At 38.4% G+C, this 72,089-nt stretch overlaps 3 protein-coding genes across 16 annotated transcripts; 2 read left to right on the top strand and 1 right to left on the bottom strand.

The window, feature by feature from the left end:
- The first annotated feature begins 3,096 nt into the window (after nt 1–3,096).
- Nucleotides 3,097–14,469, top strand: LOC110774909 (putative disease resistance protein RGA3). Of its 14 annotated transcripts, none has more exons than XM_056839946.1 (7): nt 3,098–3,373; nt 3,716–3,799; nt 4,030–4,322; nt 5,714–7,524; nt 10,187–10,324; nt 13,380–13,465; nt 13,708–14,435. In XM_056839946.1, the coding sequence occupies exon 4, from the start codon at nt 5,748–5,750 to the stop codon at nt 7,482–7,484; it is 1,737 nt and encodes a 578-aa protein (XP_056695924.1). In that variant the 5' UTR covers nt 3,098–3,373; nt 3,716–3,799; nt 4,030–4,322; nt 5,714–5,747; the 3' UTR covers nt 7,485–7,524; nt 10,187–10,324; nt 13,380–13,465; nt 13,708–14,435. The 14 variants fall into 14 exon arrangements, with proteins under 14 accessions (XP_021835199.1, XP_056695928.1, XP_056695931.1 ...); XM_056839948.1 differs by having other exon boundaries at nt 4,063–4,322; XM_056839954.1 differs by lacking the exon at nt 3,716–3,799 and having other exon boundaries at nt 3,100–3,373; nt 5,714–6,066; nt 6,224–7,524.
- Nucleotides 14,470–15,810: 1,341 nt separating this feature from the next.
- On the bottom strand, nt 15,811–22,628 carry LOC110774907 (uncharacterized protein At5g19025). The gene is made up of 2 exons (XM_021979504.2): nt 21,872–22,628; nt 15,811–16,121 (listed from the first exon to the last, which is right to left on the bottom strand). Exons 1-2 carry the CDS (start codon nt 22,561–22,563, stop codon nt 16,082–16,084), a joined length of 732 nt encoding a protein of 243 aa, XP_021835196.1. The 5' UTR covers nt 22,564–22,628; the 3' UTR covers nt 15,811–16,081.
- A 4,829-nt stretch (nt 22,629–27,457) lies between these two features.
- LOC110774905 (uncharacterized) lies at nt 27,458–35,128 on the top strand. Its single transcript, XM_021979503.2, has 6 exons — nt 27,458–27,786; nt 29,231–29,464; nt 30,156–30,267; nt 30,354–30,528; nt 33,565–33,805; nt 34,548–35,128. The coding sequence occupies exons 1-6, from the start codon at nt 27,612–27,614 to the stop codon at nt 34,838–34,840; spliced, it is 1,230 nt and encodes a 409-aa protein (XP_021835195.1). The 5' UTR covers nt 27,458–27,611; the 3' UTR covers nt 34,841–35,128.
- The last annotated feature ends 36,961 nt before the right edge of the window (nt 35,129–72,089 follow it).

Consider the following 72,089-nt stretch of genomic DNA (forward strand, 5'->3'; position numbering starts at 1 on the left):
TTTTTAGGCTCTGTTCTCTTCACCTTATTTTCACTTATTTCAGGTCTGATAAGATAAGATAAGATAAAATAAGGGCCAATAAGGTAGTGTTCTCTTCACCTGAATTTCACTTATCTTATCTTATCTTATCTTATTGGCCCTGAACTTATCTTATTTTATCTTATCTTATCTTATTGACCCTTATCTTATTTATCTTATTGACCCTTATCTTATCTTATTGACCCTTATCTTATCTTATCTTATTGAAACTTATAGTATTACCTTATGTAATATTTACCTCACCTTATCTTATCTTATCTTATTTTATCTTATTGACCCTGAACTTATCTTATCTTATCTTATTGACCCTGAACTTATCTTATTTTATCTTATCTTATTGGCACTGAACTTATCTTATCTTATCTTATTGGCCCTTATTTTATCTTATCTTATCTTATCAGACCTGAAATAAGTGAAAATAAGGTGAAGAGAACAGAGCCTAAGATAAGATAAGATAAGTTCAGGGCCAATAAGATAAGATAAGTTCAGGGTCAATAAGATAAGATAAGATAAGATAAGATAAGTTCAGGGCCAATAAGATAAGATAAGGTAGGTAAATATTACATAAGGTAATACTATAAGTTTCAATAAGATAAGATAAAATAAGAGTCAATAAGATAAGATAAGATAAGATAAGATAAGGGTCAATAAGATAAGATAAGATAAGGGTCAATAAGTTCAGATAAGATAAGATAAGATAAGGGTCAATAAGATAAGGGTCAATAAGTTCAGATAAGATAAGATAAGATAAGGGTCAATAAGATAAGATAAGATAAAATAAGATAAGTTCAGGGCCAATAAGATAAGTGAAATTTAGGTGAAGAGAACACTACCTTAAAAGTCATTAACCAGCACAAAACACATGTTTATATTGTTATTTTCAGTTTTTTCGGGGGGAAATTGAAGAAAAAATATGTTTAATAAAATTTATGTTTACGATTATTAGATATCCCATCGAATCATCCACGAGTTTTTTTTCCTTACCCTACTAATTACATTTGAAATAACGGAGTAATTAGTAATTGATTCTTAATACTAAGCATTTATCCAATTTTGGTAGTAAAAAACGTGCGAAAAAAATTCTTGCAAAGAAGTGACACATATCATCTTGGTATAATTTTAGATAAGTTTTGTAAATAGGTTGTAGCGATATGGATGTATAATAATATTAAGTACTTACATACAAATTATTTACTATTATAGTGATATTTAAAAGTCATTAACCATATCAAGAGTTTTAGGGGTTTTTTTAAAAAATATATTAGGCAATTTTAGTATTTATAACCTTAAAAATACACCACTTTTGTATTTACTACCTTACGAAATTTTTATTTTAAATTACTACCTTAAACTTTCAATTTTTTTTAATTTACTACCACTTTACAGTTTTCTCATTTTAAAACTAGTATTTTATGCACCCGAGTCCGTAAATTAAGGGTCCTTATCTACATCAAGTGATCTTACAACCATTGGGCTACTCAATTGCTTGATTCAATGCATGGGCTAAGAGAACTTTTTTAAACCTTTTTTATGTGTATGTTGTTTGATGCACAAGGATTCCATTCTTCAGATGCTCAATTTGTAACCCCAAGCAAAATTTTATCTTTCCAAGATCTTTCATCTCAAATTCTTTCTTTAAGCATTCCACTGTCATAAAAGAAATATCTTCAGGAGTTCCAACAATGTTTAGATTTTCGACATACACTGTAATTATGGCAAATCTTGATCCAAATCTCTTTATAAAAATGCATGGGCTAATAGAATCATTCTTATATCCTTCTTTCAACAAGTACTCACTAAGGCAGTTATACCACATACGCCCAAATAGTTCCAATCCATAATTACTAAAAGTCATGTAATGGAGGGTGCTAATATAACCCAGTAACTAATCAATTCTTTTTGTATACTTTTTGACCACTGACTTAACTTAAGCTATCTTATGAGAAGGCCAGAACCTCAACTTAAAACTGCTCTAAAAGTTTTTTTTATTGATATACGTATTTTATCTCAAATGTACTCATTTTATCATATTTTAACTTACTACGTATTATATGTTTTATATGTTTAATATAGTGACCTGACTAAAATATTTGATATATTTAATATGCTAATTTGGCCAAAATATTGAGTAAGAATATTGTCTATTATTGATATGACAGTTTGACTAAAATATTACCAAAATTTTAATAATGGCATAATCCATAATCCTATATTTTTTTTCCATATATAAACATTTATACAAAAGGAGAGAAAATAAAAAAAGAAAAAAGTAAATATGTCTTTTTCGGAAAGAGTTTTTGGCCGGAAATTTTTTCACCAAGAAGTGACACGTGTCATTCCTGGTGTCTCTTTTAGTATATAGTAATAGATAGATATTACCATATTTATTCAACTACCATATTATTCTACAACATGAAATTACTCATGATCGAACTGCCATATTTATTCTACTTATAAGATGCATACTCCAAATGTAATTCCCGACTTAGTACTAGAAGGAGCGCTGAACAATTAATATGGTGCCTTTTGAAAGCTAGCTAGCCCAAGTACTAGTATTTGGACAATTGTTCAATTAAAATCTGGGCAAAAAGCAACTTCAAGCATGACAAGAGGAAACTTATAGATCAAAGGTTATACAAAATCTAAGATAATTTCTTAGTTTGGGGTATATGTCAATAACATAAAAGAAATGCGTATTGTCTCAATTTAAGACGAGACACCAAGAACGATAGCCATGAAATTATTATTAGGATCACCCACTTCAACCTTTGACCCATCAACAACATTGATACTGCCAATAACACCAAGAACCAAATTCTTCAAAGTCTCAGACCCAGTAGGTCCACAATTCAGCAAGTAAACACCAATTTTTTTTGGGGAATTAAGACGAGAGATAGTAAAGCCAAAAGCTCATCATCTTATTGCCATATACTCCGTATGAATTAAGAGGAACCAGAGATAACTAAAGCAAACCAATCAATAGCATTCGACAAACTTCATGTGAATTAACTCTTGAGCATCCTAATAGATTAAGAAAATCAAACCAAAACGTATTTTCATCCCATGATTAACAAACAAAGCAAAACAACAAAGAAAAGAAATAAAACAACCTAAAGCCAAAAAAGAAAAGAAAAAAAAGAAGAACAATGTCAACTAAGCTGCCACGTCAGTAGGTTGGTATTTTGGTAACCCTATGGGTTAGCAGATCATTGTCCAAGAAGCTAGAAATCTGGCTAACTTTGTGTTCTATATCCCGCTATAATCCTTGTGCGAGATCTATAATTCAAAATTGGCTCGATCTAATTACACGCTGCCGCTAGAATTTGAAGCTCTGGTACTTAAAATTGCCAATTTATGTTATTTTTCCAATTTGATCGATAATTTAGTTTCACTTCATTCATTTTATGCAAATATTTCATTATTTAGCTTCAAATATCTGCAAATTTATCAAGATTTTTCTATATCATCTTTCACTTTGAATTACTTTCCATTGGCTATTGGTTGATTTAATTTGTTTTTAGCACGCATGTTCGACAAACTAATTTAATCAATGAAAACTTGTTGGTATTTTTTTATCTGCAAGTTGTCATATTTTAATTTTCTCTTGACAATTTAACAAACGGATCTTGGCGTTGAAAATTAGCAATACTGTAATGTAATTGAACATTTGCCATAGTTGGCAGATAGTTGGCAGAATCGAACATGGAGGATTGATTCCTTCTTTGCGCGTTTGAATTCAGTCTGATTATTTTTGTTGAAGGTAATATATTTAACTGATTTGTTGTGCAATTCAATTGCGTGTGAATGTAGAGTTAAATATTGTTAAACATCCTATTCCTATCAATTGCATTGATGCATTCCACAAACCTAAAGTTCAACTGTTATGTAAGTAAAGAATTTGAACAACACCATACTTATTAGCTCCAATCTTTCTCTGCTTATTCCTGTCTTCCTGTAAATTTAACTTCTAAGTTATAATGGACGTGGCAGCGACACTCACTGCTGCTCGGACATTGTCTGCAGCATTGCAGTGTGCAGAATTGCGAAAGCTATGCTCCATCTTTAACTATGAACCTCAGCTTCAGAAGTTGCTTGACATTGTCAAAACCATCGAGAATTTCCTCCTGGATGCTGATGTCAAGTGCAGGGAGCTCACCAATGATGACCAATACTGGGTCAAGAACCTCAAGGATGTTTTCTATGATGCAGATGATCTGTTGGATGAATTCAACACAGTTGCTCACCAGCTGAAAAGAATGCCTGGTGGTAAGATCACCAAGAAGGTACGCCGTTTCTTCTCCTCTAGCAACCAGATGATATATTCTCTTAACACATCTCAAGAGATTAAGAGGCTTAGGGAGAAGTTGGACAGTTTGGGAAAAAGTCATAGAGATTTTGGGTTTAGTAATCTGTACAAGCCTGTTAAGAGTAGAGAGGAAACTTGTGATTATGTGTTTGAACAGAGTATTATTGAGAGAGAGGCTGACAAGGAGACAATTGTTGATTTGTTGTTGCGAGACGACCCAGAGAGGAATATTTCTTTTGTTACTATTGTGGGGATCGAAGGATTGGGGAAAACTACTCTTGCTAAACTTGTGTTTAATGATCTTAGGATTAAAAAGGCATTCCAAGAAAATATGTACTGGGTTTGTGTATCTGAAAATTTTGGTATGAAAGATATCCTTGGTAAGATGCTTGGAAAGAATAACCATAATTTGGACAATCTGCAGAGAAAAGTTCGAAACCAGATAGAAAAGAAAAGGTATCTGCTTGTTTTAGATGATGTATGGACTGAAAACAGTGGAGAATGGAATGAGTTGATAGACTTCTTGATTTTAGGTGGAAGGGGAAGTAGAATCTTGGTAACTAGCCACTCCAAAGAGGTAGCAGGAGCTATTGGAAATTATCCAATACATGAGTTACAAGGTCTCTCGAAAGAGGATTCGTGGGAATTGTTCAAGAACATATTATTTGCAGAAGAGGAAGACCTAGCCGACACTGGCCTGGTTGAGATTGGGAAAGATATTGTAAGAAAATGTGGCAATGTCCCTCTCTCCATTAGGGTGATAGCCAGTTTGTTGCGTAATCAAGATATAGCTACTTGGCAGTCATTTAAAAGTACTGATTTGGCTAAAATGTTTGATGGTGAGAACGGCATAATGCCAACATTGATGTTTAGCTATTATCATCTTGATCCCGAGTTAAAAAGTTGTTTTAGCTTTTTCTCTATCTTTCCTAAGGGTTATGTCATATATAAAAAGGAGTTAATTACTTTGTGGTTAGCACAAGGCTATCTTGCTCCAAGTGCCAAAGGTGGGGAAAGCATGGAAGATATAGGTGAAAAATATTTTTCAATTTTATTGAATAGATGTTTTTTCCAAGATATTACAAAAAATATCGTTGGTGAAGTTTATTCATTCAAATTGCACAATCTGATGCATGACCTTGTTCGAAAAGTAGCAGGAAATGAGTCTTTGATACTGACTTCTAGTAAAAAAGATTTCAAAGGGAATATTCGTCTTTTGTCTATTGATGGTAATGAATGTCTTGCTAGCTGGTTTAGTTCAAGTGCTTGTTCAAGTGAAACATTGCGTACATGTTTGAACTTGAGTGGCTATGATTTTAATGACTTGTCCAAGAGTATTAATGTGGATGCACTTATTTCAAATTGCAGGCGTTTAAGGGTCTTGAACTTGGGTAGTTCTTTGATGACTAGAACTTTACCGGATACACTAGGTAAGCTATTACATATGAGGCATCTTGATCTCTCTTGGAACAAGAAATTGGAGATGCTCCCTAAATCAATCACCAAACTTTACAATTTACAAACATTAAAGTTAGATGGATGCATTAAACTAAAGGAGTTACCGGAGGACACGAAGAACCTAGTAAATCTTAGGATCTTGGGTATAGATGGATGCAAGAGCTTGACTCATATGCCAGCAGGGTTGGATAAATTAACATGTCTTCACACATTACCAAGGTTTGTGGTGCGTGGGAATGGTGATTCCAAGCAAGACAAAGAAGGCAAGCTCTTAAACTTGAATGCATTTATTAATAACCTCAGAGGTTTTATCGGCATTACTCACTATTCAAGCTCAGAATATAATATGCTAAAAATTGTAAACAAAGATAGCATGGTAAATGTCTGTCTGAAGTCTTCAAAGTTGTTGTGTAAGTTTAGGTCTTCTTACCAAGGTGATGAGACACTGCTGGAGAGCCTCTTCCCTAACAACCATGATTTTCAGGAGTTGAGGATGGAGAGATATGCAGGTACCAAATTGCCAAGTTGGGTATCAGCAATTGCAACTTTTCTTCCAGGGCTTGTGAGTATCGAGTTGTCAGTATGTAAGGAATTGCAACATCTTTCATCATCACTTAGTCAGCTTTGTCATCTTAAATGTCTGAAGCTTTGGCATATGACGAATGTAGAGTACATAGAGAGCGATGTACCATCTCCATCAGCAAAATTCTTCCCTTCTCTTGAGAATTTAGTGCTAGAATATATGCCAAAGTTAAAGGGATGGTGGAGAGATATAAGCTGGATGAAAAAGGAAGCAAGTGGTGTGTGTTTGGTTGATGGCACTGAACAAGCTGCTTTCCTACCCCCATTCCCTCATCTCCGCGAATTGACTATTCACGAGTGCAAAAGATTGACATACTTTCCACCATGTCCACATGTGAAAATGCTGGTTCTTACCTGCATCAATGAAGCACTGACATTTTGTATGAAAGGAGGCGTTGTTCAAAGTCCAGTCCCAAGCACTATTACTGCCTCCTCATCATTATCCTCTAACGTGTCAGTGGCATATACTTTGCAGCGCTTGACTATTGATAATTCATGGGTGTTCAATTCCCTATTTCGGGAGTTTGTAGGAGGCGCTGTTTGTATAAAACTGCTACGTATGAACATTTTGGGGTTCACCAAGGAGGGATTTCAAAGCTGCACCTCTTCTTTTAGAGACCTTGTAATTTTTAATTGCTCCGGATTAGAGAATTTGGCAGCCATAGGGATAGAGCAGTTCACTAACCTAAAATCCCTTGAATTTTCTGCTTGTGATGAAAACTTGGAAGGGATGCCATGGAAATTTCTTCACTCCCTTCTTTTCTTGACTATATCTTGCCATCCAGAGCTGGTAAATCTGCCTAAAGGGCTTCAGCACTTGACCTCCCTTCAATCCCTCCGTATGTTTTTCTGCCACAACTTGGAAACTCTTGGGGAATGCCTCAACTCCCTTACATCATTGCAAGTTCTTCAAATTGAAAGGTGTTTCAAACTGAAATCATTGCCAGAAGCAATGCGCCATCTCACCTCTCTCACTAAACTTGAAATAATAATGCCCAGCCCTGAGCTCAAAGATAGATGCCGAAAACCAGATGGGGAAGACTGGCCCAAAATATGTCACATCCCTCATCTACATATTTCTTCAGGTCTGCTGTCTTGAATTGGTTCGTTTTGGACAACAAAGCATGAACATATTCAAGGTAAAGAAACATATATTTATTCTCCTTCTTCTATATTAAACAAATTTTGTAATGTTTGGTTTTATAAGAGGAGTAGAAAGGAATACATTGTCTGGTTACGGGACAGTTAAAGGAAAGAAAGGAATGGGAAAAGAACAACCAGCTTACAATCTTTTTATTAGCGTATTCAGTGCTGGTATTTGTTGGATAGATAGGAAACTGGGGGTATTAGTTGATTGTAGAATAGTAAAGTGGAGTTTCTGTATGATGTCTTATCTGGTTGAAACTGTGTTAATCGCAGTACCTACTTCTGCTCTGCATAGTTTTTAACAAGGTAATCGACTCATTTAGTCGTTACAGTTTTGTGCTCGAGGCTTGTAGCAGCAGAACTGGGGTAAGTCAGTCAGTAAGTCCTAATATAGTGAATATGTTTAATACAGTAGTTCTTTCATCATGTCATATCTAGTTGTGTTGCCTAATTAATGATTAATGGACACCAGCATGTTATTTCAAGCAATGTTTTTTTTCCTTTTCCCTTGTCATCCTTGCAGAAATAAGTGAACCAATTGTTGGATTGTCAGCTTAACTTGCCTTTTTAGAATAAGTTATGTGCTGCTAATGCTGAATATACTCTGTTCTTATTTGAAGAGTTATTAGACAAGGGGTGTTTCACATATTTGACCAGTTTGCTGGTGGCATTGCTTGGAATGCTTACTCAGAAAGAGAAAATTTGTTATGTCTGTTGTTTTTTATGTAGTTCAACAGCAATAAATTTAACACGAGTTTAAGATATGTTTTTCCTTAAACCATGGAACTGAGAAAATCATATGTGCCACAAATCTCTGCATACTTGTTTTATGTAAACACTTAAACCCACTAGGGAGGCCATTTAATAATACTCTGTACTCGGTATGAGATGATGCCTTTATATATTAGTATAAGTTGTTGATAATCCTTTCCCCATCAAACAACAACAACAACAAAGCCAGTCCCAAAATGATTTGGGGTCGGCTAACATGAATCGTCGTAGGAGATCGTCATTGTCACCAATCAAACCAGAAAGGAGCATGAAGTAAAAAGAAAAAAAAACAAAGAAGAGAAAGTGGAATTAATGAAAGTAAAATAAGAGAAAAATGTATATATATTATAGAAGAAATATTATAAAAGATAATAAAAAATAAGTAAAGTTTAAAATAAATAAATAAGTAAAATAAGTACATTTCAAAATAGCATGTAAAATTATAATTTTTTTTAAAGAATTTTAAAAATAAAATAAAAAAATAGAAAGAAACAGAAACATGAAAGCTGTATAAGTCAAATGAAGTCATCAATGTATATTCTCTCCCTCCACTCTGTCCTATCCAACGCCATATTTTCCTCAATCCCAAGAAAGCTCATATCGTGCTCAATCACCTTCCTCTAAGTTTTCTTAGGTCTTCCCCTACCCCTTGCAATTCTATCACTTTGCCACCCTTTTATCCTCCTAACCGGGGCATCACTTGATCTTCTGCTTACATGTCCAAACCATCTTAAACGATTTTCCATCATCTTAAACTCAATCGGTGCAACCCCTACTTTCTTCTTAATAATCTCACTCCTCAAATGATCATTTCTTGTATGCCCACACATCCAACGTAACATGCGCATCTCCGCCACATTCATCTTGTGCACGTGACAATGTTTTACTGCCCAACATTCCGTGCCTTATAACAAAGCCGGTCGAATTGTCGTGCGGTAAAATTTTCCCTTCAATCTTTGGGGCATGCTTGAATCACATAGGAACCCTGTGGCACCTTTCCACTTCAACCAACCTGCTTTGATTCTATGGGCCACATCGCCATCCAATTCTCCATCCTTTTGGATAATAGATTCTAAATAACGGAACATTTCAGAGGCTTGGACAATTTTCCCAAATCCCCCCTGTCTCTCTATTTTGGACTCCACTAAACTTACACTCCATATATTCCGTTTTGTTTCTACTCAGCCTAAAACCCCGAGATTCCAAAGTTTGTCTCCATAACTCCAACTTACTTTCCACTCCTTTTGTTTCATCAATCAACACAATATCATCTGCAAACATCATACACCAGGGTATACCATCTTGGATTGACCTCGTCAATTCGTCCATGACTATAGCAAAAAGAAACGGCTAAGTGCGGAACCTTGATGCACCCCAATCGTAATGGGGAATTCTTCGGTCTTACCAACACTAGTTCTCACCCTAAACCCTTTCCTCATCAAACCCGTCACAAAATTCCCACCGCATAACCTTTAAATGAGGAAGCATTCCCAGTCCCATCTCTATATGTAGAGTTGGAAAAACTCCTTGAGACCATTCATGACGACATTACTCATATAGGAATTTTATGTGGAAAAAAATTTACTCCCTTGACTTGCTAAGTGGTGAAAACCGTTCTCATAAATTGCTGGATTTTGTGCTTGTCATTCAAACTTGGCTGAGTAGTTTTTGAAATTGAGTGGAGATGCTACTTTTTTTTGGGAACTGGGAGATTCTACCTTAGATAAATAAGAATCAAAGCAACGCTTTCTTGCTGGCGGTGTTGGATTATTTCTGTAATATATGACCTTTTTAAAGGAACTCTTGCTTTCTTAACTGTAACTTCTTTATAAAATTTGTCAATACCGCTGATGATTGTACTATCTGCATTTCCTTTTGTTGCAGTCCTCACAATGGAGATGCGCTTAGGTGATCAGATTTCGCAGATGCGAGTTTTCTTCTCGTGCAGCCCTCAACTGAAGATTTCTACTCGGCAACTCGCAGTCTGAAGTGGAAGTCTTGTATGGATCTCACAATATCCGGGTTAGTCTGTGCTAATTTCCCAGCACCTCTGTCTACTCTGTTTAGTTTTCTAGAGGGGACTCAACTCCTGTAGTTCTTTTAAGAGTTACAGTACTTATGCTCAGAACTAGGGGTAAGTCGATCCTTATATGATGTCAAAAAACCTTGGAAATTCTAGTTTCATCTACTGTTATGAGTTTATGATATGCCATGAGGCAGGATTAGAACACACGAGTACAAAATTCAATTAATGATTCATTGCCTATGCCTGGTTACTCATGGAGTCATGGCCCTCGAAAAAGGGAAGAAAAAAGAGATGACTTGAGTAATTTTGTCCTTTTTTTGTAATTTTTGATAGACTCCATGAGTAATTTAGCTGCTTGGCGCTGTATTGTGGTCACTTCTTAATCCATGAATCAGAAATGGGTCGGTCAGCAAACCTAGCTACTTGGCTGTTTTGGCACTGGTAAATGAGTAACGGCATGGACTAAAAGGAAGTCACTTAATAATCACATGAGCAGCTTAATTTGACATCGAGTCATCTATTATATCGAGGTATATGAAGTCTTGGTATGGGAATTCTTAGGCTAAACTATTAACCAGATGCAACATCTTTCATCATCATTGAGTCAACTTTGTGATCTCAAATATCTTAAACTTCATCAAATGGAGAATATAGAGTACATACAGAGCAATGCACCAGTACCACCATCCCCGTTCTTCCCTTCTCTAGAGAAGTTAGAGTTTGAAGATATGCCGAATTTAAAGGGATGGTGGAGAGATATAAGATGGATGGAAAAGGAAGAAGGTGTTGGATTGATTTCAATGAACTAGTTGTTTTCCTCCCATCATTTCCTAGTTTGTGTAATTTGAAAATTACAAGATGCAACAGAATGACATACTTTCCTCCATGTCCACATGTAAAAGAACTTACTCTTGAAGAAGACCATGAAGCACTGACATTTTGTATGAAAGGAGGCGGCGTAGATCAAAGTTCATGCATTTTGAAGGGCTTGGTCATAGACAATTCATGCCTTTTCAATTCCCTATTTAGGGAGTTTGTTGGAGGCTCTGTTGATATCGTATTAAGTAATATACAAAATTTGGGGGAAATTAGAGAGGGATTTCTAAGCTGTGCCTCTTCTCTTTGCAACCTCAGATTTATATCTTGCTCGGCAATGGAGAATATGGCGATAGAGCATCTTACCAACCTAAAATCCCTCACAATTTCATTTTTTAAGGATAACTTAGAAGGGATGCCATGGAAATCTTTTCATTGTCTTCCTTCTTTGACATTATTCTTCCTTAATGAAGTGGTAAATCTACCAAAGGGGTTTCAGTACTTGACCTCACTTGTCTCCCTTAAGCTTTGGAACTGCCGAAACTTGGAGGCCCTTGGGGAATGCGTCAACTCCCTAACATCTCTTAAAGTTGTTCTCCTTGAGGACTGTCCCAAATTTGTATCATTGCCAGAAGAAATCTGCCACCTCACTTCCCTCACTACACTTGCAATAGGATTTGCCTCTGAGGAGCTCCTTGATAGATGCCGAAAACCAGATGGGGAGGACTGGCCCAAAATATGCCACATACCTCATATGATCATTTCTTCTCGTAAACAACTTTCCCGATTTTTCAATCTTACTTATTCTCTTTTTTCTTTTGCATAACCCAAGTAATTTCGGAATTGGATAATTCTTTTTGTCGATTTACGATGTTGCTATATTTTTGAATATTTACTCTAATATTATTGGGACATACTTCCTTCACGTGGAAATAATTGCTGCATCTACAAAAATACTCCCTTTCCCCCACTACTTGAATTGGATGTATTGCAAGAAATTATTACAAGTATTATTTTTCGTGTATCTCCTTGCTTGAATTGAATGATAGGAAGAGTATATGAATACCCCAACTATATTAAAGACCAAAAGATACGAAGCATTGCAACTACACTGAAGAATGTTCCATGAATTGTGCAATACTCCCTCCGTATTTTTATCAAGTGATACACTTTCCTTATTCGGCCGTATTTTATTAAGTAATATACTTTCTATTTTTGGCATGTCATGGTCCCCACTCCCAATTACATTAATCTTTCTCTCCCTCTTATAGTTCTCATACTTACTCACATCATCTTCTTATTACAACAAGTAATAACTCACTACCTCACTTCCATCTTATTTTAATAAAATCAACTCAACCTCTTATTACAATAAATAATTCAGCCACTATCAATTTTTTTTACAATAAATAATAACTCGCTACCCAACTTCCATCTTATTTTATTACCCTCTTAAAATCTCATGTCGATCAAAGTGTATCACTTAGTAAAATACGGAGGGAGTACTATAAAGTAAGGAACCTGTTACGCAACAAAGTTTGCCAGGTAGATAGGAGTTGGATTAATAATTTATAGTTGTATTCTGATGTTTAGGCTAGATTTTCTGGCTCAGTTTTGATGTTAATTTGTTGTATAGGGGTTCATGTCCAAGTGTCCTACTCGGCTATTTTGTGAAATAATTCCATGATTTTGGTCCAAAATGAAGTGTCAGAGTGTCGAGGTTCCGACACGGGTACGTGTAGTAAAATGAAGAGCAAAAGAGTCCAAGTAATATAGGTTATACGAACTGAACTTATTTGAACTTATTAGACTTGAACTTACCTAAACTTGTTAGACATAATTAAACCTGATAGGACTGAATGAAACTGATAAGACGTGATTGTAAGTTATCTTATTGGATCTGAAACTAAGTTCGTATTTTTTAAGGTGAAGAGAAAACAGACACCAAAATTTTGTTTGAGCTATTTAGTAAACACATAATTTCTATTAGTCTTGTAATATATCAGAGACTCTCTATCTAGCTAGTGTTGGATGTTGTTGTATTCTTTATTCATTAGACACTGTTTTGTTTGTTCTAGTTCATACTGCAAAAGTGAGATGTCTAAACTCTGAAGGCATGTCATCTGCATAGTTTGTTTGATCATTGAATTGGATGGGGAAACCTTGCAGATCATATGCATCAGGATATATTCCTGGCCATGAACTATCTAATTCTTGTTTTGTGAGACTTTTCAGAAACAGTCTTGCAAAAGGTCTATTGACAATTTGACATGACCAGCATTGAGAAGAAACAAGATTCTAACAATCTAACTCAGTTCCTGGTGAGGCTATTTCATTCTTCGTTTGTAATAGGAGGCGATGCCTTTATAATACTTAACTGTGCGTCCCTCTTCATTCTCCTTGAATATGCAAGCATTTCTATTCTTGTTTTGTTTATGAAATAGAGATAAAATAATTTAATCTGCACACTACTTATCAGTTAAAGGTTCTTTTTACGAAAACTTAATTCATACAGGGTTTGATGTGAAAAATTATTTCTTACTGCCACTTAACTTTTCTACAGGTTGGTGGATGGGGATACTCTATCTTGAGGGGTAAATGTTCTATTAGTAAGGTCTATAGAAGCTTTCAAGGTGACTGCATTAAGGCCCCTTGGAGGAGGGTCATCTGTAATAACAAAGCTAGCCCTAGAAGTGTCTTCATCACCTGGTTAGCTATTCTCAATAGACTATATACTGCTGACAGGATTCAGACTTGTGCCCCATTCCTTGTTCTGATGTCTGCATTTGCGTTTTGTGTACTGCGATTAAAGATTTCATGAAGAGCATGAGTTACAGATGCTCCATTCAAATTACGAAGATAAACAATTCCTCGCGGTTTACTCAGCAATGTGTTTGTTTGTATTCATGTTGTAATCTCTCACCTAAGCACATGATATTGGAGGTAGTTGACAACCCTTCCTAGAAGGTGGGTCTTCCGTCTCTCTGATGCTTTGGCAATGGTGTTGATAGGCCTCGAACTTATGGGTGTGCTTTTCGCTCTACAATAACATACCCTTGACGCTGATCTGGTTAGATGGTGAATTCTCCACTTAGATACCAACAGATAAAAGAGTAGAGAGACTCTTAGTTGCTTCCTGTTTATAACACTAATCTCTATATCAAGCTGTAATTATCAAAGTAAACAACAGCTATTGCACTTGAAAAGTTTGACTAATTTTCAGTTTTGCATTGCTGTGACTTTTGTAAAACAATGCTGCAATTGTACATCGAATATGATCTTGATATCCTATTTTATGACATTAGGTAATAGGTCACTTGTTCAATTACTGTCTTCCCCATTTGTAGTTTGTGTACTTCTTGCACCAAAACAAAGTCACTCAATTCAACATAATATGCGTTGCATGAATCTTCTGGTTGTTCTTAAAGAATATTAGGTAAAATAGTGCTAAATTTAATCACCAGCTTATTAGTTCTGAGAGCATCAATTATAGGCTCACTCTTAATTTGCCCCCTTTTAGTCTCTCTCCTTGTATACTTCATCACCATCTCTTAACAAGAGTTAACTACTAAAATACTAAGAAATAGCCTAACTCTTAAACACTACCTCTTATATTATTTTTTAATATTATTAATGTTATTTTTAATACAAAAAGCAACCTAAATACACCACATTCTTCCACATCACCCACTCTTATTTCTAAGAGCTACCTCTTATTTAGAGGATGTCTTAATCAACCTCTAAATAAGAGGGAGCTAAGAGTTAGCTCTTAACATGAGACTCATGACTGATGGAATATTTCGTAGTAAAATATTAAAAACAATGATAATTTAATTAGATAATTTGTCAAAAACGACATTTCATAACCCATTTTTAGCGAGAAAAGACCTTATATAATTTTTTTTGTGATCCTTAATGTAACTTTTTTTTTTTCGAAATCACACCCAAAATGTTACCGGACCGGAGCTCCGCACGGGTTAACCAAATCAGGGTTAACGGGCTAGACAATTTAAGAGTGGGGGAATGGTAAGGGAAACCCGATTCTTTCACTGGTATTTATACGAAGTATATGATTCGTACTCGTACATTCAGTTATGAATCATATCAGTCTGGTTAACAATTACGACGTAAAGTTAGGGTGAAATGTCACTTGGTGGAGTAGAACAATCAGCCCAAGTTTAAGTTTCTCTGCCCCTTTCTGGATAATGCCGAACATTAACGATTAAGGTAAGTGAATAGAGAACAGAAATTAAGGTAAGTGAATAGAGAACAGAAATTAAGGTAAGTGAATAGAGAACCAAAAGGTCTTGCGCGCACAAGGTGTACAATAAATTTATTGTACACCAAGATAACTTTTATGCAGTTTTTCGTAACTTTAACTTATTTTTCTGTAACTTTTATATTATAAAATTAAAAAGTTGATAGATAAACATTTTAAAGGGTTAAATGATTAATTTATACATTATTAGTGATTTTGAAGAAATAATTTTTATTCAAATGAAAAAATTTATCATTAAAAAATAGATAACTTTTATCTATATAAATGTAACTTTTAAGCATTTTGAGTCAACTTTTACTCCGGTGTACACTATTTATTGTACACCCATTGTAAATAAGAATTTGTGATAGCGAACAGAAATTAAGGTAAGTGAATAGAGAACAGAACTTAAATAGGAATAAAGTTCCATTTATTTATTGGCAATAAATTGGTAATACAATTCCAGAATAGCATTAGAATAAATTTTAAACAGCTTTCATCCTTGCAGCTCCACATAGTGACAATCGTACTGAAAATGCAATTCGGATGGAAGGCTACCCTCAGACGTTTGGTCCTCTAAACATCCCAACTTCCATCAAAATGGAAAAATCAGCCGACTTTGGAGCACAAAAGGATTAAATCAACTTTGTATCAGCACATCTGCAGGCTGCAGCCATAATCAGCGATGATCTCCATTAGCTGCCAAATTGGATAAAGCCCTGCAGGTGGAATGAACCACACATTAGCAATTTGCAACTGCATTTTTTTGAGCTACTGTGTGAGAGAGGGACACTTAAACTTATAGTCAGTAAAATGTTACTCGGGCTTTATTGTGTTGGATAACGGCATGTGTCCAAGTGCTAGACTTGACTATCTAATTCTAGGTTTTCGTCCAAAGTGTCGATTGTCCATATACCCATGCCAGAGTAGTAAAAAATATCTAATTCAGGTACTTTATGAAGAGTCCGAGTAACACGAATGTTCAAACAAATGCAGGCTTTACTGCTTTACATATCAACTATCCACATAGAGTAAATAAAATATTATTAAAAAAAACACAAAAAGGGGGGCAAAAATCAGATTAATAATGCAGGGAAGAATTGAAGTAGGAAAAGATGAGACAGAGAGAGGGGGGGGGGGGGGGGGCAATTACAGCAGAAGAGCACATTAATAATGTTCTTTTCACGCGATGGGAGTGTGATAATACTTTGATACAGTAAGAGATGCTTTATTTATCCCTTTATAGAAAGGAAAGGAAATGTTGTTCAGTAATCCAACATATTGCTCCTTAGCCATTCAAACACATGCACTATTCTTGGGATCATATGTGAAAAATAAGACTACCGGATCATTACCAAGCTGCAAACATCAAGCAATATATGATTGTTGGCCTTCATGTTTGGCAATCACATACGCATTCAAGAAGGGGGTGGTAGTTTCCAAGGGTTTCCACCAAAGGGAATATGTTCACATTTTGGCAATACAAAGTTCACCCTCTTAAAATGTGAAGTAGCAGCAATCACCTTTGTTTTTACAATGCACTAGTGGCATATTATGGATATCAAGCCAACTCTGATCATATCCGGGACAAGTAGCACTCGATTGAATTGTCAATTTAATAAATGACCTTATACAGGTGTTATCATACACGAGGTAAAAGTTGTCCTTGAACATCCAATATAACTTTCCCTTACACTAGCTAGTTAATTAACAGTTCAACCAGCTGATGGCTAATGATGGTTTGCCACACCAAACGATAATTCAAGAGGTTTATCATACTAATTTAGTTAATACTTGTTACACTTTCCTTTTTTATATGTCCCAACATACTTGTTACACTTCCATATTAGGAATGACCCCACCAATATTTTAATGTTTTTAACTTCCCACTACCAAAGATTCTTTCATTCAATTAAGAAAATACCACCCTAACTCCTACCACATCTAATTTTTTCAATAAAATAATAATTGATAACCAAACAACCACTTATCACCTAAAACTTTGAGCAAAGGTGATGTAACAAGCATTTTGGGATGGAGTGAGTATTTGATTTGACAAACCATAAGGAGAATAATAACTTTTTCTTCACTGATTGTTAACAAACATATTCTTATTCCCCAGGAAGGATAGAGTACCCAGAAAGGAAGAAAAGAATAACTTCCCACCCACCAACAGAGAGGACCAGAAACCTACACATAAAATCTAAATAGAGAGTTTTAAATCAATATATTGTGTAATTTACTCACAGATTCATGTAATAAGCTTTTTACACCAATTACGTTTTAAAAGAATTTTTAGGAGGTCTTTCATCTGGGGCAACGTCCAACAGAAACTGCAAAATAGTATCCATGGAAAGAAAGAGTTCTAATAAATAAGGAATCCTAAGTCAAATTGTCAGAATGATACACACAAAATACACACATGCGTGTGCAAACACCAAGACTAAGGAGCAGAAACTAGATAAAGAAATAGCTAAGGCTCTCCCTCCTCCAAATCCTAACTTGAAATCACACATCCACACCCGTCAGGTGCACATCCACGCACGCAAAAACTAAGACAAAGAAACAAAATACGCAGAACTCCCTCCTCATTCAACTTTTTCAATTCACGGCCTTCCACACGTTACATGTCAAAATTCTGTTAGTCATTAGGCAGTTCCAAATAAGGGCTCATCCTAATGGTGCTCCACAGATGAGGTAGATTTAAAAGCTAAAAGTCTTTCCCAAAACTTAACTGAGTTGTAAGTTCTTTCCTAAAAGTATAAAAATGATCATTTCAGGCACGTTCTTCTTAATAACGATGCTCAAATGAGATATCCAGAAACAAAGTTCTTCTTAAAGCTGATACAAGAAAACCTCCCTAGCTGGTAAGTTTGTTCTCTAAAAAGCAATTGTAATCATTTTAATTGCATCAGATTTTCTACGACAACAATGGACCCTCACATGTCTCAAGATTCACAAAAGTTACAGAATCTAAACCACGTAAGTATAACGATCTTGGATGACAAATCCTCCCTCCAATGCACAGATGAAATTCGTTTGGATGAAAAGGCCAACAGCTTCAGCAAAGCTTATCCATTAAAAAAAGCCGTAAACCAATTCATTACCAAATTCACTACCAAACCATATTTGTGAACAAAAACATAATCCTAAAAAGCACGCACAACAGAAATCACAGTAGAAAAACCTTTTTACCATTACCTTGCCCAAACGCTCCAAGAGCAGACCTTCTCCCGAACCCCAAATATCTTGCTAGGGATGACATATAACTTCATAAAAATTCCAAACTTAATTTCTAATGCCAAAAACCTTCTTTATATGTAATTAATTTGGTGTTAGGAAAAGATGACTATATTGTTCAAAAATTGCATCAAATTACCTGGCATCAAGAGAGCATGCAGTGCCTATTCCGAAATGTATAATGATACACAGAAATAGGCTGGAATTATGATGCTAAGTGTAGAAGCAAACTGGAAAAGACATGACCTTTATCCATACATCATCAAGAGCTTAAAGTTGTCATTGAACCCCCAGCCTCATCTCATATATGACGATATGCAAATTCCATTCTTTATTAAGTTTAACAAAATTGTACTGCAGCTGAAAGCAATCCTTCATGCACCTGCATACCCTGTAAATACAACTCCATATCCTGGTGATGGTATGCAATTTATTAGTCTACTAACCCCAGTAACTCTAAATGCTAATTCCAACATCTTCAGCCAATATTTTGCTTGCTCCATCCACTTTTCCTCTCATTCCGACCCACAAGCACACCAACATTTTGCAGTTTCTTAACAAATACTCCCTCCTTCCCTTAAAGTTTACCCCACTTCTTTTTTGGGTTGTCCCTTTGAGTTTTCCCCATACTATAAATGATCATATGGATCCACCACTTTACTCCCATATTCACTACATTTGGTCCTACCACTTTTCTCTTTCATCAACTTTACATAACCAGAAATTAAAAAAGTAACTACACCTCTATGGGGCAACAAAAGGGGACGAAGTAGTTACAAATAGTTAGGCTATCTAACTAACCACCGATAATAGAGATGGCATTACACAAATGATATCTTGTACCACAAAGACAGCTACCACAACTTAATTTCTATTTGACCATTCCATCATAGGGAGCTATAAATACAAACGCACAAGAATTGGCTTTTCAACAAAAAATGTCAAATGATCCCTTTTCTGTCTCTTTTGCTCGCTTTACACCAAGGATGGCAAGGACAGTCTTGGTAGGTATAGATTGGCAAGATCCAAAGATCCAACATTACATGATAGAACATAGCACTAGAGTTCTAAAAATAAAGAAGAGAGATATTAGAATTTCAATGAACTTGTTGAATAACAGCAAACAGAAGAGCACATCTCTTAACAGCAAGGATTTTGGCTACAATACTGGATACAACCATCAGGAAGAGAAAGCAGTCACAGCAATTTGTGACTTTCTAAGACACTGATAGAGTTGATATAAAGACCATCTTAGGAGGCAAACGGAAAAATATACAAAAATAAAATAAAATAAAAATTAACTGACATGATGACAGTTTCTTTTTAAGTGGATGGTGGAATGAAGAACGGCAGATGAACTTGAAGCAAATATCCACAAAGCTAAAAAAATGATCCCAGCATCACCAGATTAGAAAAGAAAATGAAAGTAAGATAATGACAGCCTGACAGGTTTTTAATATTAGTAATGAATGGTGGAATGAAGAACAGCAGGTGATCTTGAAGCAAATACCACAAAAGTACAATTAAAAAAAAAAAAAACAAGAGCAAACCAATTTCAAGATTGAGGCTAAAATCAAAGGCTATGAGGCTAACAGGGGAGCAGTATAACTGAGTGCAAAGTCTGCAGAATGCAGACATATTATTACATATTCAATCCTGGTTTCCACAGACTAGAGCCAAAAGTTACTCAATAGACAGCAAGGAAGTAAGAGGGTCAATTGTGTTATCCTTTCTACCCATGGATACTTGCAAGCTGCAAGTGCTGATTAGTTAGTCCATGATATAATCCCTCCGTCCCTAAAAGATTGTTCTGTATACCATAAATGGATGTTCCTATTTGTTTGCCCATACTTTATTTCGTTTATGGTCCTCACATGTCTCTTTACCCACACTAATATTTAATAGTGGTAAAAGACAAATCTACCTACACACTTGCTTTTGAGTTTGCCCAACTCTTTAAATAGTGAACAAAAGCATTTGGGACAATCTTTTAGGGACGGGGGGAATACCATTTAAACTCTTACTCTTAGCTATGTTTCACAAGTTTCAAAAGCCCCATTTGTCATCTGCAGTCCTCTCCGATAGCCATACCAAATGTTTTTCTTAGACACCTCAGGTCATCAACTGTAAAGGATAGATAAACTACCCACAATCAACCAGTAAAAAATCACCACTCAGTCACCAGATTCCATAAGTCATTCTAAAAGCTGGCAGGTCACATTACATTAAACCTTAAAGGCCAAACAGTCACTTCACTTAAACCCCATTTCTGCCAAATGACAATTCGCCATGACTCCTCCTCAAGTAGACCCATAAACCTCCTCAATAAATAAATAAAATGCACTATTGTTGGAAACGATGTGCCAAATAGTAGCTTAAACAACAAAGAGACTACATTTCTTGAATTATTGGACAAAGAAGGCATCAGGAAGAGAATTTTGCACTTGACTTGGATACTTATTTGACAGAAACATAAATCTCAAAATAACTATCCAAAGAATATGATTGGCGGATTTTAAGAATACAATATACCTAAAGTTAAACCCTATAATTGAAACTACAACATTCAACCGGGCACCAAATCAATTTGAACTAAGTAAGCTTAAAAGCAAACCACTGTTAGATCGGGTACGGGTTCGCAATTCGCTACCTAATTTGCTAAATTAGACCAAAATTATACCATTTTGATGTTATAATTCGCTTTTTCGGTTCGTGGGCTGATTGGAGGATTAGGTAACACTGAAGAAAACTAAAGACTTGTTACTATCGAAATAACACAGTACATTGTTCACAATCTAAAAACAATAAGCATTTAATAACACCAGCCTTCTGACTTTTGCATACTAATCAGTAAGAGCAAAGGCCAATCATGAATGCAGAATCAACAGAGGGCATAAGTATCAATTTTGAAACGGAGTAACAATGATTTCAACAATTCTCAAGATGATGTTACAATCATAGCAAAGCTCACATAAGTAGATAATTCAAATTAATCTGATACGGAGTATAACAACAGCACAATCGAAAACCAATACAAATTCGATTGTGAAACTCTAATACATCAAACTATAATCAATCAGGACACTATTCAATCCATCATTAGGTACTTCAATCCATCAAAAAACAGAAACCCAAAATTATTTCATAGTCGACTAATTAATTAATAAAGATTCCAATTTTTTCAAAAACAGAACCCATTGAATAAAAAGAAAAGAAACAATCAACTCACTTTTTATGTTTCCTTCCTTTCTTAGGTCCCCAACCGACCAATTTAGCAATCGGACAGCCACATTTAGCCCGGAAAAGAAGAACAGCACGGCCATTTGGCGGCGCCATCTTCCTCAACTCAGCTCTAAGGCACTCATAATCAGGATTAGTCTCACTCCCACCTTTCCACGGCAATTTATCAATATCATTAGGCCCTGATTTCAAGCACTCCTCAGTCTGCAACTGCAAATCAAACTCCAACGCCTTCTTCAGCCCTTTACACTTAGGATTATCGCATTTACGCGATCGAAAGCCGAACCCAAAGCCACCGCAGCAGCAAATCTCGAAGGAGACGGCAACGAGGGCGAATGATAGGAGAAAGCCGAGGAGGTAGATGAGGGGGAATTGATGGAGGAGAGAGGAGTGAGAGAGCACGAGAGGGGGGAGGAGGAGAGAGAGAGAGTTGAAGATGTAGGAGAAGTAGGAGGTGAGAAGGAAGGTGCCGGAAATGAGGACTAGGATTAGGATGAGGAGATCGAGGGTTGCGGTGGCGGAGGGGGAGTGGTGGCGGCAGAAGAGGGATGAAGAGGAGGATGAGTGGTGGTGGTTGGCGGTGGCGGATGAAGATTGTTTGCGGGGTTTGGTGGAGAGAGGAGAGGAAGAAGGAGGCATTGCTATGGTGGTGAGGAGAGAGAAAATGGGGTGATGGCGCATGTTAGTGAAATACAAATGGAAGGGGGTGGAGTGACTTTTTGGTTGCCAAAGGAAGGTGGTGTCCTGGTGTGTGTTTTTATTTTTATTTTTATTTTTGTTAAAATCTTTAATTTTGGGGATGTTGAGATACGTGGTGGTATTGAGAGAGGGAAGAAATGGAGCGCATGATAGTAAAAACAGGTTGAGTAGAATCTAATTTTTTTTTTTTTTGGGTGCGTATGAGCCACAAGGGCAATATAAATTACAATTGGGGGTGGGGGGATTCGAACCTGAGACCTATTGTACACAGAACCTGAGTAGAATCTAAATTAAGTGGTCACAATTTAATTTTACTAGATTTTAGCCCGTGCGATACACGGATTTTATAAATGGTTAAATTAAAATAAGACTTATATATACCAACTGATATATTTTATATACTAGATTAGATTCCGTGCACGCACGGATTTTGATAATTTTTTTCACAAAATATTTAACTGAATACCTCCTCAACTACTGCATAATTACAACATTTTTTTAACATACTCATTTAAATTTATTCATCTAATACGCAAATTTAAAATGTTAATATGGTAATTTATCCAAAATATTGAGTGATATATTTTCCATTATTAATATAGCGATTTGACTAAAATATTATCGATTAGAATTAATTATTATTACGTCGTATCTATTATTGCCATAATTTATAAACTAAATTTTGTTTCCATACATAAATAGTTTATAAATAAAAGATAGAAAATAAAAATAAAATAAAACAGATACGCTCTTTAGGAAAGTGGTTTTTGGCGGGAAAAAATTGCACCAGGAATTGACATGTGTCATTCCTGGTGTCTCTTTTAGTATATAGTAATAGATTAGATTAGATTATTTTTTATTTTGGATTGAATTTCATTTTAGATTTATTTTTTATTTATCAGAGTGTTTGATTTTGGATGAAATTGTATATGTGTAAAATTAATAATTAATTAATAGAAAATATCTACGTGGCACCTAATTATTTATCTACATGGCACTCGACTTTTTTAATTCAAAAATAATTCAAAATATTATTTTTCATTGGCCGAAAACATTAGATTTCCTACGCGGCGCTCTAATATTGGATTAGTGTTTGATTTTAGATTGAATTTTATTTTAGATTAGTGTTTGATTTTGGATGACTTTTATTTTAGATTAGTATTTGATTTTGGATGAATTTTTGTTTTAGATTTATTTTTTAATTATTAGAGTGTTTGATTTTGGATGGAGTTGTATATATTAGTAATTAATTAATTAAAATATCTACGTGGCACCTAATTAATTATCTACATGACACTTGATTTTTTTAATTCAAAAATAAATTAGAAATCTTATTTTTCATTGGCCGAAACCAATAGTAATCCTAGGTGGCACTCTAATATTTCAGCAAATATGCCCGTGCGATGCACGGATTCTATTAAATTGTTATGTATATACCAATTTTATATACTTCGTATTAGATTAAATTAGTTTTTGATTTTGTATTAAATTTCATTTTAGATTTTAAAAAATAATAATTTATGAGAGTGTTTGTTTTTGGATGAAATTTTATATGCGTAATATTATTAATTAATTAATTAAAATATCTACGTGGGGTTTAATTATTTATCTACGTGGCACTCGACTTTTTTAATTCAAAATTAATTTTGAAATCTTATTTTTCATTGGCCGAAACCATTAGATTCCTTACATGGCGCTCTAATATTGGACAATGAATTTTATTTATTTTATTTTAGATTAGTGTTTGATTTTGAATGTATTTTATTTTAGATTTTTTTATAATTATTATAGTGTTTGATTTTAGATGGAGTTGTATATATTAGTAATTAATTAATTAAAATATCTACGTAGCACCTAATTAATTTTCTACATGGAAATCGATTTTTTTAATTCAAAAATAAATTAGAAATCTTATTTTTCATTGGCCGAAACCATTAGTAATCCTAGGTGGCGCTCTAATATTTCAGCAAATATGCCTCCTTTTATATATATATATATATATATATATATATATATATATATATATATATATATATATATATATATATATATATATATATATATATATATATATATATATATATATATATTAGATTTTCTCCATAAGTCTTGTACATACAAGGTATACTTATAATAAATTTATTATATATTAGGATAATTTGGTTAATTTTTATCCAACTTTTTATAATAATATTTTATGTACTTTTATACATATACTAGTCTTATATGCAAGTGATGTGTGTGAAATTATATAAAAACTTAAAGTTGTGTTATTGCAACTAATCATAACGAATATTAGGCACTAAAAAATATTCGCAAAGTTCATATTTTAAAACAGTGGGGGTATGCAATACATCAATCTTGCAATCTAAATAGTATAACAGTGTAACTCATGCCTTTAAATGACACAAAATCAAAATCTTAGTACCAAAGTAAAATAATTAAACATATAAATGGAAATTTTTCAATTAATTTGATCACGTGACTCAAACAAAGTTGACATATATTTTTCAAATATGCTCGATCAACAGATTGATTCATGATGGCAAGAGATAGAAGAAGGGGGGAAAATAGAGATCAATAGCTTTCGATACCATTTAGAGAACCTTAAGTATTTCATTGAAAGCAGAGGTATTTAAACACTGATACATGAGCGTAATTCCAGCTACTAATTAATTACAATCTATACAAATAAGGCTAAGAATAAAGATCACAAAATACATACAGAAGCTAATATAAGGAAAATCAATTTTCTTTGACTTTGCCAGTCAATGGAATCTAGGCAAATCAATTTTCATTTACTTTGCCAATCAAAGGAATCAAGGTTATGATTGACCATGATTTGATTGTGTATGACTTTCCTTAACCGTCATATATTTATCTTCCACAGTTATGACCTATAAGGAAGTTTTATGTGTTTTATTTCTTTGGTTTCCTAATTTGTTACTGCAGTCACTTTCTATGATTAATATCGATTCGAGAGAGCATGTTAATCTGATTTATCGTTTCAGTGGTTGTTAATTGTTGTGTTCCATCCCGAAATATTGTTCATTGGTGAACCTATATCCTAGGCCTTTTATTATTGATTTTCTCATTGTCGTAGTTTAGTTATCAAACCAGCCCATATTCTTGTTACCAATAGTCTAGACCTTTATTTTAGTATTAGAAAGAACGTTGTTTCCCTGTGGATTCGATCTTGACTTCCCTTACTATTTTGTTAGTTATTTTAGGTTTATCTTTGATTAGGTGATACGACTTAAGTCTATCAGCAGCGTTGTGCGCCTGCGGGCCTTGCGCGTTTGGTTCGTTGGCCGCAGTGTTGCTTGCCCCTTCTCGTTTTTGCGTCTAAGGCCTTGCGGCAACAATATATCGTATATTACTTGGCGATCCAATGTCGTACAATACGATTATTCGTCCGGCCCGGGCAACGATATACGCAACACGATATACGATTACGATCCAATGTCTTATCGTATATTTATGTTTTCCGAACTAAAATCCCGATTAGATATTAAATGAATCAATTAAATGAATTTTTGATTCATTTAATCCGACGATCTGTTATATGTCATTGATATGACCTTGTAGGTTCAGTCCAGAGTAAGTTGTGAGCCTAATAAGGATTAGAACTCACTGATCAGATACGTTGCCATATAGTTGTTCTGATCACTTGATCTCACTGAATTAATTATACCATATTTAATCCGAACCTTGATATTGACTAATGCACCTTGGGTGAAAGACACATTTCCTTCAAAAGAGAGATGTATGTATTTGGTGAGAGAAAAGATAGGTCAGAGAAGAGATGTGAGACCCTTAGAAAGGGAAGATCATGAAATGTTGCTGACCCTGCCTATTAAGACCCGCCCAACCCTTTTGTCTTTAAAATTTTATTGACCCTTTTAAGAAAAGCAATAGCAATAAGAGGTCTGTCAAGAGGTTTGTATTGAGTTTTAGCGGCTCGTTTGTTTAGAGGGATAAAGAGGAGGGATAATGAATTCTTATCCCTACTTACTACTATCCATTGTTTGTTTATAAGGAATTGGCAATTTATGAGGGATAGGGATAAGGATTAAATGCCTCCTTATCCCACTAATCTTGTACCTAGGGGGGGCAGGTATAAGAATGGGGATTTCTCATTTAATTGTGAAAAGACAATTATATCCTCCATAAAAAAACAAATGTACAATTAGAAGGGTATTATTGTAAGTTTATTATTTTGTTTTCTATTCTATCCAACAATTCCCAACACATTTCCCATACCATGCCAAACAAGAGATAAGGATAAAATTAATGAATTCCCTATGTCAAATTCCCTATCCTTATCCCTATCTTTGTCCCTATCCCTATCCCTATCCCTATCCCCTTCTCATACCAAACGAGCCGTAGAGGTTTGTAGATAACCTTACTATTGTTAGGAAAAGTTACAAAACCCAATGTTATTAAAGAGTAAGTAGTCTGTCTTTGCCATGTATGCAAAACATATTTTTTTTTTGCTTTAAATGAGATGAAGGATAATAGGTCCCATATACAAACCTATGTATAGATTTATTTATTGTTGATAGAAGGTTCATTACACTGAAAATTTATAAAAAAGATGATGAACCAATTGCCTATTGGGTCAGTGGAGATTGGAGCTGAACTTGGTAGGGAGGACCCGTGTTCGATCCCCGCAAGTCCGCAACAACCATTGGGAGGGGACTGAAACCTATCCATCCAGAATTCACCCCGAATTTAAATTAGCCTTAAGGGTGAACCAAGTGCTAATACCAAAAAAAAATAATGACAACAAGGCTATTGAAGTTTCTTTCTATTGATATTGCCCTCACATATTGTACTCCCCTTAGTCCCTTACCCCTTGTACCGGTCAAATTCAAGGCATAAAACGAATACCGAACTCGTCAGCTCTCCAGATACTCCGTAATTCTTTCTTCCCCAAATCAATAAAATCGTAAGATACAGCAAACACAGGAGCTAGAAAACCAGACAAACCCAGAAATCAAAGGAGAGAGAACGTGTGTGTGTGAGGTATGTCGTGCTTGTTTTCATGCTGCACATCCCTTGCGTGTGGGTGCTGCACATCAGTAGCATCTGGTATCACAAAGAAGTCAGCTCGAATAGCATACTGTGGCCTCTTTGGTTCTTCTCTTCTTATCTCCTGGATTCTTCGAGAAGTCGCTTCTCCTTTGTTGCAGAAATTACCTTGTATGAAATCTCATCATTTTACTGTTTAATTTCATTTGGTTACTCGTTTTCCTTTATTTTATGTGAATTCATCCATTCTTGGGTTTAATTTGTTGTTTTCTGTTGGTCTTCTCTTGTGGTTTGATGCTGAATTTGTTTAATTTATCTGTATCTGCATCAAAAAGTTTTGGTAAGAATTAGGCTTGAGATGGAACGTTTTGTAGAAAGGGTTACACTTTTGGTGGTATTTAGGACCTATTATAAAATTCGTTTTGCAAATAGTATAAATATAGTAGTTACAATTTAGGCATAAGGAAAGCAACATACTAAAGAATGGATTTTTTTACCCTAAGGTAAGCTATCACCATCTGAAGAATTTGAATTGTGAGCCATTGCTGTTCAGAACAACAATAAAGCCTTGTGAAGAATTGTTCTGCGGCGTATATTTTCCATATTGAATTAGTCAATCCGTCCCTAGAAGGCTTAGATAATTGGTAACATTTCTATTTTGAAGCATCTCGAAATTTTAGGCTTGTTTCTATAAAGTTAAAAATCGAGGTTTCCCATATCATACTAGATGATACTGGTAACTGATAGATTTAAGAAAGTCCAATCAATGACATGATTGAGATGTAAAACTTCAGATAGTGAAGGTTACTTGTGAAATTTCAACTGAATTCCTTAAAAACGAACTTTTATCAAATGTCAGTTAGTAATAGTGGATGGGGGGACTAGTAGTCTCTTGTTTGGCACTAGTTCTCTTGTTTCCTTGTCCTCAATAACTGTACTGGGAAAACCTCTCCCCTTTTCTTACCCTTTAATGGGTACACTTCTCAAATTGCAGGGTCTGCAAACGAGATTATTTTTAGAATTCAGCACTTTGTTGATGGATTTATAGTCAACCACGAAAGGGGTTGGTTGAAGTTGAACACTTAAAGAGTAAACTGATGAAATATCTGGTAGAGATGGATCCTGGAAAAGGGTAGTAACAAGTAACAACAAGAAATAGTTGGTGGATAGAAGCAATCAAAAAACCTTTATTAGATCTAGAAAAGGAAAGGAACTCTCTCTTTTATCATTAAAATCGAACAAATTGTTGTCTATATGCACGGGCACTGTTGGTGCGTCTGAAACACCCCTCTACTCTTTTATCATTAAAATCGAACCTTTATTAGGACTTGAATGTTTTCCTTGAAGTAGCATATTAAGTGCCATCTTGTTGTACACATCCTGATGAGTTTCCCATTTTAGCCTTCAATCATGTATGGTATGAGTGATGGGCTTTTAATCAGTTACTTAACCTCTGAAAGTTTCATTCATCTCCCCTCTCTCAATCCCAGCGGAAAGCCAAAAAATGTATGTTAGATACTTGAGTTTCCTTCAGGAGTAGCATGTTTGCATGGCTGTTGAACAAACTTGTGAGACAGATCTGTATCTGACATTTCTGCTTAATTTGACCTTGAAGGGATCAATAGTGCTGATCACACAAAGGAGTGGTACCAGACAAGTACGGTTCTTCGAGTCAGCTTGGGAAACTTTCTGTTTTTCGTGGTGCTTGCCATAATAATGATTGGTGTCAAGGACCAGAACGACAAACGTGATTCATGGCATCATGGAGGATGGATTGGGAAGATGGTTATCTGGCTTCTACTTATCGTTCTTATGTTTTTTATGCCGAATGTCATTGTAGATATATATGGTAAGCTGTTTATGGTGCTCAACTATCTATGATATCTTTTGTTTTCGGAAATATTCTTGACCACGTTTTCAATTTATTTTAGATACGGAGTACATTATTTCAGCGAACTGACTGCCACTTTTCTAGTAAAGTGTCATAACTCTTGTAAAATAATATGTCATTTACTCCCCTGGTTTTATTGAATATCCTAATTTGCGGGGAATCTATCTCACAAAATATCAGAATCCCACGAACTGAAAAAGAAGAATAAACACACGAAAGCAGTACATATTGGCCCAATTTACAAAACTACTAAATTGCCTTCCTGTACCCAATCTTGTGCTAACGAGTTAAGCAATTGGAATATCCACTGTTCCACTTTGAGAATGGATCGGAATTTATTTAATTTTTTTTTTTTAACTTCTCTATGTTATTAAATTTATTTTTTTACGGAGTACTTACTTATGGTGGCTAATGGAATTTTGGATTTCGTGGGAAATTAGGACTGTAATGAGGCTAATTAAAAGGGTATTTAAGCAATTTGTATATTCTTTTGTGGGCAAATGGACATGTTTGTCAGGAAAAGCCAAAATAGAATTGTCAGTCAAGGGCACATCCAGAGATTAATACTCATAATAGGGTGTATAGTCGGCTCTCATATATGTCATGTCTGTCTCTCAAATTTATCGTAGCAATCCTCTGTATTTTGCAGGTATTCTGTCAAAATTTGGCGCTGGACTATTTTTGTTGGTACAGGTTGTTTTACTATTGGATTTCACTTACGCTTGGAATGATGCTTGGGTTGAGAAAGATGAGCAAAAATGGTATACTCCGTACTATTCTAATTAGCAAGCGCAACTGTTAATTTTTCCTTGCATTCTTGCCTAAAGAAAATCCCGTTGCTTTTTAGGTACATGGCTTTGCTTGCAGTATCAGTAGGGTGCTACATTGCTGCTTTTACTTTCTCTGGAATTTTGTTCATTTGGTTCAACCCCTCTGGCGAAGACTGTGGCCTTAATGTGTTCTTTATTGTCATGACCATGATTCTTGCTTTCGCATTTGGTGTCATTGCTTTGCATCCAAAGGTTAGTGTCAGGCTTTCTCTGTTTGATCATAAGACAATTGTGTTTGGTCTTTTTTTCCCTTCCTTACATTGTACTTCTCATTCACTTAGTTAGTTATTTTGGTTAATGCTGGCATCGAATTTCGTGTGTAGCCAAGGTACCCAAAGCTGACAATAATAGAGTTGAGAGCTAATTGGAAGTGGCAAAGATAATCTGTGAAATTGTTTTATTTATGTTTCCTAAGTTTAGGAACTATTACAACTCTGTTCTTACTCTGGATGTTGTATAGCCATAGTTAGCACTTAGCAGAAAAAATGTCCCCTAAATGACTACATAATGTGGAAGTTTTAATGGGAGGATCTACCATAATAGGACTTGTAAGTTGTAACAGTGCAATAAGAATTAAATTGATTATATTTAACTGGGGAAATTGAAATATGGTGGAACACCTTGCCTAATTTGCCTTACTACAATGAAGGATGAACTATGAAAGCTAACTCAAAGGGAGAAGTAGAAGCTCCCACTCAAAGGATGATGAGCTCATAATGATGATGGGTTAGAGAGTATAAGAGTTCATAAACAATGGCGGAGCCAGGAATTTTTCCTTGGGTGGCTAAACATTCAAAGTTACTCCGTAAAATTTGAATTGTAAAAGTTTTGTAAGGTTATATATAGATAAATAAGGAGTAAATATGATATTTTCTAAAATTTGTACTTAAATAATATGCTTTTTACAAAAACATAGTATGTCTCATTGTATTTGGCCTTTGATTTTAAAAAGTTCAATAGAAAGAAAAAAAACCAAAGAAAAATGTGTGTGAAAAGAGTACTGGAAGAGGAAAAAAATAGAGAAGCAAACCACCACAATTTGTAGAACCATGAATAGAACATGGATTGTTTAGACACAAAAGTGAAGCAAGCGCCCTTACCCATGACCACTGGAGCAACATACATTATATATCTCCTCTCATTGTAAATTATATAGGCATTTTTTTGGGGGGGGGGGGGGGGGGGGGGGTGGCGGAAGCCCCTACCCGCCCCCTAGCTCCGCCAATGATCATAAATATGTATGGTAAGAATTCTGAGTGACGATGAATATGATTACAAGTAGAACATTGTCATTAGATGCTGGATATTATACTTATATCATGGGGAATGCTGCTTGTTATCGGAACAGGCACCTTTCAAGTTCGGGTTAAGTGGTGGGTGCCACTGGGTGGGATCAGATGTGGTCTTTGTCATAAGACTCATCACTTTATCGAAGAGGCTGTTTCCACTGAATCAAGATGCAAAGCAATTTAATAACTCATTTTGGTGTAATCCTTTATAATCTACAGCCAAAAGTTCAGACACTTCAGTTTTAAGTGTTATTTTAAGTCTTGGTCAAGTGAGGCTGTTAGATAAAAGTGTTGTTTTTCTTCAGCTACTTTTTACTAAACTGATTGATATTACTTGAGCAAACTGATTTTGCAGATTTATGCATATATTTAAAGATTGATTTTTTTTACACTGGTAAATTTTATTAATTAGAACTGTTTTCTGCTAGTTTATAATGTTATAATAACAATCATATTTATAATCACAATTATAATGACAATAACAGAAGTTTTGTATTACTACTGTGTACAATTCAGACCACCTAAGTTTAGGAATTTGACTTAGTTAAGGATATTGACCTAAGATCAATAGAAAACGAGGCTCCGTTTGTTTTAACGAGATTTTTTCAATGGAAAAAAATTTCAAGGTAAAATAAAATTGTAATAGTTTTCCTTTGTTTGTTTCCTACTTTCCTTACAAGTGAAGTATAGAGAAATAGGAAATGGAAGTAGAAAAAAGATGATGAATTGGAGGAAAGGAAATAGGATGCAAGGGAAGAGAAAAATGTGGCTTTCCTTCCTTCCAAAACGAAAATGTTTCCACCGTAGGAAAGTTACTTTCCACCTTTGGGGAAATGGTTTTCTACTCCTGAGCAAACCAAACAAAATCATTTTCCTAGAAAATGTTTTCCTCCAAAACAAATGGAACCTAAATTATGCTTTCTTTTTTAAGGAATAGGTAAACTTAATGCAAATTCCTCAAACATTTTCTACATGTTTGGGCTTAAGCCATTGTTTAATTAGATGTAGAATTCTTTCCGTTGTTTTTGTAACATACATTCATTTCACATTGATTTCAATGTATTAAAAGCATTTCCCTGCTGTTGTAATGGCTATAACTTCAACATTAAGAACATCATATAGTTGATTGTAATTTCGTTTGACCTATTGAAATTTTGTTTGACCTATTGAAATTGAAGTTTTTAGTTTTTGTTTTATGGAAATCCGTGACAGTTCATGACTTCACTCTACAAAGGTCTTAAGTTCCATGTTTTGGCCGATTCCATCTCCACGTTTCTTCGAAGCCCTTTGGATGGAGGACTTGTCTCAAAACTCTCCGTCTAAAATATACCCCGATATTTCTGAATAGATTTCCCGCACTTTCATGCATCAGGTTTTTATGTCCATACTTGCATCATATGTCTCACCCTCAGAACTTACCAATCAGTAAAGTCACAATGAAAAGGACAGAGAACCTTTGGCTCATTAACAAAAGAATGTAAAGCTTGACTGCTTGCATTGCACCTCTTAGTGCCCCCTAAATCTCCATAGTTTGTTTTCTGATTGCCAAGCTACCTTGTACCCTTGTGGAACCAATTTCATTATTAATCTTCGTTATGACATATTTGTGATCTTATTCTCATGTTATTACAGAAATGACAGAACATAGTCTTCGAAGTTGTTCCTCAGGGACAGATGTGCAAACTATTATAATGTTTTTTGAAAAGTTGAGTTCATTTGAGAATAATTGGCTTTTAGTTAGTTAGAGTATGCTCTTTTGTTCTCTGAGAACACTTGATGTCGATTGGCTATAATTTATGCACAATGGTCTTTAGAGCTTGATGTCAAGATCAGCAAATGCAAAATGGGTGAAAGGTGCTGTTGTATCTATATAGGAAAGTTATTGTGTAGAAAGCCAATTCTGATCAAGTGATATTGTTGTGTTGTTAATTGTGAACAGGTGAATGGAAGTCTCTTGCCAGCCTCGGTAATTTCTGTCTACTGTGCCTATGTGTGTTATACTGGTCTTTCTAGTGAACCTCGAGACTATGTTTGCAATGGCCTACATAACAAATCCAGAGCTGTTTCCACTAGCACCCTTATCCTTGGATTGATCACTACTGTACTCTCAGTCTTGTATTCAGCTCTTCGTGCTGGCTCTTCAAAAGCATTTCTGTCACCTCCATCATCTCCAAGGGCAGGTATAAATACCCAAATATTTTTATAGAGATTCAAGCCTATTTGTTGTTTGCCTACGCTTTATTGTCAGATTCCGTGTGCTCATCTTAACTCGAAAGTATTAGTTCCTAAGTAAAAGCTATACAATTAATTCATGTGCACAGGTTTATTTCTTATCAGACTTGACATGAATCTTAAACTGGGATGCGTGAGCTTTTCTGGAATAATACAGTATACCTTCTTGTAGTGCTGCTGTAAACGCGCTGTGAACAATTAACTTTTTGTTCTTATCGTTTGTTCTCTGTTGCTCTACTCGTCACTATTTCCATAACCCTTAATTTTAGATCCGAATAAACCTTATTTCACGAATAAATTGCATCGACTGTAGATCAACTTACAGATGAAATCAACACCACTTACTATACCTGATATCCTCCTTGCTTGGAAGCATCGTGTTCTTGAACAATTAGACGTGTCCACTAAGGAAAATGGTGAACTTGTTTTGGCTGTAGATGAGTAAGATGACTGTATGATAAAGCATATATCTACTGGACTACTGGAGTGTAGTGACAAGAGTACAGGATCAATTGGGCGTATAGAGACTGTAGACTAGCAGAAATAAAATTTGTGGTCTCTGCAAGTTGATTATTCTAGATGGAAATTTGATGTGAGAGTTGAGTAATGTCTTGTTCTTTGAGTAAAAAGTTAGGGCTATGTGCCCTTGATTGTTTTAGTTACAAAATCTTATATTTGGTGGTCACGCAGGTGCAACTAACCCACTTCTGAGCTCAGAAGACACAGAAGCTGGCAACAAAAAGGATTCAGAATCCCGTCCCGTGAGTTATTCGTACACGTTCTTTCATCTAATATTTGCTCTGGCTAGCATGTACTCAGCCATGCTTCTATCGGGGTGGACCAGTTCATCAGACAGCTCTGATCTAATTGATGTTGGCTGGGCTTCTGTCTGGGTAAAGATCTGCACACAATGGGTAACTGCAGGACTTTACATCTGGTCTCTTGTGGCGCCTTTACTGATGCCAGATCGTGAATTCTTTTAGAAAATTCATCTTCTTTTATCAATATAAATCAATAGCCCGACTCTCAAACTGTTATATCATATCAATGACTCTTTGGCTTTCGGAACTTGTGTTAGGTAAGGAAGCATGTACAGGAACAGGATATAGGAAATGTCTGTGTAATTATTCCATCTCTCGTGTTAAAGTATGTATGATAGAGAAATTCTTAAACCATGTGGACGATAATATATACTGTACGTGTATGAAACTAGTGCAAGGAATGTGGTTTGTTATAAGTTATAACTGTCGTCAGGATTGACATTTTTCTTCCTTGAGGTTTTAAAAAACGCAAGTACCAAGTGTAATACAAAAAACGCTAAATGTAGAATAAGTTAATGACGCTATAAAAATTATAAGTCGAAAATACCCTTGCTTATTCATATCCATTATTCAGCCTTTGTCTTTCTTTTCGTGCTTCTAGTCTGCCTCTCTTTCCCCTTTCCCCTTCAACAAACACTCTCGATTGGTTGATGAATTCCTTTCTCTTTCCTCGCTAAGATCAGTTTTTTTGTGGTTTAATAGTTTGATTTTGTTATTAATTGTTGATCATCTTTCAAATTGTGTATACGAATTTTGATTCTTTTTTTTTTTATAAAAAAGTAAATCTGTTAATCTGAATTAGATGACTTCCGTATGTTTCTTCCGATGGTGCTTGTTGGGTTTCGGAAATTTTAAGCGGTAGTGTTTTATGGGTTTCACTGTTGACGTTATTGCTTCAAATTAGTAGTTAACTAGCTTCCTTAATTTTAGGATAATTAGGTTATTTGTTAAGTCACTCAAAGTTAACTTAATCATGGTATTTATTTGTTAGTCTAGTCAAATTTAGTTGTAGTAGTGGCCTAAGTTAGTGGGGCATTATAACCCACAACTACACGTAACTAGCTAGGTAGTTTTTGCTATCAGTTACACTTGTAGCCTATTTAATAGGCCATGTTGCAGCTATTTCAAATGAATGAGAATGCAGTAGTATTACTTCCAACGTTTCTCATATAATTTGCATTCTTATTTCCAACAAATTGATATCAGAGCCAGTGATTTTGGTGAGTCAACAAAAAACCGTGAGTGTTTGTCTTTCATCTTTTATACAATGGTATCAAACAACTTTTCAATTTTTATTCCCATTTTCAAAGGAGATAATTACCAATCATGGGCAATCAAGATGAAGTCGTACTTGAAAGCCTTGAATTTATGGGAAAATATTGAGATTTGAGAGTGATATTGATCCCACACCTCTTCCAAATAATTCCACACAGGCCCAAACTAAAAGATATGAGGAAGATATGGCAAGGAAACCAAAGACACTTTCATGTCTTCATTCGGCGGTGTCGGATGAAACTTTTACAAGCATTATGTCTTGTGATTCTCCCAAAGAAGCATGGGATAAACTGAAGGAGGAGTTTGAGGGAAATGATCAAACTAAATTAATGGAAATCCTAAATTTGAAGAGGGAGTTTGAGATGATGGTCATGAAAAAAGTGATGGTGTTAAAGAATATGGAGCTCGGTTGATGTCAATCGTCAACCAAATCAAATTACTTGGTGGGGAATTTGACAACCAAAGGGTGGTGGACAAACTCCTTGTCACTCTTCCGGAAAGGTATGAAACTAAAATTTCTTCCCTTGAAGATACAAAAGATTTTTCTAAATTAACAGTGTCAGAGTTAATTAACTCACTGCATGCGGTGGATCAAAGAAGAAGTATGAGAAATGCAGATGGTGAAAGAGTTGAAGGTGCCCTATTGGTCAAGTCTTCGTACCACAAAGGGAAAGGAAATATCTCCAATGTAACCATTGTCAGAAGGGTGGTCACGAGGAGAAAAATTGTTGGCAACGGTTTTACTAATATCGTTCCAGCAAAGTGGACTTCTACACTTTCGTCTATACAAAGCCTCAAATGGTGCCATTCCAATGCTAGCATGATAGTTATTGTTATAGAAAAACTCAATCAAATCTAGGCTATCTTCCCAACTTCCTTGGAAATCAATAACGCATGCCCGAAGCATGTCCTCTAGGGTTTGGATAGTCCTTTCAGTTTGTCCATCCGTGGCTGGGTGGAAGGCTGTACTCATTTTCAATGTCGTACCAAAGCTCTTCTGCACACTTTTCCAGAAATTCGAAAGAAACCTTGAATCCCTATCTGATACGATATCCTTAGGAACTCCATGTAACCTCACAACATTCTTAATGTAGGCTTTAGCAAGTTGTTCCATTTTCCAGGTTTCCTTCATTGGTATAAACACTGCTGACTTAGTCAACCTATCTACCACCACCCAAATTGTATCATTCCCAGTCTTTGACTTAGGTAAACAAGTGACGAAGTCCATAGAAATACAGTCCCATTTCCAGCTTGGAATCTCTAAAGGTTGGACCTTCCCTTGAGGTCTCCTATGCTCAATCTTAACTTTCTGACAAGTCAGACATCTAGCCACAAATTCAGCCACTTCGTTCTTCATCCTTGGCCACCAATAGACCTTTTTCAAGTCCTTATACAACTTGTCACCCCCTGGGTGCACAAAATATGGCGTGTTATGCCCTTCTTTCATCAATTTCTCCTTCAATTCTCCACACTTTTGAGGCACGCACCACCTGCCTTTGTACCTCAAACTTCCATCATCATGGATTCGGAAATCTAACTCCTTACCCTGCGAAATCTTTTCCTTGATTCGCTCCAACTTTACATCACCTGCCTGATTCTCCCTAATCTCATCAAATATCGACGGCTGGATGGTTAAGGCATTCATTATTCCCACAAGGCTTTCACCACTTACTATTTCAAGGTTCAAACGCTGCATGTCCTTACACAGCTCGTTAGCAACGACTAACGCATTAACACTATGACTTTATTTCCTACTCAAGGCATCCACAACTACATTGGCTTTTCCCTCATGGTACTGGATATCCAAATCATAGTCCTTAATTAACTCCAACCACCTTCGTTGGCGCATATTCAAATCCTTCTGTGTGAAGATGTACTTCAAACTCTTGTGGTCCGTAAATATCCTACACTTCACACCGTACAGATAGTGTCTCCATATCTTCAATGCAAACACTATAGCAGCCAGCTCTAAATCGTGGGTAGGGTAATTGGATTCGTATGGCTTCAATTGCCTTGACGCATACGCAATAACCTTCCCGTTCTGCATCAATACACACCCTAAACCATTCTTGGAGGCATCACTATACACATCGTATGCACCACTCTCATCTGGTAAGGTTAATACTGGCGCGGTTGTCAATCGCGTCTTTAAGGCTTGGAATGCTTCCTCACACTGGTCACTCCATTCAAACTTTGTTTCCTTCTTCATCAAGGTAGTTGTACGGGGTGTCCTACCGGCACCACTGGGTACCGGCAGAACTCCCCGTAGGTAAACTTAACCTGCAGGTAATCTGGTCATCTTAGGTAAAGATCCCCTACCGGCGTTATTTGCAAGACCCCTACCGGCATTATCATGAAGACAACCAACCAAGGGTCACTATCAACAGGTCGCTATCTAACTACAAGGGGCCCACCTGATCGTACATTTGGATTGGTCTATATAAGAAGCACCTCATTTATTGCTATGAGGTACACAAACACTTAAACACACTTCTTTCTTACTCTCTAATCATCTCTTAATTTCTCAGTAATCTTACTTAGGCATCGGAGGGGGGATCCTCGAACCACCCCCGAGGCTAGTTAATCCATTCTGTTGTGCAGATATCAACCGGCACTCTCAACAGGAATCCAGTATCCCACAGTCAGCTGTTCTCATTCCACACCCGGAACAATTGGCGCTAGAAGGAGGGGACCTCATCCCTTGAAACGGTAGAACAGTCAGTATGGATCTCTCACAGAAAGACGGTAAAAAATCAAAGAAAAGTCAGGAAAAAGCAGCAACTCCACAACCGGCGACAACCTCCAAATTCCAACCCTCACTTCTAAACCCAGCCCATCCAGTACAAGCACAATCAATTGTAAGCCCAGCAATAAAAAACACCTCGGTACTGGCACAAAAGGAATTCACAGTGGAGGACGATGATGAGTTAGAAATAGAAAGCCCTGCCAGAGAGCAACCGAAAACTCCGCTGGAGCAGACGCTGCAGGAGCGCCTGTCTCCCCTATCGGAAGTATTCACGGGAGAACAATTGAAAACACTGTCGGCGATGATGGCCGCTTTGTCAGAGTTACCAGCCTCGCAGCAGCCAGGCTCAGTCGGCAGTCTAAGAAGGACCAGGTCGGTGATTCCCCAGTTACCCGTTAGGGATCTCCTAACCGCCCTGAATCAAGAAAACACCCCAGAAAAAAGAAAGCGCTCGGATCCGGCGGAAACAGAATGGCCTGAAATAGAGCAAGTCCCAACCGCAGAATATGAGCGAAGAGCGCCGATTCTACAGATAGCTAGACGGCAGACAATCCAGCCAAAGGATTCTCCTCTGTGCCGAGAAATCCTAGAAGAAAGGATGGAAAGGATAAAAATCCCGACAGGGAGATACGATGGGACGACGGATCCGGAGGATCACTGCACCACATTCGAACAGCACATGATGCTGTACACAGATTCTGACGCCATGTGGTGCAAGGTATTCCCATCCACACTCTTAGGAGTTGCAGCAAGCTGGTATAAGGGCATAGAGGCACACTCCATTTACAGTTTTCGACAGCTGCAGGCGTCGTTTTTGTCACGATTTGTGAGCAAACAGAAGAGAAAGAAATCATTGGGAGAGTTAATGTCGTTCGCTCAAAGAGATAGAGAGCCGTTAAGAGATTACCTCACCCGCTTTAACAACGAATCAATCACTATTCCCAATTTGCAGCAGGAGGTTGCTGTTCTGGCTCTGATGAGGGGAATGCAAGAGTGCGAATTCAAGAAGTACCTCAGCCGGAAATCATACACTAATCTGGGCGACGTCCTGCACAAGGCCAATGAGTACATCAGGGGGGATGAAATGATGAAGATCTCCAATGTGGTAGTGACAACCGACGGAAATGTCGGGTACAATCCAGGCTATAACCCCCAGGCGGGAAAAGGAGGAAGCAATTTTCACCAGAACAATAATCAGCAAGGGGCAAGCCAGAGAAACCAGAATAACAGAAATGCCAATCCACAGGGGCAGAGACCCCGACAAGACAGAAGGGAGTCCAGAGGACTCTTTGATAACTACACTCCGCTGAACACACCGCGGACGGCAATTTACAACATAAACAACAAGATGGACGGTTGGAGAAGGCCGCCACCAATGCAGAGTAGGGAAAGAAATGTCAAGAAATTCTGTGACTTCCATAATGAGCACGGCCACCTCACAGAGGACTGCAGAGACCTCAAAGACAACATTGAGGATATGGTCAGAAAGGGGTATTTTTCGCAGTATAGGGCGAGACAGGGAAATGGTAACAACAACTCGGTGGGGGAAACCCTGCCAATTCATACCGGCCACAACAGCAAAATCAACAACAATACCCTAGAATCGAACAGCCATATCAGCCACCTAGAATCGAGCAAAAACAGCCGGAAACCAGTGCCAGAGCAGAACAGAGGGATGGCGGGAAAAAACCACCCGTGTATGTAATTTCTGGCGGTCCAGTCCACGGAGGGACGATAAGCGGCGCCAGCAGAAGTTTGGAGGAACACAGGCACATGGTAAACTATCATAACACAAGAGTGTGGCCGAACCCACCCAGCATACCAGTGATGACGTTCTCGGAATCGGATTGCAGAGGCATCATTTTCCCGCATGATGTGTTAGGTTATGATACATATGACAATTCATAAATCATGCGGAAAAACCATAAAGCCAGGAAAACATATTATTTACACATAATCATTTAGCATAGTTTAGATGCATACTCTTTGTTGCGTGCCTTCCCTAGCTGCGCCCGAACCGAACAAGAACAAGTCTTTAGGACTCCAAGTGTCGTCCCTCCGTAGATAGTCCACAGCACGTCCGGATCCGCCTTAAGATTGACCAACTAGAATCGCCCTTAAGGTACTATTATTTTCGGCACTTTATAGGCAAATGTGTGACTGAATTTTTCTCTCAAAAACTCACTTTGAATACTTTGAAACTTGTTATAAATTGTGAGCCCTAGCCTCATATTTATAGGGGTATGGAAAGGGAATCGAAATCTTATTCAGATACAAATTAATTAAACCTAGAATCCTACAAGAACTCTAATTCAATTAATTTATCAAATAGAATTAGGAATTTAATCATTAACCGAACTCTGCATGTTTTAGGAAACGTGCACGAACACAAACACTTGCACACACACGCACGGCAGCCACGATGGGCCCCCATGCGTGCGCGCGAGCAGCAGCCCACGCAGCGCCCGCGCGCGCTGCGCGCTGCGCGTGCTGTGCGCGCTGTGCGCGCTGCGCAGCCTGCTGGGCCTGGCCTTGCGCTGGGCCTGGCGAAGCTGTTTGTGCGGCGCGCTTGGCTTGCTGGGCGATGGCCTGGCTTCGTGCTGGGCCTCGTCCGGCAGGCCTCGTCCGATGCTTATTCGTACGATGCGCTTCCGATTAAATTTTCCGATTCCGGAATTCATTTCCGATACGAACAATATTTAATATTTCCGATTCCGGAATTAATTTCCGTTTCGAACAAATATTTAATATTTCCGTTTCCGGAATTATTTTCCGATTCCGGTAATATTTCCGATTCTGACAATATTTCCGTTTCCGGCAATATTTCCGATTCTGGCAATATTTCCATTTCCGATAATATTTTCCGATACGTACCATGTTTCCGTTTCCGGCAACATCTACGACTTGGATAATATTTATATTTCCGATACGATCCATATTTCCGTTTCCGGCAATATCATCGTTTCCGGAGTATTCATTTCTTGCCTGTGACGATCTTAGCTCCCACTGAAACCAAGATCCGTTGGTTCCGAATATTCATAGATGGAGTATTTAATGCCATTAAATACTTGATCCGTTTACGTACTATTTGTGTGACCCTACGGGTTCAGTCAAGAGTAAGCTGTGGATTAATATCATTAATTCCACTTGAACTGAATCGGCCTCTAGCTAGGCATTCAGCTCACTTGATCTCACTGAATTATTAACTTGTTAATTAATACTGAACCGCATTTATTAGACTTAACATAGAATGCATACTTGGACCAAGGGCATTATTTCCTTCAGTCTCCCACTTGTCCTTAGGGACAAGTGTGCATTTCCTAATTCCTTTGTCGCTCGATGCTTGCTCTTGAACATAAGGTAAGAGTTGTCATCCTTATTACGTCCAGAGGTGTTCCTCGGTTTCAGAGTTCAACTGATCAAATAAACAGATAATCATAGCCTATGATTCATCCGAGCACGGCCATGCATTTCACAGTTTCTAGCTCTCCGAGTGGCCTTGTACAACTTTTAAGCATCTCATCCCGATTTATGGGAGGACAATCCCAATCTTGCGATCTTGAGATTAGACTTCGTTTGATAGGTGATTACCTGAGCGTTGCCTTTATAGCCTCCTTTTACGGTGCGACGGTTGGTCAACGTCAAAGCAACCAGTTCTCAAACAAGTAATCTCAAATCACTCAGGTATTGAGGATTTAGTGTCTAATAATTTAATGAAATTTACTTATGACAGATTTTCATCTCTTACAGTAAAGTTTCATAGGTCTTGTCCGATACTAGTCTTCCCAAAGTAAGTATCTATGCAAATGATTATGACATTGCCATGTCCACATAGTTCAAGAAACAGAACTACTAGTCATCTTGCATTCTAATCGTCTAACGTTTTCTATGCGTCCAATTTTATAGAAAACTCCGATTAGGGGCCATTTTCAACCTTTGACATTCAAGTTCACTTGATAGACATTTCTTAGTCACAGGACTGGTCCTGACAGTCTATCTTGAATATATCGTCAAATTGAAGGGACTCATCATTTAATAAACCATAAATTAAATGGAAAAATGAATTCATTTCATTTATTGTGAATGATTAACCAATAATGTTTTACAAAGATTTAAACTCTAAAACTTTAAAACATTAAACAGAGACATCAAAGCCATTCTCCAATATGCTTGATTCCCATAGCTGCAGTGTGCGAGTTGTGCTTCGCCTGCGGCAGAGGTTTAGTTAATGGATCTGATATGTTGTCATCAGTTCCAATTTTGCTTATCTCGACTTCTTTTCTTTCAACGAACTCTCGTAGAAGGTGAAATCTACGAAGTACATGCTTGACTCTCTGGTGGTGTCTAGGCTCTTTTGCCTGTGCAATAGCTCCGTTATTATCACAATACAGGGCTATTGGTCCTTTAATGGAGGGGACTACACCAAGTTCTCCTATGAACTTCCTTAGCCATATAGCTTCCTTTGCTGCTTCATGTGCAGCAATGTACTCCGCTTCAGTTGTAGAATCCGCAATGGTGCTTTGCTTAGCACTTTTCCAGCTTACTGCTCCTCCGTTGAGGCAGAAGACAAACCCAGACTGTGATCTAAAATCATCTTTGTCGGTTTGGAAACTTGCGTCCGTATAGCCTTTAACAATTAATTCATCATCTCCACCATAGACCAGGAAGTCATCTTTGTGCCTTTTCAGGTACTTCAGAATGTTCTTGGCAGCAGTCCAATGCGCCTCTCCTGGGTCTGACTGGTATCTGCTCGTAGCACTGAGTGCGTACGCAACATCCGGGTGTGTACATATCATAGCATACATTATTGAACCAATCAATGATGCATATGGAATCCCATTCATTCGTCTACGCTCATCAAGTGTTTTTGGGCACTGAGTCTTGCTTAGAGTCATTCCATGAGACATGGGTAGGTAGCCTCGCTTGGAGTCCGCCATCTTGAACCTATCAAGCACCTTATTGATATAAGTGCTTTGACTAAGTCCAATCATCTTTTTAGATCTATCTCTGTAAATCTTGATGCCCAATATGTACTGTGCTTCTCCTAGATCCTTCATCGAAAAACATTTCCCAAGCCAAATCTTGACAGAGTTCAACATAGGAATGTCATTTCCGATAAGCAATATGTCGTCGACATATAATACTAGGAAAGCAATTTTGCTCCCACTGACCTTCTTGTATACACAAGATTCGTCCGCGTTCTTGATGAAACCAAAGTCACTGACTGCTTCATCAAAACGTATATTCCAGCTCCTGGATGCCTGCTTCAATCCGTAGATTGACTTCTTTAGCTTGCATACCTTTTTAGCATTCTTTGGATCCTCAAAACCTTCAGGCTGTGTCATAAACACAGTTTCTGTTAAAACGCCGTTTAAGAAAGCAGTTTTGACATCCATCTGCCATATTTCGTAATCGTAATATGCAGCGATTGCTAACATTATCCGAATAGACTTTAGCATTGCAACTGGTGAAAAGGTTTCATCGTAATCCACACCGTGGACTTGCCTGTAACCTTTTGCGACCAATCTAGCTTTGAAAACTTCAAGTTTCCCATCCTTGTCCTTTTTCAGTTTGAAAACCCATTTGCTTCCAATGGCTTGGTATCCATCTGGCAAATCGACCAAATCCCATACTTGGTTTTCAGACATGGAGTCTAATTCAGATTGCATGGCTTCTTGCCACTGCTTGGAGCTAGGGCTCGTCATATCTTGCTTGTAAGTCGCAGGTTCATCACTTTCAAGTAATAGAACGTCATAGCTCTCGTTCGTCAAAATACCTAAGTATCTTTCCGGTTGAGATCTATATCTTTGCGATCTACGCGGGGTAACATTTCTAGATTGACCATGATTCTCACCAGATTCTTCTAAAGATCTCTGAGTTTCATCCTGAATGTCATCTTGAGCATTCTCTAGAGTTTGTTGTTCGACTCGAATTTCTTCGAGGTCTACTTTTCTCCCACTTGTCATTTTGGAAATGTGATCCTTCTCCAAAAAGACACCATCTCGAGCAACAAACACCTTGTTCTCAGATGTATTGTAGAAGTAATACCCCTTTGTTTCCTTTGGATAGCCCACAAGGATACATTTGTCAGATTTTGGACGAAGTTTGTCTGAAATTAATCGTTTGACGTATACTTCACATCCCCAAATCTTAAGAAAAGACACATTTGGAGGCTTTCCAAACCATAATTCGTATGGAGTCTTTTCGACAACTTTAGACGGAGCTTTATTTATAGTGAGTGCAGCTGTATTTAGTGCATGTCCCCAAAATTCTAATGGAAGTTCGGCCTGACCCATCATTGACCTGACCATGTCTAGCAAGGTTCTGTTCCTCCGTTCCGACACACCGTTCCATTGTGGTGTTCCAGGAGGAGTCAATTCTGATAGAATTCCACATTCTTTCAGATGGTCATCAAATTCATAGCTCAGATATTCACCGCCTCTATCAGACCGCAGTGCCTTAATCTTCTTGCCTAATTGATTCTCTACTTCACTCTGAAATTCCTTGAATTTGTCAAAGGATTCAGACTTATGCTTCATTAGGTAGACATAACCATACCTACTGAAGTCATCAGTGAAAGTGATAAAGTAGCTGAAACCACCTCTAGCATTTGTACTCATTGGTCCACATACATCTGTATGGATTAAACCCAATAGTTCATTTGCTCTTTCTCCAACTTTAGAGAAAGGTTGCTTTGTCATTTTGCCAAGTAAACATGATTCGCATTTACCATAATCCTCTAAGTCAAATGGTTCTAGAATTCCTTCTATTTGAAGTCTTTCTAAGCGTTTCAAGTTTATATGGCCTAATCGACAATGCCACAGATAGGTGAGATCTGAATCATCCTTTTTGGCCTTTTTGGTATTTATGTTATATACTTGTTTGTCGTGATCTAATAAATAAAGTCCATTGACTAATCTAGCAGATCCATAAAACATCTCTTTAAAATAAAACGAACAACTATTGTCTTTTATTAAAAAGGAAAATCCCTTAGCATCTAAGCAAGAAACTGAAATGATGTTTTTAGTAAGACTTGGAACATGGAAACATTCTTCCAGTTCCAAAACTAGCCCGGAGGGCAACGACAAATAGTAAGTTCCTACGGCTAATGCAGCAATCCGTGCTCCATTTCCCACTCGTAGGTCGACTTCACCCTTGCTTAACTTTCTACTTCTTCTTAGTCCCTGTGGATTGGAACATAAGTGTGAGCCACAACCTGTATCTAATACCCAAGAAGTTGAATTAGCAAGTATACAGTCTATAACGAAAATACCTGAAGATGGAACGACTGTTCCGTTCTTCTGATCTTCCTTTAGCTTCAAGCAATCTCTCTTCCAATGCCCCTTCTTCTTGCAGTAGAAGCATTCGGATTCAGAAGTGGGTTGACTGACCTTCCTCTTTTCAGATTTGGCGCCAGTTTGCTTAGTTGGGCTGGCCTTGTTGCCACCTTTCTTAGCATTCCTCTTCTTTCCAGATTTCTTGAACTTGCCCCCACGCACCATAAGCACATCCTGCTTATCACTTTTGAGCGTCTTTTCAGCGGTCTTCAGCATACCGTGAAGCTCAGTGAGCGTTTTGTCCAGACTATTCATACTGTAGTTCAGTTTGAACTGATCATACCCGCTATGAAGAGAATGGAGGATGGTGTCTATAGCCATTTCCTGAGAAAATTGCTGATCCAGCCGACTCATATTCTCAATGAGTCCAATCATTTTGAGAACATGTGGACTTACGGGCTCGCCTTTCTTAAGCTTGGTCTCAAGAATTTGCCTATGAGTCTCGAATCTTTCGACTCGAGCCAGATCTTGGAACATGTTCTTCAACTCACTGATGATTGTGAAAGCATCTGAGTTGATGAACGTTTTCTGCAGATCCGCACTCATGGTGGAGAGCATTAGACATTTCACATCCTTGTTGGCATCAATCCAACGGTTGAGGGCTGCCTGAGTGACCCCGTCGCCTGCAGCTTCGGGCATCGCCTCATCTAGGACATACTCCTTTTCTTCCTGCATAAGAACTATTTGCAAGTTCCTTTGCCAGTCAAGGAAGTTTTTCCCGTTCAACTTCTCCTTTTCGAGAATTGATCGAATGTTGAATGAATTGTTGTTTGCCATATTAAAACTACAATTGAAAAGAATAAACAAATAAATAACCATTCACAGTTTCTCTTAATAAACTTAAATTCTAGCATACATGCATAATTCAATGTTTATTAAGCATTTTATTCAAATTATGTGTTCCGGCAGGTGTGAATAAAATGATTCCAAGATCCTAAAATCATTGAAGAACTAAGCACAGTTTGTCGACTTAATCCTAGAACATCTTAGGTAAGCAAAAGCCTTTTGCTAATAGTCTAGAAACTATTCTTGGTTGATAGGTACGTCTAAGAACTTATTAGGTAAACCTATCGAATTTGCCACGACATAAAAGGACTCCTTACTTATATCGTTGAGTTTCACCAAAACTAACATGTACTCACAATTATTTGTGTACCTTGCCCCTTTAGGACCAATAAGTAACACCTCGCTGAGCGAAAACTATTACTAGATTGATGTAAAGGATATCCAAGCAAGTGTATATTTTGGCATGGCACCTTTTAACTCAATTTTTAAGTTTGGAACTTAAGGATCTTACTATGTTGGTTAGATTTTAAGTGAACTAAAATCCTTAATCATGCTTTTGATCTCATGCATTTTAAGACATATTTAAAACAATAAATAACTTAAAACATGCATAAGATATTTGTGATCTAGTATGGCCCGACTTCATCTTGAAGCTTTGACTTCAAAGTCCGTCTTGAAAATCTCCGTGGGAGGCACCATTTTCTTCAAATAGGATAAGCTATAACTAATTACAACTATTTGATGGTTCGCAGACCATATTTGAATTGAAAAATAACTTTGGTACTTTAGACCAATTACATTCAAATTAATGGTACGCAGACCATATTTTCTATCCTATTTGGGCCATACTAGTCACTTCATAACCTGCAAAACAGTACATATACAATATATACCATTCACCCATTCATTATCATGAATGGCCCACATAGCTGGTTAGTAAAACACATTATGCATCACGTAAACATTTGCAGCAATTAATCAAGGGCACCAATAATCTACCAATTATTCAGTCCTTATTAATTCTAATCAAGTTGTTTTAACCTTAAGGATTTGTAGACCTAATCAAGAGTTTATGACTAAAATACGCTCCCACTTAAACCAATAAATTCATATGCTTTACTAATTTTAAACATAAAAATGTATTTCTAGTCTAACCGGAAACATACAAATTTAATTAAAATTTAAAGCTCATATAAACTTATAATTGAATCCAAAAAGTTTAATTTAATTTCAGTCGTATTTAAATTAATTCATGATTTTAATTTTAGTAAAATAATTAGAATAAATAAAATTTATTATAATTACAATATTCAAAATTAAAATCCAAGAAAATAATTTAAATAATTAATTTTAAAATTAATTAAAATTACGTGAACTGGAATTTTCAAATTAAACATTCAAAACGATCTTTAATCGTAACGCAAACACCCTACGCGTTGCACGCCCATGGGCCGCACGCACACAGCCATTGCTGGCCATGTGCGCGCAGCCCATGCGCTCGTCGCATAGCTGCTGCATCCCCATCGCAAGCCTCCGCACGCATTGGTGCTCGCTGTGCGCGCCAGCGCTCATCGCACGCGAGCTATCGCTCGCAGTGCGCGCGCGACATCGCTCGCTGGGCGCGCGAGCCATCGCTCGCTGGGCGCGCGACATCGCTCGCTGGGCGCGCGAGCCATCGCTCGCTGGGCGCGCGACATCGCTCGCTGGGCGCGCGAGCCATCGCTCGCTGGGCGCGCGAGCCATCGCTCGCTGGGCGCGCGACATCGCTCGCTGGGCGGGCGACATCGCTCGTTGTGCGCGCGAGCAATGCTGGGCGCAGCGCTCGTGGCACGCGAGCTTGCGCTCGCTGCGCGCGAGGCTGCGCGCTCTTGTGCGAGGCAGCGCGCGTTGTGGCGCAGCTCGCTTGCTGCCCACACGCGACTGCCTTGGCTCGCCCTTCGCCCATGCCCATTCGTCCATTGCTCGTGGCACACGACACAAGGCAGGGCTGCTGCCTTGTGCTCGTGCACTACGCCCTTGCTCATTGCATTCGTGCCGCACGGGCGACGAGCTCCCTTGCTCGTCGTCGCATGCCCGCATTATACAACACCCCTTAAGGGTAACACGAAGCGTCCATTGCTTTGTGCGTGCAAGTTTTATGAACGAATCTCATAAAAAATTTAAAATTTATAAAATTAATGACAAATTAATAAATATTATTAATTTCATAATTTTAGGGCGAAAAATCGAAAATTTATTATCCAATTGATTTCCGATTGTTATGGATTCAAGTCTAGGTCATAAAAATTTAAAATTTATCATAAATTTACAATTTTTATGGTGGTTTTTAATCATAGGTTTCTAATTAAATTACAATTAATTATGAAAATCAAATTAATTCTAAATTATTCTAATTTTCAACAAATTAATCATGATTACAAATTAGATTGCATAATTAACAAGACTAGGCATTCAAACTTGTTAAACATATGCAGTAGGTCAATCAAAAATTCAAGATTTATCAACAAGAATCGCAAATATTTAATTTAACATCTTAAATTTACGAAATTTTGCATTCGAAAAACTAAAACCTTCGTAAAGTCATAGTTAGGCTTCGAATTTGAGAATTCTGGGTTCGGCAGAAAAATACTATTTTTGTCAAAATTTTAGAATGCCTTTTACATGCGGAATTGACACAAAAATCACTCAATTCGGATGAGTAACGAAGAAACTGCCGAAAAACTGCGTACGTATAATTAAATAAACGCAATTTGCAATTAATTAACAATTACGAAAATTAATCACCCCTTTTAATTCTTGCAAATTTGTAATATTTAACCATGTTCATGCAATTTAGATTATGAAAATAATAAGGGGCTCGTGATACCACTGTTAGGTTATGATACATATGACAATTCATAAATCATGCGGAAAAACCATAAAGCCAGGAAAACATATTATTTACACATAATCATTTAGCATAGTTTAGATGCATACTCTTTGTTGCGTGCCTTCCCTAGCTGCGCCCGAACCGAACAAGAACAAGTCTTTAGGACTCCAAGTGTCGTCCCTCCGTAGATAGTCCACAGCACGTCCGGATCCGCCTTAAGATTGACCAACTAGAATCGCCCTTAAGGTACTATTATTTTCGGCACTTTATAGGCAAATGTGTGACTGAATTTTTCTCTCAAAAACTCACTTTGAATACTTTGAAACTTGTTATAAATTGTGAGCCCTAGCCTCATATTTATAGGGGTATGGAAAGGGAATCGAAATCTTATTCAGATACAAATTAATTAAACCTAGAATCCTACAAGAACTCTAATTCAATTAATTTATCAAATAGAATTAGGAATTTAATCATTAACCGAACTCTGCATGTTTTAGGAAACGTGCACGAACACAAACACTTGCACACACACGCACGGCAGCCACGATGGGCCCCCATGCGTGCGCGCGAGCAGCAGCCCACGCAGCGCCCGCGCGCGCTGCGCGCTGCGCGTGCTGTGCGCGCTGTGCGCGCTGCGCAGCCTGCTGGGCCTGGCCTTGCGCTGGGCCTGGCGAGGCTGTTTGTGCGGCGCGCTTGGCTTGCTGGGCGATGGCCTGGCTTCGTGCTGGGCCTCGTCCGGCAGGCCTCGTCCGATGCTTATTCGTACGATGCGCTTCCGATTAAATTTTCCGATTCCGGAATTCATTTCCGATACGAACAATATTTAATATTTCCGATTCCGGAATTAATTTCCGTTTCGAACAAATATTTAATATTTCCGTTTCCGGAATTATTTTCCGATTCCGGTAATATTTCCGATTCTGACAATATTTCCGTTTCCGGCAATATTTCCGATTCTGGCAATATTTCCATTTCCGATAATATTTTCCGATACGTACCATGTTTCCGTTTCCGGCAACATCTACGACTTGGATAATATTTATATTTCCGATACGATCCATATTTCCGTTTCCGGCAATATCATCGTTTCCGGAGTATTCATTTCTTGCCTGTGACGATCTTAGCTCCCACTGAAACCAAGATCCGTTGGTTCCGAATATTCATAGATGGAGTATTTAATGCCATTAAATACTTGATCCGTTTACGTACTATTTGTGTGACCCTACGGGTTCAGTCAAGAGTAAGCTGTGGATTAATATCATTAATTCCACTTGAACTGAAGCGGCCTCTAGCTAGGCATTCAGCTCACTTGATCTCACTGAATTATTAACTTGTTAATTAATACTGAACCGCATTTATTAGACTTAACATAGAATGCATACTTGGACCAAGGGCATTATTTCCTTCATGATGACCCGCTAGTTCTCACAATCGATATAGCAAATGCCGACGTGAACAGAGTACTGGTAGACGGGGGCAGCTCAGCAAACATCATCTTCTGGGAAGGCTTCAAACAATTGCACATACCAGAGGACGAGCTTCAAAGGGTGAACTACCCAGTAATCGATTTCTCAGGATCTACAGTGTACCCAGAGGGTAGCATACGGCTGCCGGTGAAAATCGGAGAAGGATCTGAAATGAGAGATCTCATGGTGGATTTCCTAATCATCAAAGTACCAGCGGCCTACAATGTGATCATCGGTCGCCCATTCATACATGACGTGCAGGCGGTAGTCTCCACCTATCACTTGACAATGATATATATGTCGAACCTGGAAAGGCTGGCAAAGATAAGGGGAAGTCAGTTGGCGGCAAGATCCTGTTACTTGACTGCTTTGAGAACACCGGGAAGAATGGTCCCAGAGGTAAACCTGACTACTGAGCCGGCAAGGCAAGAAGTAAACTGGACTACTAAGCCGGCAAGACCAGAACAACTGCCAAAAAAGAAGAACTGCACGAAAAGAGGTCGAACTGACCTGGACATGGAACACTTCGATGAGAGACCGGTATCAGCACCAAGACCAATGCCAGATGGTTTGACAGAAAATATTGAGCTGGAGGTTGGAAACATGGATAGAACGGTCGTGATCGGTACAGAAATGGGGAGTGACATGAAAGTCAACCTCATAAGCTTGCTGAGGGAGCACGCGGACATCTTTGCATTCTCAGCGGATGAGATGCCTGGTATCGATCCAGAGATAATGGTCCACCGGTTAAACGCCGACAGAAATGTTAGGCCTGTACGGCAGAAAAAACGTAATTTCTCCACGGAAAAAATGGCAGCAATACAAGAAGAGGTGGATAAACTGCTGGCGGCAGGTTTTATTGAGCCATGTGACTACCCTGAATGGTTGGCAAATGTAGTAATGGTAAAAAAGCCGAGTGGGTCATGGAGAATGTGTGTAGATTTCACCAACCTTAACAGAGCATGTCCGAAAGATTTCTATCCACTTCCACGGATTGATAGGCTGGTAACTCTACTAGAGGCCATGCAATGCTCAGTTTCCTAGATGCTTTCTCAGGGTATCATCAAGTCAGCCTGCATAAATCAGACAGGAAGAAGGCGACTTTTATCACGGATGCAGGAGTTTTCTGTTATAAGGCGATGCCATTCGGGTTGAAAAATGCAGGGGCAACGTATCAAAGGCTGGTCGACAAGGTGTTTGCCGACCAAAAAGGCAGAAACGTGGAGGTCTATGTAGACGACTCTATCGTAAAAAACCGGAAAGAGGAGGATCATATTACCGATCTCTGAGAAACTTTCGAGACTTTGAGAAAATACAGGATGAAATTAAACCCAAAAAAATGCGTCTTCGGAGTAAGATCGGGAAAATTCCTGGGGTTCTTGGTCAGCGAGCGTGGAATAGACGCTAACCCTGAAAAAGTAGAAGCAATCATCAGTCTGCCACAACCCAAAAGTGTAAAAGACATACAACGGTTGACAGGAAAAATGGCCGCCTTAAACAGATTTGTGAGCAAGTCGGCAGATAAGGAAATGCCCTTCTTCACAACCTTGAGGCAAAACAAGAAATTCAAATGGGGGCCGGCAAAACAAGAGGCTTTTGAATCTCTAAAAAGCCACCTGAAGAACCTGCCAACAATAGCAAGGGCAAAAGAGGGCGGAAAATTACAATTGTACATATCGGCGTCGCCAAAAACAGTTGCAGCAGTACTGGTAGCCGAAACAGAAAACAAAGGGCAGCAGCCAGTATATTTTGTGAGCCATGTGCTAAACGGCCCAGAAACAAGATGCACGTTGGTGGAGAAAATGGCATATGCAGTCCTTATCGCGGCTAGAAAGTTAAGACCATACTTTGACGCGCATACAATCGAAGTGCTAACAAACTTTCCTCTCGAAAAAGCCATCAGCAAGCTAGATACATCAGGCCGGCTGCTAAAATGGGCAATAGAGTTGTCCGAATTTGACTTGGAATTCCGGCCAAGAACTGTGATGAATTAAAAAGTGATACCGCAAGTGCACGGTGTCTGTTGTTAGCAGATACTTAGCAAATACGGGTCGATCCCACAGGGAGACAAGTTCTATTAGTTTTTGCCCAATTATACGAACTATTTCAATAACGAAAGTTGATTTTGGATATTATTAACTAATGAAGCTAAAGCAATAATGTAAATGTGAAATTATCAATGAATTAAAAGGTCTAGGGCGTCTGTTCGGTTCACCATGCTTATACCAATCCAAGAACACAAATCAATCCATAAATGAATAAACTAAGCCGAGTAATTAAAGTACATGTTAATCCTACGGTCGGGTCTTAACACTTTCAATTCAACATATGCAGTACGGTCGCTAACATAATCAGAATTGCCAATTGCACTAAGCCTCTAAAAATACGATCTTTCGATTCTAATTCCTATTAGCTAGATAATCAATTCATGAAATTGGCCGATAACATGAATCAACAATTAAAACAAATCAATCGCAATACTCAATCAATAGTCTATAAATTAACAAACTTTATGCATAATAATCATGGTATAAACATGGCTTCCCTTACTTAGCCCTAGAATACGACTACTCGCTCATAATTGAATTAACAAACATGATAGAAATAATAAACATGAATTTCATAATCAAAGGAAAAATTAAACTAAGGAACGAAAACAATAATAATAAATTAAAGCAAAAGAAATTATGAAAAATACCTTAGATTGATCGATCGAAAGGAGTGTACTAGGGCTAAATAATATGAAGAGAGAAAAATAAAACTAAGCGTTTAAAAGAATTCTAAGGAAATAATAACATGAGGGAAATAAATTAGTTCCCTTGAGTATTTATATGCTCCTATTTTCTAAAATAAAATAAATAAATAAATATGAAAATAAAAAATAAAAGTCGTCAATGATTGGTCGATGGAACGATGACGTGGCGATAAAACCCGAGCACGACCAAGTTGGACGGACAAGAGGATAATATGCCGCGAAATATGGCAGCGAGGGATCTTGGCGAGCCATCCCTCGCTGGCTTGATGAAGCATGTAAAAGCATAAGCAAGGCAGAGGCAGCGAGGGATCTCGCGCACCATCCCTCGTTGGCCTGGTGAAGTGTATAGCAAAGCAAAGCAACGAAGCAATGAGGCAGCGAGGGATCTCGCGCACCATCCCTCGCTGGCGTCGAGCCACCCCTCGCTGGTGTCGAGCCATCCCTCGCTGGGAACTGTTGTGCTCGTGAAGATGGTGGGCGTAGCGTTGCCGCAGCAGCATCGTCACACTTGTTTTCGCCATAACTCTTGATCCAGAGGTCCTCTAAGGCCGTGTGACCCATCGTTGGAAAGCTCTTTCAGTCTACTTTCTAACCCAATCAAAATCGTCTCGTTCCGATCAGTAGAACTTGAGATATTATCAAAAGAGTGAACGCTTGTCAGTTTTGATGCTTAGAAAAGTAGCGTTTAACTTCGTTGTTGACTCGAAATTTATCCCAAGAGGCATGTAATGATCCTCGAGTCAACATATCGTTCTTTTATCGTTCAAACCAACCCTAAACACTCGAATGCAACCAAATGACCATAGAATCACCTGAAATATTAAGGAAAACACAAACGACGCGTAATAGAGTACAATAGCGACAAATTATGCAAAAACGACCTTAAATGCAAATGAAACGTGACGAATGCCTAGAAATGCAACCTAAATGCGCCTAAAATACCCTATACAAATGTGATTCATCAATTTCCCCCAAGCTAGACTGTTGCTTGTCCCCAAGCAACACTGAACTAAAGACAAAGAAATGAGACGCACGTGACTTTCATTAAACCATGGCAAGACCGATTCAACTCTCGAGCAAACAATCAAACAAAGTTATTGAGACAGAAATCTAGCTCGGATACAAATAGAACCACAAAGCATCATGATCCACAATTGAAACAACCAATCTTAGCCACAAACTATTCTCAATCAAGCTAGTCGTCGCCGCATACCTTGTAGAATATGAATATATGATGCAACATGGGGTATGATAAGAATAGCAAGAAACGATTTTCATTCAATCACAAAACAAACATGCCGATCAAGAGGTCTTTAAAATAAGCTTGTAATGGGGCTAGGTAAAAAGAAAGGGTAGGGTATAATTTGGGAAAAAGTGAGAGTAAGGTCCAACTGGGGGAGCAAATGTGAACAATATGCGTCGGCGTGATAATGCCGAAAATCCAACTCCATCAAACCATGAAACCCGAACAATCAACCAAGTTATAACCAAGGGAAAAACATAATATAATGTCAATGATCTTTCTTCATTCCCTTTCCTTGCTTTCAAACTACATACAAAAACGAAAAACATATTTTTTTTATTTTTTTTCTTTGATTTTTCTCTTCTTTTTTTTTCTATTTTTTTTCTATTTTTTTTTCTACTTTTTTTTTTCTATTTTTTTTCTATTTTTTTTAATGAAAAATGAAACTTAATAATGAAATCGAAAGTACATAACTGTTACAAGCTTTGGTGCCAAAAATAATATGCACCATCTCCAAACCACATATCCAACCATAGCCTAGAACCACGAACTATTGGCTTAGTATGCCAATCAATCAACATCAATGAAACCATTACGAACACCGAAGCTCCCCCAAGCTAGACTCGGGACAAGTAACCAACGGGGCTAATAGAGCTCAATTATGTGGAGTTAAAAGAATAAAAGGACAAGGCTACAACATGGGTATGAAAGGCAGGAACTGATGTTTCTAAATTCGTCTGAAGGCTTCCTAAGAGAATGGCCTCTGTCATACGCGGCTTGTGTGAGTTGCAACTAAACTACTAATGAATCTCAAGCCAAAATCATACGATAACAAGTCACATCAATCACACAAACACATAGTAAGGTGACCTACAAGGTAATTGGCTAGCTATTCTTGACGCGAGACCAACATCTTACCGCGTACCATTCAATTGTTTCACACAATGCTAAGCAGTTATCAATGTATAGCACAACCGACTGAATTTCGAAATCATACCTAAGTTCAAAAGAAGCTCAAGAGAGTCAAATAAAGCCCGAACACGGTTTGAAAGTCGAATGCAGGACACAAAGGCGCACGAATGAAAATGAAATGCAACTAGAATGAAACATTAATATTAAGAAAGCAATACATTTTTTTCGTTGTACGTAAACTCCCACCCCTAGTGAGTGGTACAAAGCGCACAACACCTATTAAACAATAAAACTAGACTAAAGTGCAACTAACATGCGCAAACTGATGATGACAAATATCCTCCCCCAAGCTAAACAACACATTGTCCTCAATGTGAACAAAGAGGATGCAAAAAACAACATGAGAATAGGGGAGAAAGACAACTCACAAACAAGGAGCTTAACACCAAAGGCTTTTGACGCCACTGCCACGATGTGGTAATGAAACTAGCCAAGAAACCTAACAATGCTTGTACCTAGAGAGATATTTCATCACTTAAGCACACATTAGGTGGTTAGTCATAATAAAAGGAATTAAAACAGTAAACCAGGTTGCCTCCCGGTAAGCGCTGATTTTTAAGGTCCCGCACGACCCTACTCAAATTGTTAATCAGAAGAATCCAACGCCTTGAGTAGTTTATCAAATGCCCCTGCAAACATATCATTGAGCACTACATATGGCTTGAGTAAAACCACATTCATCCTCTCAAATAGGGTATTAGATAAATAAGCAGAAAAACCAAACTCAAAAGAAAAAGAATCAGAAGAAGAAGAAAAAGAAAAAGAAAAAGAAAAAGGAGAATATATACAAGTTCCCTCTAATTGCTCATCAGGCAATGTAAACGTTTTAGAATGAGCATCAAGGTCGGCAAGGTCAAATGTATCATGGAATGGAGACCTATTGATAAAGTGCGAAATACTTAACATGGGCCGGGGGATGTAGGAAAAAGATCAAGCCTCCGTGAGAACGGGACATAGGCGAGAGGAGATATAGGCTCAACATTAATGCTTTTACCTATAATTCCACCCCCGTGAACAAACTCATCACTAAAATCGTCAACCAAAAGTTTCGCAACCAACGGTTTCTCAACCATCGATTCTACAACCATTAGTGATTCCTCATCCTCCAAAGTCTCCGTTATATCCAAGTTTTCCTCATCAGTGCCAAAAGTCAAATGATAACCTTCCTCCAACGAACTAACATTCTCAACAAATTCACCATCATCATCATCATCATTATAAAGGATTTTCATGTCACAATAAGATGGTTCGAGTTGGAAATTTTGCATATCAAATCGAAGGAAAGGGTTGACAGTACTAACATATGACTCGTTATAGGGACAAAGAGAAGTATCATGGTCATGACAATGACAATAAGAACAATAATACGGGGGAGGGGTGTGAGTTTGAGGAATAGGAAAAGAATTTTTTTGCAGAGTAGGTTCAACAAACATTGTCATCTCCCACTCATATGTATCTCTAGCTAATTGCTCGATCAAGTCCCAACACTCTTCTGGAGTCTTCTCCACAAATACATAACTACTCATGGAATCCAACACCAATCTTGTATCTTCATTCAATCCCTCATAAATCACCATACATAGTTCCCATTGTTCAAAAATATGATTTGGACCAAGAAAATCTCCAAGCCTATAATAATATCTCCAAAACACTTCATTCTCAAATTGAGGAAAACAAATAGATGCCATTTTATATTATAAAAAAGGGAAATTTTATACACAAACGAAAAAATATATACAATGTAGTCTCACCAAAAATAAAAGCTAAAAAGAAAAATAAAACCGTCTCCCCGGCAACGGCGCCAAAAACTTGATGAATTAAAAAGTGATACCGCAAGTGCACGGTGTCTGTTGTTAGCAGATACTTAGCAAATACGGGTCGATCCCACAGGGAGACAAGTTCTATTAGTTTTTGCCCAATTATACGAACTATTTCAATAACGAAAGTTGATTTTGGATATTATTAACTAATGAAGCTAAAGCAATAATGTAAATGTGAAATTATCAATGAATTAAAAGGTCTAGGGCGTCTGTTCGGTTCACCATGCTTATACCAATCCAAGAACACAAATCAATCCATAAATGAATAAACTAAGCCGAGTAATTAAAGTACATGTTAATCCTACGGTCGGGTCTTAACACTTTCAATTCAACATATGCAGTACGGTCGCTAACATAATCAGAATTGCCAATTGCACTAAGCCTCTAAAAATACGATCTTTCGATTCTAATTCCTATTAGCTAGATAATCAATTCATGAAATTGGCCGATAACATGAATCAACAATTAAAACAAATCAATCGGAATACTCAATCAATAGTCTATAAATTAACAAACTTTATGCATAATAATCATGGTATAAACATGGCTTCCCTTACTTAGCCCTAGAATACGACTACTCGCTCATAATTGAATTAACAAACATGATAGAAATAATAAACATGAATTTCATAATCAAAGGAAAAATTAAACTAAGGAACGAAAACAATAATAATAAATTAAAGCAAAAGAAATTATGAAAAATACCTTAGATTGATCGATCGAAAGGAGTGTACTAGGGCTAAATAATATGAAGAGAGTAAAATAAAACTAAGCGTTTAAAAGAATTCTAAGGAAATAATAACATGAGGGAAATAAATTAGTTCCCTTGAGTATTTATATGCTCCTATTTTCTAAAATAAAATAAATAAATAAATATGAAAATAAAAAATAAAAGTCGTCAATGATTGGTCGATGGAACGATGACGTGGCGATAAAACCCGAGCACGACCAAGTTGGACGGACAAGAGGATAATATGCCGCGAAATATGGCAGCGAGGGATCTTGGCGAGCCATCCCTCGCTGGCTTGATGAAGCATGTAAAAGCATAAGCAAGGCAGAGGCAGCGAGGGATCTCGCGCACCATCCCTCGTTGGCCTGGTGAAGTGTATAGCAAAGCAAAGCAACGAAGCAATGAGGCAGCGAGGGATCTCGCGCACCATCCCTCGCTGGCGTCGAGCCACCCCTCGCTGGTGTCGAGCCATCCCTCGCTGGGAACTGTTGTGCTCGTGAAGATGGTGGGCGTAGCGTTGCCGCAGCAGCATCGTCACACTTGTTTTCGCCATAACTCTTGATCCAGAGGTCCTCTAAGGCCGTGTGACCCATCGTTGGAAAGCTCTTTCAGTCTACTTTCTAACCCAATCAAAATCGTCTCGTTCCGATCAGTAGAACTTGAGATATTATCAAAAGAGTGAACGCTTGTCAGTTTTGATGCTTAGAAAAGTAGCGTTTAACTTCGTTGTTGACTCGAAATTTATCCCAAGAGGCATGTAATGATCCTCGAGTCAACATATCGTTCTTTTATCGTTCAAACCAACCCTAAACACTCGAATGCAACCAAATGACCATAGAATCACCTGAAATATTAAGGAAAACACAAACGACGCGTAATAGAGTACAATAGCGACAAATTATGCAAAAACGACCTTAAATGCAAATGAAACGTGACGAATGCCTAGAAATGCAACCTAAATGCGCCTAAAATACCTTATACAAATGTGATTCATCAAACTGCAATCAAAGCACAGGCATTGGCGGACTTCATAGTTGAAGCGTCATACCAAGAGGATGAAGTACAAGCTGAAGTATGGGAGGTGTCAGTGGATGGTTCAGCTGCACAGACAGGCAGTGGGGCTGGAATAATCATGAAATCGCCAGGAGGAGACATTTTTGAGTATGCTATAAAGTTTATGTTCAACGCGTCAAATAACGAGGCAGAATACGAGGTAGCAATCGCCGGCATCCAAATGTTCCTCGCAGCAGATGCAAAAAGAGTAACATTGACAACAGACTCCCAGCTGGTAGCAAGTCAATTCAGCGGAGAGTACGAGGCCAAAGAACCTTCAATGGTAAAATACCTGGAAAGGTTAAGGTCAGTGTCGGCTCAGCTAGAGAAATTCAGGATTAATCTGGTACCCCGAGCAGAAAATACGCTGGCAGATGCACTATCAAAGTTAGCAAGTTCAAATATCGCCGGCTTGAAAAGAACAGTCATGATGGAAGTCATAAATAAGCGAAGTACGGAGTCGGAAGAAATACGGGTCATGGCCATTACGACTACCTCAGAATGGTACGATAATATCCAAACATACATACAGAATGGAGCCCTACCAGCAGATTTGGCAGAAGCCAAAAAGACAAAAAGGGACGCAGTTTGGTACATCATCCTGTGGGGGCGGTTGTACAAAAAGTCATTTAGCCTGCCATTCTTAAGGTGCCTGACAGCATTCGAGTCAGCAAGGTTGATCGAAGAGATGCACGAAGGGACATGTGGGAACCATGCCGGCGGAAAACCCCTTGCCATCATCTGTCAAAGACAAGGCTATTACTGGCCAACAATGTTAGAAGATTGTCGAGCATATGTAAAAAAGTGCGAGAAATGTCAAAAGTTTTCAGCTGTGATAAACTTGCCAGCTAATGATTTGATGCCCATTCTGAACCCAATCCCATTCGCGCAATGGGGAATGGATATTGTGGGACCATTCCCAATGGCGGTTGGAGGGCGCAAGTTCTTAATAGTAGCAGTGGACTACTTCACCAAATGGATAGAAGCAGAGCCGGTAGCAAAAATAACGGCAAACCAAGTGAAAAAGTTCATATGGAAAAATATAATAACAAGATTCGGACTGCCGCAGGCAATAGTCTTTGATCATGGATCACAGTTTGATTGTGCACCCATACAATGCTTCCTGGGATTATACAGAGTAAAGTTGGCTCACTCATCAGTATGTCACCCACAGAGCAATGGGCAAGCAGAGGCGGCGAATAAGCAAATCCTGGCTGCACTGAAAAAGAAGCTAGAAGACTGTAAAGGCAAATGGGCAGATCTTATGCCAGAAATTTTGTGGTGCAACAGAACTTCTATCAAGGAGGCTACCGGCGAGAGTCCGTTTAAGTTAAGCTTCGGGTCTGAGGCGGTCATACCGGCAGAAATGGCTCTGCCAACCATGCGAATCCAGCATTACGATGAGGAAAGAAACGATCAGCTGCTGCGACATCAGTTGGACTTCATTCCAGAAATCCGCATGAAAGCAGAAATCAGTTGGGCAGCATACAAAAGCAGGATGAGCAGAGCATACAACAAGAAAGTGAAACACCGGCCTCTAGGAGTAGGAGACCTGGTACTGCGAGGCGGCAACAGGAAAAGGAAATGCTCAAGGAAAGCTGACAGCTAATTGGGAAGGACCATACCAGATATGGGAGGAAATTGTTCCTGGATCATACCGGTTAATGCAGATGGATGGTACCGCGCTCAAGAACTCCTGGAACGCCAGTACTCTGAGAAAGTACTATGTTTGAAAAAATTGTAATGATGATGCATGAGCAGACTGATTGCAATAGCAGTCTGCATTTTGCTGTTATGTATAATTAGGCCGGTCCTCAAAAACGACCAGTCCATAAATGAAGGAAGAAAAAAGCAAAAAACAAATGTTGCATAAATCAACACGCAAAGGTAATGTATGGATGTGATCAGTAGCAGTAAAGAAAATAAATGCCGTATGGGCACTTTACTGTGAAGCGTAGCATTCCATAATAAGTTGATGTGATTAGTAACTTTGGAGAAAATAAATGCCGTTAAAGGGCACTCCATTGTGAAGTGTAGCATTAAACGAAGTGTATGGATGTGATCAGTAGCCGTAAAGAAAATAAATGCCGTATGGGCACTTTACTATGAAGCGTAGCAGTCCATAATAAGTTGATGTGATTAGTAACTTTGGAGAAAATAAACGCCGTTAAGGGGCACTCCATTGTGAAGCGTAGCATTCAACGAAGTGTATGGATGTGATCAGTAGCCGTAAAGAAAATAAATGCCGTATGGGAACTTTACTGTGAAGCATAGCAGTCCATAATAAGTTGATGTGATTAGTAACTTTGGAGAAAATAAATGCCGTTAAGGGGCACTCCATTGTGAAGCGTAGCATTCAACGAAGTGTATGGATGTGATCAGTAGCCGTAAAGAAAATAAATGCCGTATGGGCACTTTACTGTGAAGCGTAGCAGTCCATAATAAGTTGATGTGATTAGTAACTTTGGAGAAAATAAATGCCGTTAAGGGGCACCCCATTGTGAAGCGTAGCATTCAACGAAGTGTATGGATGTGATCAGTAGCCGTAAAGAAAATAAATGCCGTAGGGGCACTTTGCTGTGAAGCGTAGCAGTCCATAATAAGTTGATGTGATTAGTAACTTTGGAGAAAATAAATGCCGTTAAAGGGAACTCCATTGTGAAGCGTAGCATTCAACGAAGTGTAAAAATGAGATCAATAGCCGTAAAGAAAACAAATGCCGTATGGGCACTTTACTGTGAAACGTAGCAATCCATAATAAGCTGTTATGATTAATAGTTTTAGAGAAAATGAACGCCGTTAAGGTGCACTTCATTTCGAAGTATAACATTCAACAAGTTAAGCAAATCATATCAGTATGAGGAACATTCATTTCGAAGTATAACATTCAACAAGTTGGCAATGTAGTAATGCCGGCATAATTGGAAGTATCATACGCAAAATGAAGTAAATATGAAATCAGAATTACTTGTTATAAATACATGGCTACAAAAGGAAACACACGAAAAACCGACAGCCATCACCCAAAAAACTTGCGAAGTGATTAGCTGATAACAAGGCACAAAGGGATGCCGAATAAAACCGACACCGCCACGATAATACGATGTTCTAACTTAAAATTACATCAACATTAAAGTGCCCTAACAGCATTTGCCAAAAAATCAAAAGCCAGCCGCCAAAAATAAAATAAAATCCTAACAAGTATGAGGCCGACTGGGAAAAGAAGAAGATCCGCAAGAGGAGGGAGGTGATGGCTGCCGAAACCGTCAAACGGCATGCTCATCATCAGACCAATAGGCTGCTTCCGGAACCTGCAAAGGAGGCAGGGTCCTCTGATTAGCATTACAGATCACCGCCTCGGGTAGCTCCTGAGGCTCAAAGCCGGTAGCAACCTTGTACAGCTCTTTTTCCTCATACCCATCCTCAAATTCTTGCCACCCATCCTCATCCAGCTTCTTCACATGGAAAGCGACCCGATGCGCAGCACACCAACCACCGTTATGGCGCAGAGTCAGAAGGTCATTAAACCAGTCAGACTGAAGAAGTTTGTCAACAGCCCTCTTAGCGGCAGATTTCTTCACTCCCGGCAAACCTTCATTAACACTCGTCAACTGTTGATCCAAGCCGTTTGCCCTCTCAGTCTCAGCCTGCATCCTAGGCTCAATATCCTTGAGCCGTTTATTGGTCGCCTCCAAATCAGAAGTCACAGTATCCAACTTCTTCTTGCTGTCTTCCAGCAAAGACTCAGCATCCTCAGCCCGCCTCCTTAAGTCGGCCATATCAATGTTGTTCTGAGTCAGCTGCAGCTGATTCCAGCGGTAAACATAGTACAAGTCCATGCTGGACTGAACGGCCTGAACATAAAACAAGGAAGGGAATCAAAACGACCCTCAACCGAATGAACATATTGCAAATAAAAAATACATATAATAAATGTATATACAGAAAACAAGATAACATACCTTGTAGAGGTCATTAAAGTGTTGAGCAGCAGGGGCATCAATCTGACCTTGTGGCCTGTCAGCAGGCGTTATCAAATCTTTAAAAGCACGGTAGCCTAAATCACCACCGTCCTTAGCTGAGTCAGTGGCCACCGACTCCCCACATAGCAAGTCAATGGTGGGGTAAAACTGATCGGTAGGTTCACCGCCAGGAGTCTCGAACCATGACTTCATTTGCGGTGGAATCTTGAAAGGAGTATCCTCGATCCAACCACCGGTACGCAAGGGTAGGTGATAATTCAGCCTAGAATCCCCAGACTTGTTCTCGCTGCGACTAACAGGAGGCATACTAGAATTACCACCGGTAACAGCAGCAGAAGTAGCTTGGCGGTGCAAATTCTCAACAAAGCCGCCGACAGGACCCTCGTTGTCCAAAATCTCAAGAGAAGCTTGAGGAGACGGCTGCACCTGAAGGGTTGTATCAGCAGTTTTCTTGGCGGCAGATTCCAAGACAGGCTCATTCGTCTCAAGATCGGCGAGAACATCATCCTCACCAGTGGCCTTTGCCCTTTTAGTCGGATTAGACCGGCTGGTATTAAGAGACGACCTTTTCCGGCGGGTTCCACCTCGGCCTGTAGGATTGGATTGCATTGTGGATAATGGCGGAGCTTTAGAAACAACAACAGAGGAGGATTTGGATTTGCAGGCGGCACTCACACGATTCTTCGCAACAGTGGTAGTAGAGCGACGAGAAGAAGCTCGTGTCGAATACGTTGATATCGTGTCGTATTTAGATTTAGGTTGAGGAGGCTGCGTGCACACAGGTCTCCAGTTCTCGTCAAAACCAAGAATATCTCTATCCAAGGTTTTCGTACCTGAAAAAGACGACAAAGGAATTAATACCGGAAAGACACTTGTACAAAGTAAAAAACCTAACTAAGAAAAATAAAGAAATAATACATAGCAAAATAATAATAAGAGCTGGCAAATCAACTAATGGTGTGTTTACCAAACCAATGAGTATTGCATAAGCCGATAGCAGACAACAGTTGGCTACCCAAAATATAATAGGCGTTAGGAAACCAATTTCTATTTACAGCCTGCTTTTTGCTGAGGCCGACATCAAGAATGTCGCACTCTAAATAATCAAATGCTTTTCTTTCCCGACGGCCCAAACCATGCTGGTTATACTGCTCCATTCGAGGCCTAGGTTTGGTAAAGGTCCGCCGAAGAAGAAAATCGTCGGGAACTTGAACAAAATAAAAACGATCCTGCCAGTCTTTACAGCTGGACATAGGAGGATGCACAGTCTTCCTTTTTGTGGCACTATATGCCGACATCCATCCTGTCTCACCGTCCTTCTTTAACCACAACAACCGCTTGAATAAATTCAACGTCAGCGGCCATTGCTTAAACAGACACAGCTAGACAAAAGAAATAACGGTTCTGATAGTAGTAGGTGTAACCTGGGCCAAACAGACATTCCAGGCTCGAAATATCTTCTCAACGAAAGGATGCAAAGGAAAGCGAAGCCCAAAATCAAAATGCTTCGCGTACACAGCAATATGGCCGGGAGGACAGTAAAAAATTGTAGCACCTTCAGGCGGCACTACCAATTTATATTCAGCCGGTAAGCCAAGAAAAACCCCCCCATGAACCACATGATTTTTCTTGATAATCAAATCGCGCCATGTCGTCAAAATCTTTGTCGTACGAGGAAGAGTGTCTAAAGGGGGAAGCTCTTCTTTCCTGTGAACATCCGTGGCGTCGTCGGTAAAATAAGGCTGCTCCTTAGCCTCATCCGCAAGAACTTCGGCTACTATAACGTCGGCAGGATCATCATCATCTGAGCCAATACCATCATCGTTGGCTTCCATACCATCATCGTTGGCTTCCATACCATCCCTACCAGATACGCCGGCTTCATCACCACCACCACTCCTGTGTTCGTCAACACCCTTACCGGCGGAATCCTCAAAGATGGAGTCACCATCAGAGTATTCTCCAATAGCCATATCAACATCATCAGTAACAGGCTCTTTACCAGGGCGGCGGCGCTAGTGCTAGCCGGTTGTTCTGGTGCCATCCTATCAGCCTGACCAAAAGAAACACCGAAGTTGCCAGTATTAGTTCCATACTGCCCATGGCCACTACCGGCGGAATCCAAAAATTCCCGATAAGAGCGAATGTGATATCGCACTGAAATAGGGGAAACATCTAAAACGGGCTCGGTAGCTGGAGTAGGGCGTTTATGAGACTGCATTTCCCTTATCATTCGAGCCCGCAGTTGATGTAGGGCAAAACAACGCTCTCTCTCAGCCTGACTCAAACCCTCGTCATACACCTCACGAATGGCAGTCCGTCTTAAATTAGATTGAAAGTACGGCTCCTCCCGGGCCCAACTACAGTTACTCTCTCGAGGAACACTCCAACCAGAAAACCCAGAAGGTTGAGAAGAAGGATTGTCCCCGCCCAAAGTTTTGGTCATTTTGAAGGCGGCGGGTAGTAAAAAGTTTAACACAGCAAAAAAGCAAAAAACTAAGAAATCAAAGAGGAGCAGAAAAGAAGGGGGGATACCTACGAGTTTTCTGGAGTTTGAAATACAATGAACCATGTGAAAGAGAAACATAGGAAAAACCTACAAAAAACACAGAAACGAAGAAAAAATCAACCACAAAGATAAAAGAGGGGAAGGAAAACCCAAAATTCAGTAACAAAAGGAAAGGAGGCTAGTAACCTTGGCAAATTCAAATCACCACAACAGCAAAGGCTTGGTAAAACAGCAACGGAATTCAACGCAAAACCGCAAAGGAAGAGAGAGAAATCGAAAATTCAAAAGAAGTAAAAATATTTGAAATAGTAAATTCTCGAAGAAGTTTTGGGTCTTATAGGTCAAAGGGGGGGATGCGAAAGGTCATGCCCCTTAACTCGAGCAGTTGAAAAGACAGTTACGATCGAAATCAACGGCCCAAAATAGGCACAAAAAATGAGACGCAGGATGAAGGCCACGTGGAAGAACGTGGCTAGCAATCTCCCGCCAGTTGTAGGGTAAAAATTCAAAAAGTGGCTAGTCATCTGAAGTATTCCCAAGGTGGCTAGTCGTCCAAATCTTTTTCAAGGGGGCTAGTCGTCCAAATCTTTTTCAAGGGGGCTAGCGTCCAAATCTTTTTCAAGGGGGCTAGTCGTCCAAATATTTTTCAAGGGGGCTAGTCGTCCAAAATTATTTCAAGGGGGCTAGTCGTCCAAATCTTATTTCAAGGGGGCTAGTCGTCCAAATCTTTTTCAAGGGGGCTAGTCGTCAAAATCTTTTTCAAGGGGGCTAGTCGTCCAGATCTTTTTTCCAAAGGACCTAGCAACAAAATTCTTCATTCAGAGCGAAGGCAATCGGCAAACTGTTCGCGGTCTTTCCTCAGAAACACTCGCAACACAGTCAACGCCCGCGCTTCACTCTGAGGGGGCTAGTTGTACCACCAGGCATCAAAATAGTACTTATTTTTTCCCGTTTATTCAGAGCAAGCGCAGCAATTGTCATATATGCGCTTACTCTGAGGGGGCTAGTTGTACGGGGTGTCCTACCGGCACCACTGGGTACCGGCAGAACTCCCTGTAGGTAAACTTAACCTGTAGGTAATCTGGTCATCTTAGGTAAAGATCCCCTACCAGCGTTATTTGCAAGACCCCTACCGGCATTATCATGAAGACAACCAACCAAGGGTCACTATCAACAGGTCGCTATCTAACTACAAGGGGCCCACCTGATCGTACCTTTGGATTGGTCTATATAAGAAGCACCTCATTTATTGCTATGAGGTACACAAACACTTAAACACACTTCTTTCTTACTCTCTAATCATCTCTTAATCATCTCTTAATTTCTCAGTAATCTTACTTAGGCATCGGAGGGGGGATCCTCGAACCACCCCCGAGGCTAGTTAATTCATTCTGTTGTGCAGATATCAACGGACACTCTCAACAGGAATCCAGTATCCCACAGTCAGCTGTTCTCATTCCACACCCGGAACAATAGTCATGGGCTTGGCTATCCTAGAGAAGTCTTGCACAAAGCGCCTATAGTAGCCAGCTAATCCCAAAAAACTACGAATGTCAGTCACACTCTTGGGTGTAGGCCATTCACTAACATCTTTGATCTTAGCAAGGTCAACTGCCACTCCTTCTTTTGACACAAAATGTCCCAAAAATGCCACTCTTTCCGACCAAAACTCATACTTTGAGAACTTGGCATACAACTGGTTATCTCTCAAGGTACTCAACACCGATCTCAAGTGTTCTGCGTGATCTTCTTCACTCTTTGAATATACTAGGATGTCATCTATGAAAACCACTACAAACTTGTCCAAATAGGCATGGAATACACGGTTCATTAAGTCCATAAATATTGCAGGGGCATTGGTTAACCCAAAAGGCATAACAGTGAACTCATAATGTCCGTATCTAGTCCTGAATGCGATCTTTGGTATATCGTGATCAGCGATTCTCAATTGATGATAACCCGAACGCAAATCGATCTTCGAAAAGATTCCATCTCCCTTCAGTTGGTCAAATAGGTTTTCTATCCTAGGTAATGGATACTTGTTCTTGATCGTGACCTTATTGAGCTCCCTGTAGTCTATACAGAGCCTCATACTTCCATCCTTTTTCTTCACAAACAACACTGGTGCTCCCCAAGGCGATGCACTTGGTCTAATGTAACCTTTCTCCAATAGATCCTCTAGTTGGCTTTTTAACTCATTCATTTCTGCTGGAGCCATTCGATAGGGTGCTTTTGAAATAGGGGCGGTTCCAGGCACTAAATCTATGGTAAAGTCAATAGGTCGATTGGGAGGCATCCCCGGGATCTCTTCTGGAAATACATCAAGGAATTCATTAACTACTGCAATATCCTCCGGCTGATTCTTGATCACATGCTCTAGGTTTCTCACATTACATAAGAAGGCTGGGTTCCCTTTACTGACTAGCTTCACGAGTTCCATTGCCGTGATGATTCCTATGTTCTTAGGCTTACCAAAACGACGATATGACACTACTTTGCCTAGGCTAGACCTCAAGTGAACCTTCTGCTTCTCACAATCTATTTTTGGCTTTGAACTTGGCAAACCAATCCATCCCTAGAATTACATCTAGCTCTCCTAACTCAAATTCGATTAGGTTAGATGAGAACACGGTTTTGGCTATGGTCAAAGGCACATCTCTATGAATTTTGGTACACTTCACTATACTACTAGTAGGTATGACTATAGGTACCTCAATTGGTTCAGGCTCTTTCAACCCTAGTTTCCCCAAAGCATCTACTGATATAAAAGAATAAGTCGCACCAGAATCAAATAGAACTTTAACTAAGACGGAATTAATAGAAAAAGTACTCGCTATGACGTCAGAGGAAGTCTCCGCTTCTTGCCTAGATATCACATTCAACTTTCCTTGGGCAACTCCTTTGTTATAGCCACCTCCATTGGTGTTCCCATTGTTGTTTCGGTTCCCATTCTGCTGTTGGTTCCCTCCAGGCTTTCCATGGTTCTGGTGATTGCCATTGCTATTGCCATTGTTACCACCTTGGTAGTTCCTTTGGTTTCCACCTCCATTTCCCCCATTCCGGTTCTGATTGTTCCGGTTATTGCCTTGGTGGTTACCTTGGTTAGGCTTTCCATTCTTAGAATAGCATTCATACTCCCTATGGCCTAACTTTTGACAGAATCTACAAGTCACCAAATTTCCATCACAATCCTTTCCAGGGTGATTCATGTTACAGCGCCTACATTCGTAGGTCCGTACTCCATTCCTTCCAGACTGATTTCCACCACCTTGGTTATTGCGATTACCACCATTGTTAGCCCTAAACTGGAAATTCCCATTTCCTTTGTGCTTCTTAAAATTCCCCTGATTCTGATGGTTATTCCCTTGATTCGAGCTTCCACCATCCTTTCTCTTTTCAACACTACCATTCTTCCTTTGCTGTAACCCATACATGTGAGCAGCTTTTCCGTACAGGGTGTCAAATGAGGTAAAGGTCTCTCCAGACAACAACAGCTGTAAGTCCATGGTCAAACCATTCTCAAATCTTTGAGCCCTGAGCTCTTCCGTTGCCACCACTTCAGGTGCAAACCTAGACGCTCTATAAACTTAGAATAGTATTCCGTCACAGACAGGCCTCCCATTTTGAGTTCAATGAACTCCTGCGCCTTTTGCTTCTTCAGATAAGGTGGGTAAAACTTGTTCCTTAGTGAAGTTTTGAATGCTTCCCATCCAAAGTTAGGTGTGGCTCTAAGGGTATTTTCACATCGTTGCCACCATAAATCAGCTTCACCTCTCAGGTAGTACACAACACTATTCACCCTAAGGTTTTCGGGGCAATTCACAGCTACAATGAGCTTATCAAACTCTCTCAACCAGTTCTCAAGCACACTGGGTTCAATCTCTCCGCTATAGAGTGGAGGCTTGTTTTGAGCTATTTTCTTAAACATTTCCCCAGCCGGATCATGCATTGGGTTGGCTCTGGTTTGAGCTAGGTCTCGAACTACCTCAGCTAGTTGTCTAACCACTTCAGAAATCTCTTGGTTAGCCATATCCCTTCTCCTTGAATACGTAAAAAGGCTAACTTTGATATTGGTTGGACATGACATCACTAAGGCACTAGTTCAACAACGAACCTACTCACAACAAGAACACATTTAGGCACAACCTAGGGGAAGAGTTGGCGCCATTCTTGGGCCTTCTCACCCCACTATTCGATGCAAGTAAATTTAGATGGTTGCTACTAAACCACCTTGCACATAAAATTTCATTGAAGAAATAACAAGTAATCCCTTTGCGATACCCACAAGACTTAGAATTGAGAATTGAACTTAAAGGATAACGAAAAAGGAAGTTCTATTCTTTTATTAAAACTCCAATGAATAAGTCTTACATCCACTAATGCCATAGCATTTATTCTCCAACTATGATAAAACTAAAACCATAAATAGTAGCTTTGCCACTTTATTAATCAACGAAAAATAAAACTAAGGATTACATTTCTCTAGAGACTAACGTCATCACGACGATCATTTCTTTCCTTGTATTGCTCTGGAGTAAAGTCTTGATCATTAGGATCATCCAAGTCTTCTTCCGGATCCGAGTCTTCATCCATAGCCTCATCATTTTGCTGTGGCTCACTATCAACCACATTATTCTCTTCAAACTCATCTTCAGATCCATTGGATATCCCAATGGTGGGTTCAGGAACTATAGGGTTAGGATTTTCAATCTCTACCACATCATCATCACTATCCTCCTCAACCTCACTAGCTTGCTCGTCATGGATCATGCCATCCTCACCATCACTTTCTATTCCTCCATAGCCCATACCTAGACCCGCAGAGTACTTCCCATCCTCATAGCTATTTTCTGCAACCTCTAAGATAGTAGCAAGAACCTCAGAATCATACTTCCACCTACCATCACTAGTCCCATATTTGTACCAATTAGGGGTACCATCACCAAAGTGCATGTCACTGAACTTGTTCTTGAGGTCTATGTAAGGGTTCTTATGGGGTAAGCAATGTATAACCATACTAGCCATCATATCTTTGTGCCTAAGGTGGGGCATATTCTTGGTTGAAGCCAAATAGTCACAAGCAAACACGATCTTCTGAACATACGTGCGAGGAGTCTCATTATCCATCTTCTCTAAGTATCCTAGACTGGTGAACTTAGAAGGTAGCATCCTTAATTCCTGAAAATTCACAACTCAAAAGTCTTACTAACGCGTTTCCATAGAAATTCCAACCCTAAAAGGATACAATAAATAGTTCGTGGAGCCATACAATTTCAATGCACAAATATATGCTCAACATGAAATATGATGCAATTAATCACATAAAGGAAGATAAAACATGGTTAGAACATATTCATGGCACTTAATAAATCACATTGTCACATAATATGCATTCTTAGACTAATATGCCCTTCTCAGTCTACCCAATTCTCACTTGAAAATAATATTAATTTTCGAAATTAATTAAGAAATAACTCCTAACTTAGTTGAAATTATTTAAATTAAAATAGAAAATTAATAAGAATTATTGATTAATTAAATAAATAAATAAATAATTTTCGGATAATTTAAAATAAAATAAAAAGAAATCCGATTTTTTTTAAAAAAATATATAAATTCGAAAAATCTTCGAATAAATAAAAAAATAAATAAGTAAATAATTAAAATAATTCGGATATTTAAATAAAATAATTTCCGAAATTATTAAAATAAATTCAAATTATTTTCGAAATTTTCGAAATAAAAAAAAGTTTTTGGAAACATTTATTAATTTTACGTAATAATCCAACTTTTCAACTCATTTCAAACGACCCAAAATAATTGATATTTGACCTTTAAAATATTGAGTACACAAAATAATACGTTTT

This window comes from Spinacia oleracea, chromosome 3 (genome assembly GCF_020520425.1).
Source record: "Spinacia oleracea cultivar Varoflay chromosome 3, BTI_SOV_V1, whole genome shotgun sequence".
Lineage (NCBI taxonomy): Eukaryota > Viridiplantae > Streptophyta > Magnoliopsida > Caryophyllales > Amaranthaceae > Spinacia > Spinacia oleracea.

What these genes read in the sequence shown, in the direction of transcription:
- LOC110774909 (XM_021979507.2), top strand. Translation starts at nt 5,748, where the DNA reads ATGACTAGAACTTTACCGGATACACTAGGTAAGCTATTACATATGAGG.
- LOC110774907 (XM_021979504.2), bottom strand. Translation starts at nt 22,563, where the DNA reads ATGCGCCATCACCCCATTTTCTCTCTCCTCACCACCATAGCAATGCCT. An exon ending in AAAGGAAGGAAACATAAAAA is followed by an intron (nt 16,122 to 21,871) that starts GTGAGTTGATTG and finishes TTCCACCTGCAG; the next exon opens with GGCTTTATCCAATTTGGCAG.
- LOC110774905 (XM_021979503.2), top strand. Translation starts at nt 27,612, where the DNA reads ATGTCGTGCTTGTTTTCATGCTGCACATCCCTTGCGTGTGGGTGCTGC. An exon ending in TTTGTTGCAGAAATTACCTT is followed by an intron (nt 27,787 to 29,230) that starts GTATGAAATCTC and finishes TTGACCTTGAAG; the next exon opens with GGATCAATAGTGCTGATCAC. An exon ending in TCCATCATCTCCAAGGGCAG is followed by an intron (nt 33,806 to 34,547) that starts GTATAAATACCC and finishes GTGGTCACGCAG; the next exon opens with GTGCAACTAACCCACTTCTG.